The sequence below is a fragment of the Antechinus flavipes genome, chromosome 5, assembly GCF_016432865.1.
Source record: "Antechinus flavipes isolate AdamAnt ecotype Samford, QLD, Australia chromosome 5, AdamAnt_v2, whole genome shotgun sequence".
In the NCBI taxonomy this organism is placed as follows: domain Eukaryota; kingdom Metazoa; phylum Chordata; class Mammalia; order Dasyuromorphia; family Dasyuridae; genus Antechinus; species Antechinus flavipes.
This window is the reverse complement of record NC_067402.1, coordinates 59394814-59466902: the sequence shown is the minus strand read 5'-3', so window position 1 is coordinate 59466902 and position 72089 is coordinate 59394814. Positions and strand designations below refer to the sequence as shown.

Below are 72089 nucleotides of genomic sequence, written 5' to 3'. Positions count from 1 at the left end.
TCTTCACTCCCTAATGCAGATGGTATTTTAAACAACCCAGATGTATTGTCCTGAGAGTCCTAAGACCTTGACAACTTGATAAGAAATGCTGCTTGCTGCTGCCTGAGAATGACCCCCTTAGAGTGCTAACTTTTTTTTTTTTACTCCTATTTAGAATAGAAATTCTTTTATTATGACAAATGTATCAAGAAACATTTTGAGTTCTCTCTCTCTTCTTTCTATAAATATATGGTCCTGAGGCCACTCATGACTGACCCTTCCAGTGTTGATGTTGGGGTTCAGTCACTAGCTAGCAATAAACACTCTTAAAACTTCATTATTTTGGCTGCCCTGTTTTTCTCTCGCCTGGGCACTTCAATACTAGGACCTGTGTGTTTAAATATTTTTAATATTTATATTATGTATTAAAATAAATGATTTATTTATAAATTATAAATATATTATCAATAAAATATTCATTAAATATTTTAATGAATTGGATAAAGTGTGGCTGGCATGTTTATCAAATAGGACAATGGCATAAAAATGGAGGAGAAACCACATTTTTGCAATGCAAAAATATGATCTAACAAGGTATTGGCAATTTAGAACAAAGGGCTACATCTAAGATGAAATTAATAAGGATATTTTTACATTTAAGTTAAAAAAATCCAAACTCACAAGTACAAAATGAGAAGAGACATGGCTAGATGTTAACTCATTTGAAAAAGATCCTAAGGTCTTAGTAGGTATTACAAATTCAAAATGAGTGGGCTGTATGATGTGGAAGCCCAAAATGCCACTGCAATCATTAAGAGAGGCTTTGATGAGGTCCTGAGTAACTGGGTGCAATTGGCAGAGGTTGAATTTCTCCTATTAATCTGTCCATAGCTCATGACATCTTTGCTGAATATCTCTTGGAGTTGTAGCCTGCCTCAGTATTCTGCCATGTGATGTCTTTTCCCTCATCCTTCCCACCATGCCATGTGATGTCTCTCCGTTGATTCCTCCCATGGCTCATGATGTCTTTCTCCTTATAGCTTTGTTATAGTTATAAGCTAACTATAGTTATACTTAACTAAGTAAACTCCTCTATTGATTTAGCCTGCCAGCTAAGGGCATTCTACAACCACATGGGGTGTTCCCTTTCTCCTGGTTAATTGTGGGTTCCACTAGGGAACTTGTCTTTTCCATCATTAATTGTCAAAACCCTTTTCCTTGCTAACTCTCCCAACTCTATTTCATATTTACCATTCCTGATGTCTATTGTATTTCTTCATTTTTTTTCTTTAACCTTTTCTAAATAAACCTTTTGCCAAAAAGAATGGCTATTGTGAATTCTTCACCTGACTGAATTACAACTTTTTCTCCTTACACCAATCTTATCTTTTGGTGTCTCAACATTCAATGTCTGAACGTCAAACTAATTAACAATTGCCCTCCTAGATGACATCAGCTTCGTATTGTGGACTTGGGAGCTGATTATTGTGTTATACCAGGTCCTGGTGAAACTGCATCTGGAGCACTGTGGTTCAGTTCTCCTGGGTGTTGCATCTTCAGAACAATCATATTGAGGAAGCAACCCAAGGTGTGAAAGAGCCTGAAGATCATGCAGATTTTCAGGTAAAGGAATTAAGAATGTTTAACCTGGAGAAGAGAACTATTGAGGCTGAGGGAATGGACGTGATCCATTATTTCCAAATTTTTGGAGGACTTCATAGGGAAGAGGGACTGGATTTGTATTGCTTGGCTGAAGAGGGTTGAATGAGGAGCAGTTAGTGGGAGTTGCAAAGGCAAATTCAAGTTTTACAAAAGGGAAAATTTCTTAACAATTAGAGCTGACTCAATATAGAATGGTCTGTCTTGGGGAGTCAATAGTTCCTCACTGGAGTTATTCAAGAAAAACTGGCTAAGCACTTGTCAGGGATTATTGAGGGAATACTTTGTTGTGGGTTGGACAAGATAACCTTTGTTCTCCCTTATCTCTTGGGGAGATCTTACAGTTCTAGAAATCTTATAGAATGAGACTCACTTTTTTGATATTCCTTTGGTACTTCAGTAATTAAACCCTCCTTAAAGAACCTAGGTCCTTGGGTCGAGATCTGCTTCATAGCCAATGACATTAGTGCTCTAAGTAGGGAACCTTTATTCCATTCTATTCTGAACACACTGACTGTAGTGGGAATGGCCCCACCATCTCTTTCCATTAAAAAGTGTTCCAGCTTATCTCATTGCTGGAGATAAAGGTTGCTGCTGAATGCTCTTCTTGAGTGTTCTTGGCAGCAGTCCAGAAGGGCTTAATTTCAGCTAGGAGCATGGAAGATACCGGAAATTAACATATTAATTATAACCAAAAAAGAGAGGCTGAAAGGAAAGCTGGGTAGGTGATGACTTCTACTAATACTTCACCTACATTTACAAGGGAGATTCACCCACATTTGCAATTGGGTCTCCTCTCTATTAACTGAACAATGTGGAGGCATGGATAGCTTTGCATACATTTGTCCTGTTCCCCCCAATTGTCAGGGCTGGCCAGACCGAATTGGGTTTTTAACTGAGTTCATTAGGAAATGGCAGTTCCCAGGAGCTCCGGGCAGAATTGCCCTGGGGGCCACCTGGCCCTATTCTTGGATTTAGTTCTTGGGGCTCTTCTTTTGTCCTTGCATGCTGTTGTTTGGGTGGGGCTACACCTGTTCATTGGGAATCCCTGACACTGGGGCAGTTACAGTTTGACAATTTGAAGTCCTCTCTGTCATGAGATGAGATAGATAGATGTCTCAGAATTAGTCCTCTCTTTTGTACATGTGGATCAGTAGAAAAACTGTTCTACCAGGGGCTTTTTAATTTTTTTTTGAGTCATAAACTTCTTAGAAAAACATCTTTAAATATACCAAGTAAAAGATGTACTATTGCAAACAAGACAGATCTGCCTTAGATCAAGATCTACTTCATAGCCAAGAAAACAACAACCCCCAAACCCTCACACACAAACACAAAACACCCAAATAAAACTCATGAACGCTAGGTTTAAGAACCCCTACTCTTCCCGATGATTTTATATCTATTATTTCCATAATGGCCCCAGCTATCCATGACCTCTATCCCACACACTGCCTGGAAAGACTTAAAGTCTGTTACACAAAGAAACTTTGACAAAGAGATAAACTATCTCTAATTGTTCTATACTTGTTTCATGTTTTGAGCAATAGTAAGGATTGATTGATTTGGAGGAAGGACTGATTTCAGATCTGGAAGATCAGAATTCAAATTTTATTTCAGTCACTTACTAGCTATATAATCTTGGGCAAGTCATTCTGTTCCTTAGCCTTAGTTTCCTCAGCTGCAAAATGGGGATAATAATTGCAATAGACTCCAAGAGTTGTTGTGAGGGTATAGTAAAGTTGTTTTTGCTAATTCTAAAGAGCTATAAAAAAGTATTGTTGTTATGTAATAGTTTCTTAGCCGTGCCATAAATTTTCCTAGGGTAGAAATCATGTCTTAAGCCTGCTTTCCTACTTAAATCCTATAACTCTCAGCATAGTATTTAGATAGATAGATAGATAGATAGATAGATAGATAGATAGATAGATAGATAGATAGATAGATAAATAGATAGGGAGAAAGTGAGAGAGAGAGAGAGAGAGAAAGAGAGAAAGAGAGAGAGAGAGAGGAAGTGCTGAATAAGACTTAGTTGGTTCATTAAATGGAAATAGAACATGTGAAAATAATTACTGGCATATCAGGAATTCATTCCACAAAGAAGCTGATCTTCTGAATAGCAGATGTAGATTGAAAAGGAAAAAAAAATACTCCAATTGATGAATTTAAATATTGACCATCCATTACCAGGAGTTGGTTATTTAACAAAGTCAACAGAGGTAACAGGTAATAGTCTCTAACCCTTTCTACAGAAGTCTTAAAAAATTATTCATTTTTGGTTCAAGTCTCTAATAGTGATTTTTTTTGCTTGACTGGGAGTGGGGTAGGAGGAAGAGCAGTCAGTTGACCTTCTAGAAAATGGGATGTTATCAGATGTGACATGACTCCTTGCAGCCTACTTTTCTTCATATAATTTGTTACAAAACAAACAAACCAACCTTATTTTTTCAAAATAGGTATTTGTGAATTCTCTTGTCTTTTATTTTGATGTTTTTCTCACTTAATTTTGGCTCCTTAATTTTTGCCACTCAAATTTTTGTTTTTATTTGATTGTATTATTGAAACATTTATGATTTTCATTGCTTGAATGGAGATTTTTTTGACCTCATCTTGGTTGAACCTTCCAGTATTTCTCCAAAGAAATTGTGCTCTTGTCCTCTGAACTCTATGGCATATTCTTTATATTTCACTGATGTCAGACTATCAGCTTCTTGGGTAGAGGAATCACATCTTTATATCTCTAGCCATAGAGTCTTGTATATGACTAACTATAATAACTAAAGTTTACCCATTTTTCGATTTACATTTGCATGAGTTACCACATGGAGGCACAAGGTAGGTCTAAACAGGCTGCAATACATTACAAATAGGGAATTACTTAGGAGAAACTGTGTAAAGAATGCCACTAGGGAAATATGTATATTTGCAGAAAAGATAGAATAGTCATGATAACTAATGGGCAGTCTGTGTGAGCTATTGGTACCCATATAGCATCCTTGAGGAACAATCCCAACTCATCGAATGGACCCATTCAGATGAATTTATAATGAGATTTTAATTTTTATAATGAATTTATGAGAAAAAGATAGACATGGATGAGTTATAATTTTCACTGTTGGAGGAAATATCCATATCAGTGAAATCACAGACACACTAGAGTATTTCGAGTAAATGAATGAATGAATTATTGAATACATATTATTCTCAAGGTTACTGTGGGATAAATTGTTTTTATTGTATGATATTCTTAACTTCATCCAGAAAGGCTAGATTTACCTAGTGTAATGGCTGGGTGTAATTTACCTTGTGTAATATCGGTAATAACCCATCTGATACCTACCCTCCTCACTCCCCATCCCTGGTCCCCAGCATATGATATCTATTTACCTTTTAGTAGAAAGGGCAGCAAGCTTTTCTCTCTCTGAATTTTGGATATGCGTCATGTGAGGAGCAAAGAGCTTTCATTGGAGCTAAAACAAACTCCAGGATTGTTGGAGGGGAACAAAGAAAATAAGCTTAAAGTCTAACCGTAAGCTTATCAGCACTGCTGTGGGGCCCCTGTTTCATTTGTCTTTCATGTAGGGGTCTAGTCATGCTCAGTTAATTTCTAACTCATTTCATACTCTTGACTTATCCACCTGTATCCTGGAAATAATTTTGCCCACGGTTTATACCCTCCTCTCTTGATTAGTAATTCTCTAAGCTGAACTACCAGTATTTTTGCCAAGAAAACCCCAACTGGGGTCACAAAGAGTCAGACATGACTGAACAATAACAACAACAAGAATCAGTTTATGACTGTATTCAGCCATATTCACTTCACTACCACGTTTCCATCTCCTCAATAGCAGCCTTGCTCTCCAACAGTAGTTGGTCCTTCAACATTCAACCTTCTGGCTCTTCTTTATGTCTTGACTTCCCTTATTTGGATGTAAATTACTTCAGGATATAAACTGTCTTGTTTATTATATTTGTATACCCAACATTTAATGCAGTCCCTTGCACATAATCAGGACTTAAGAAATCCTTTATTTATATTAATGTCATTTACTTATGTTAGGGGCAACAGACTGGTACAATAGATAGAACACTGACTTTGGGAACAGAAAGACTCTTCTTCCTGGGTTCAAATCTGGCTTCAGACAATTACTTATGGTGTGACCCTCGACATTTGCCTCAGTTTCCTCACTATAAAGTGACCTGAAGAAGGAAATGACATACCACTGTAATATCTTTGTCAAGAAAACACCAAATGGGGTCATGAAATGACCATTTAGCTATCTAATTATTTATCTCTTCTGATATTTAAGATACTTAATATCAAGAGCTAATTACTTGTGACTTCAATTTGTATGTCTCCTTCCCCCTCTAACACTAATATTTTAGCCCATGATTATTTTTTTTCATTTCTGTTTTCTAATGAGTCACTATTGTAAAGACTGACAACATGAAATGAAGAGGCAAAGAATCAACCTCTATTAAAATACATCTTTTCTGGTTTCTTCTTTGTACAGACTGTTAATAAACAATGTAAGGTTCTTTTCTGTTTTTCTTGTAAAGTAGCAGGACAAATCTGGGAATCTAATTCAGGTATATAATGTTGTCTTAATCCTAAGCTCTTATGTGTAAAGATCCCCAAATAAACCTCATGTTTTCTGGGTTCAGACAGAAAGTTAATTCCTAATTCCTTACAAGAGACCATTAAAATGTCCAAAAAATAAACATTTTAATAAAAAACTAACATTTAAAAAACTATAATTATGCTATCCGTCATTTTTGGCGTGGAGCAGATTCGGAGTCTGATGTAGAACCAGATTTATTCACTTTAAGATGATAATTTCAAAGATGGAGAAGGAAAATCTCTGTCAGTGACTGGTTGTAGTAGTACTGGTGGTAGTAATAGTAATAGTGGTAGTGGTGATGTAGTTGCTGTAGACACTGCACCAATTGTAAAGATCCGGTCATGTGAAGAATTCACAACCGTCATTCTACTTAGCAAAAGGCAGGTTTATTTAGGAAAGGAGGTTACAGAAAAAAATGAAGAAATACAATAGACATCAAGAATGGTAAATATGAAATAGAGATGGGAGAACATAGAAAGTGGTTTTAATAATTAATAATGGAAAGGACAAGTTCCCTATTGGAACTTGTCATTTACTGAGAGAAAGGAAACACCCTGTGGGGTTAGGACATGCCCTTAGTTGTCAGGTTACATCCTGAAAGGGACTTTAGTACCCTAAAAGAGTTAGCTGTAAGGAGAAGTGGGGTTGGGAAGCATAACGGAGTTAGGAGGGATACCACATGGCATGGGGAATAAGGAAGGGGAAAGACACCATGGGGCAGAGTTCTAATAGTGCACTGATCCCAAGGAGGGCAGTAAAAATAACACAGGTATAGATAGATTTATAGAGGAAATTTAGCGTTATGGACTTGACATAACTTGGATTTCTGACTGAATTACCTACAAAGAGGGTAGGACCATGCAACTAAACTTATCTCTACCCAAGCCTTCTTCCTGCCTGTCCCAGGGAACAATTTTGATCAATATTTCAGTTTTTCTCTGCCCACCATACCCACCATTTAGGACCTCATCAGTGCTATTAGTGGTAGTAGTGTTACTAGTAATAGTAGTAGTAGTAACAGTAGGTAGTGATTTAATTCTTCTAAATGTGAGATAATTAAGTATTGTGCCCAACTCTTAAACTAACTTACCAAGAGAAATAAATAGCCTATTCAAATGGCAAGACCAAATTCAGAATCAGTGGTGGACCTGCCAAGCAATTATCTTATTTTTTTCTTTCTCCAGGTTTGTGAGGAAGAGTAGGGATCCTTCAGTGGTCCATATTTCAAAAACGAGAAAACAGAACAATAGAGTTTTGATCTATTAGTGATCAAGGTCACAAAGGACACTACCTGGGTCACAGTGAGAGTCCTCACTGTTGAGAGACTCTTTATCTCAGTATCAGGAGTTTCTTTTGGCATTGTCTCGTTTTGATTCATTGTTTTGTTTCTGGTCAGTGCCTACTGTCATAGCTACTAGTGAGCAGCTTTTACTAGCTCCCTTTTCTATATAGTATTTTCCAATTCGATTAGGTTAGAGAAACCAGACGCATCTGTAGTGGCAAGGATCAAGTGGTCTCTGTTGTGAAGTTGTATAAAAAATTTAAAAGTTGGTGGGTTCACAGCTTACCTTCAATAATTCTAATAACCAATGAAGACCTAACAAAAAGATATCACAGTGCATCTAATTCAGTAGCTTTATGTAAGATAATGAAATGGAAGCCCAGAGAAATACTGACTTGTTCAAGATCATTGGACCAGAGTTCTAGAGCATTTGATCCCAGAACTTCTGACTCCAAAACCATATCTACATCTGGGATGTAGGTTCAGGTTGCAATAGGTGAAAAATTCTTAGACTCTATCACGCTGGGGCAGGTCTACACCCCTGATCACATTCATATTTTCCCATCTTTTTGAGTAAAGATAACTTCATATCAGAGAAAATGCAAAATTAGAATTGTCCTTACTTTGAGGCAAGCCTTAACTAGATCAGGGAAGTTTTGTTTAGGTAATATATATCTTGTAATATTTATCCTGTGGACATTATTTGGGTCCAATAACAAATCCAAGGTCGAAGTGTTTTTTTTTTTTAATTTTGCTTTAGATATTCTCTACAAAGAGGGGAGCTTAGGGATAAGAAGGATGTATTTAGCAGAAGATGGAAGATAGAGATTGGGACTTGCCACTTGGGTCTCTTGAAATGCTTTCCATAAAGTAATTTCTCCCTCTTCTGGTTCTTGTTTTTCAATATATATATAATTATAATCTTCCACTACCTTTCTCTGTCTTCATTTACAAGTGAGTTTATATTTTAAACTGATATTGCCAAGTCAAAAGCGGACAAAGGTAAATTTTAAGTTTATTTGGTTTCTTTTTAGGAAACAGAAATTTTCTCTCAGGGAAAATAACCTAATATACTCTAAACTGTGGTAAAGGAAGAGCTCAGTTACTGAGGAAAATTCTGACTCTCTCACAGCATCTGAAAGGGCTGAATCTAAATGAATCTAAATCACTTTTTACCACAAAGCACTAAGAAGGAGGGAAGGAGGAGAATTCATTAAGTGCCTGTGTGCCAGACACTATGCAAAGTGCTTTACAAATACTGTTTCATTTCAACTTCACAGTAGCTCTGGGAGTTAGGTGGTATTATTATTCCCATTTGACAGTTAAGGAAACTGAGGTAGGAGGAAGTTAAGTGATTTGCCAAGGATTACATAACTAATAAGTGTCTCAGGTCAGATTTGAATTCAAGTCTATTGACTTCAGGCTCAGCACCAAATACCACTTAGCTATTAGTACTATTATTTTCTTTCTAAACACTGATCACTTACATGCTAAGAGTCTGACATTCAAAAAGAAACAGTAAAGAAGGGGAGGCAACAAGGGTCTTTGTGAAGACAAGTAACAGGATAATCAGAACTAATCTCTTAAGGATTACCTTTTGAAACCTAACAAATACTGAGTGTTTCAATGTGAAGATGAATTAATGAACTTGAATCTAATTCTCTTTGCCCTGAAAAGTAATGGAGATTAATGGTGATATCAGATAGTGAGACAAGAACTTTCCATTTTAAAAAATCTTTGCTCTAGAAAATCTAAGTGATTCATTTTAATGTTTCTACATCTGAATTCTGAGTAAAAGGATCAGCAGAGGTGACATTACTTCGAACTATGTTAAGATGAATAAACTTCACATTTCTACAATATTCACTGTATTTCCCATAGTATATCTTAGAGTATACTTTGGAAGGAGAATTTCAGATGCTACATTCTGGTAATTTAGTTATTGTTATTATTATTTTAAATCTGGCTTCCTTTTTGTAAGAATTTAATAAAAATTATCAAAGGACTTAAGCAAAGGGACACTTGCCTTTAAGGGCGCTAAAGAAGTCTTTTGGCTCCCTCTGGTGTTGAATTACAGAATTACAAAATCATTTGCCTCTACATGTTTGTACCTATTTGCACCTTTGTCATAAAACCTTAGGAAGAAACCCTAAAGATCACCTAAACCATTTCCTCTCCTCCTTCTTAATAGATAATGAGGTTGAGGACACTGGGTCAGGAAACAAGATAATTAATCATTTAGTCAATGATCATCTACTAAGCTCTTAAAATAGGTCAGCAACTGGATATACAAAAGTAATAATAATAATAATAATAAAAACCCAAACAAACAAACAAAAAATCCCAGTAAGAGAGCTTACTTTCTGTCTTTGAAGACAATGTGTGCAACATATAGAAACCAAACACACAGCAATTTGACTGGGAGAAGCACTAGCTATTGGAGGAGGGAGAGAATCAGCAAAGGTTTCATACAGAAATGATGCTTAAAAAGAGTGTTGAGAGTAGTTAAGGGTTTCTAAAAGGTGGAAAAGGTGAAAAAAGGCATCTTAGGCAAGGATGCAACAAAGGACATAGGCAGTGGAAGGAGTATGTGAGAAACAGTCGGAAAATCACTTTGGCTGGACTGGGGAGTATGTGAAGTATTGTTTAAAATGCAAATTCTTAGAGGAATTATTGTTATATTATGATTTATTTCATATGCATGCATGCCTAATAATAGTAAAATATGATCATATGATGTTTGAAAATATATATTTGTATACACACACACATCTATATAAACATATTTACAGAACAATATGTCATTTGAAAACATTAAGCAAAATAAACCAATTTATGGAATTATTCTCTATAAAATAAAACTACTCATTGCTTCCAGATTTAGAAAGTGATAAAACCATTTAAGCTGTTTGTTTAGTTATAGTATTTGCTATATACAGTCACAGAAAATACAGAATTGGAAGAGAATTCAAAAAATAGTCCAAACTATATCCACGTAGGATTCTTTCTACCACATCTTGAGTCTCTATGTTGTCCTCTAGTGATAGGAAACCAATTATCTACTGAGGCTACTCATATCACTATAGGACAATTCCGATTTTCAGGAAGTATTTCCTTATACTGACCTTGAATTTTCCTGTCTGCAACTACTTAAGAAAGAATTCTTTAGGTCTTTCTTTTTAAGACCAAGCAGAACAAGATTACCTGCGTCTTGTACATGACAGCTATCATGACCCCCTAAATTGTCTCTTTAGTTTGGGTTAAAAATTCTGGATGCCTTTTAAAAAAATAATAGTTTTTTTTATTTTCCTAAATGCATGCAAAGATAGTTTTCAACATTCACCTTGTGTTTCAATCTTTTTCACTTCCCCCCCTTCCTCTAGATAGCAAGCAATCTGAGGTTAAATATGTGCAATTCTTCAAAACATATTTTCATATTCATCATGCTGCAAAAGAAAAATCAGAATAAAAGGGAAAAATATGAGAAAAAAACACCAAGGAAACAACTACAACAAAAAGGTGAAAATATTAAGCTTTGATCCACATTCAGCCCCCACAGTCCTCCTTCTGGATGCAGATAGCTCTTTCCATCACAAATCTATTAGAATTGCCTTGAATCATTGTTGAAAAGACCCACGTTGATCATCACATAATCTTGTTGTTACTATATATAATGTTCTCTTGGTTCTACTTATTTAACTCAGCATCAGTTCATATAAGTCTTTCGCTTTTCTGAAATCAGCCTGCTCTTCATTTCTTGTAGATCAATAATATCCCATTACATTCATATACCATAAATTATTCAGCCATTCCCCAATTGAAGAACTCAGTTTCCAGTTTCTTGTCACTACAAAAAGGGCTGCTACAAACATTTTGCATGTGTGGGTCCTTTGCCCCTTTTTATGACCTCTTTGGGACATAGACCCAGCAGAGACATTGCTGGAGCAAAGAGTATGCAGTTTTATAGTCCTTTGGGCACAATGCCCAATTACTCTCCAGGATGCTTGGATCACAACTCCCCCAACAATATATTAGTGTCTGGGGACCTTTTAAAGATCCAATGATAAACCATTTAGCATTGTCTTCAGGAGCATCATCAACTTGATTACCTTCTCTGGAAGTACTCACAAAATGTGTCCCCTAGATTGGAACATAATATTCCTGGTCTGGCTTTATTTGGGCAGAATAACCTAAGTTATATTCAAAAACATAGGATTTGAAGTCAGAGAACCTGGCTTCAAATCCCAGCTTTCTTCCTTACTATCTGTGTGATCATAGCAAATAATGAACTCTTCCATAAAAAGGATGTAACTATAACCCATAACCTCTCTAATTCTAGATCTTGTCCAAGATTAGATAAGGAGTTAGGAATGATTTTTCCTTGGAGTTCAGCAATCTCAGGAATTATCAAACTAAGCATCACAGGATTTTAGAATTGGAAGGGAGCAAGTCTTTATTAAGTACCTACAATGTGCTGAATACTTTACACAAACTATTTCATTTGATGTCACTTCAGTCCTGTGAGAAGTGCTATTATGATTTTTCATTTATAGAATGTGACTTGCTCAAAGTCATACACAGCTAGTAAGTGTATCAGGCCAGATTTGATGTCCAATAGACATCTTAAATGCATTATGTCCACAATAGGGCTCATTATCTTGACCTTTAAACTTCTTCCTCTCTTGCCTTCCCTATTATTATAGAAGGGAACACCATCCTTCTCAGTCCTTCAGGCTCATAACCTAGATGTCATTCTGGATTTTGTATATTTCTTAGCCAGACTCAAACTGTTGCCAAGATCTGCTGATTTTGTATAATCTTTTTATCATCTTTCATATATGCTCCCTCCCCTTCTGATACTGTCCCCTCACTGGTACAGGTCTTCCTCACCTCACTTTTGAATTATTACAAGAACCTGCTGGGAAGTCTGCTTACCTGAAATCTCTCCCCACTGCAATCCATGTAATCTAAAATGTAGTTCTGATTATGTCACACACACACCTCCTTCAATTTTAATGGCTTCCTTTTGTATCCAGGAGCAAATACAAAATGTTCTCTCAGCGTTCAAAATTACATCTCCTTCCTATCTTTCCAGGCTTCTTACACCTTACTATCCCATACATATTTTTGAACTAGCTTCTTGACTATTCCACCAAAACACTTCATCTCTCAGCTCTAGGTATTTTCCCTGGCTTTGCCCCATTACTGGAATATTCTTCCTCCTCTGCTCTGATTACTGACTTCCCTGCCTTCTTTAAGTCCCAGCTAAAATCTCACCTTCTACAAGACTTCCCTAATCCCTCTTAATTCCAGTGTTTTCCTGCTTATAATTATTTCTGCTTTATCCTCTATATAGTTTACTTTGTATATTTTTATTGCAGAATGTCTTTTCATTAGATTGTAAACTCCTCTAGGGCAGAGAATGTTTCCCTCTTTTTGTATCCCTAGCATTTAGCAGTATGCTAGGTACACAGTAGACATTTAATGTTTATTGATTGGTGGTTGGCTTTAGGCCCAGTAGTCCCTTCACTGTTCTACCTATCTCTAGAAAAGAACCAGAAACTCTATATAGCTAAATATGAATCCCCTCTAAGTCCCAAAGAGGCTATCCATCTCTGCTGGAAAACTTTAAATGAGGGGAAATCACTATCTTCCAAGGTAGCCCATTATCTTCTTTCAAATAGCCCTAATTGATAGTTTTTCCTGATATCAGCCCTAAATTTGCCTCATTGAAAACTTCAAATGAGGGGAAATCACTACCTTCCAAAGTAGCCCATTCTTTTTTCAAATATCCCTAATTCGTCATAATTTTTCCTGATATCCATCCTAAACTTACTTTACTTTCATGCTTTCACTTGTGACTACAAGAAGTTGTAGCATCCACAGCAGACATGTTGATAAAACCATTTCAGTAGATGAGCTAGATCAAGTTGAGGGTAATCAATACATTTCACTCTTGTTGTCGAGCTTGGGGAATGTCTACCCCAATTCGAAGACTTACCTTGGAGAAAAGGGCAGAGAAAACATTTTGTTCCAATGACCATGAAGGTGGCTAAAGCAGGGACTGAGGTACTTACAGCTGGTCAGACACTGAAGATCCCAAGGTCATCACTGCCTCCTGGACCATCACTAGAGATCTTGATTTTTGTCCTGCCATGGGACTTTAACTCTGGAAGAGAAAGTGAAGCTGGTGACTTTCACTTAAATCCATCTCATGCACAAGACATCACTCCTTGATATCATTGGTCCTCTCCAGAAATTAAGGACAAACAACAACCTCTTTGGACTCTCCATCTGTTGCTCCTAGTGTTCTGCTCTTCGAAGCCCGCAGAATAAGAGAAGAGAAACCAACCAGGAGAGAAGCCCATGGCTTCAAACAGCCTAGCTATTAAATGCCCAAGTGGACTGGGCTTAAGGGAAGCTGAGACACAGGTAGGAATCAAAGAAGTTCATTTTATTCAAGGAAAGAAGCTGTTTTATTTATAATGTGGCCTCTCTAAGAATAGAGTCCTTGCAGGCAGCTAATTTGTATACTGAATGATCTTATTCTTTCCATCATTTATTATTAGTAGTAGTAATAGTGATTGTTGTTGTTATTACTAAATTTCTCCCCTTAATTCCTTAGTAAAAGACAGTATAATTTCCTGAAAATGACCTGCTTCTAACCACTACAATCTATTACACTAAGAGAGAGCAGTTGATAGTGCCATAATGGATAGAGTGTGGGTTCAGAGTCAGGAAGACTGTTCAAATGTGGCCTCCCATACTCACTGGCTGTTTTGATTCTGGGCAAGTCACTTAACCCCGATTGTCTCTCCTCCCCCTCCAAAGAAAGACTTGTATTCCCAGAACATTAATAAATGTGGATTGGATCGGAGGTTGGCAAGGTGTGATGATTGGCAATAGCACAAAAGATCATGGATTTGAAAGTAGAAGATAGTATGGGATTGAAACTGTTCATGAAAGGGTCTGAGACAGGGAAGGGAGGAGAATGAGACCAGTGTTTCCTGTCCTCCCACTTTCTATTTCCCCATCTCCACTAGGAGAAGAGTGTGAAAGAATGGACTGAGAATTAAAAATTCAGGTAGGCAGATGATAATAGGCAAACCTTATTTCTACTAATGTTAACCAATATAATTATGCACTTTCCCCCTAAATTCAGTCAAAATCACTGTAGTGAAAATCCCAATTTTTGAAGTATTTTAAAAGTATTGTAAGTTTCAAGCATGGTAACTTATAAATATAGCCACCAGAGTATGCTGTGTGCATTGGCCAGTCTCCTCCATCAGGCACCCTACAGTTGTCAATCATCTTCTGGCTCCATTCCCCACCCCCACCCCTCCTCACCTGTGTAAGGGTTCTGACAGTCAGTTCAGTCTATGTGTATATGTCCACCAATCACCTCACCCAGCTTATACCTACTCCCATAAGCCACTACTTTTCTTCCCTTCAAGATGTCAATCAAATACTCATGTAACAGCATCATTATTCTAGTAAGTAGTTTAATTAGGATAATAGGTAATAATAGCAGAAGCATCACTTGTATGTAACATGGACTGCTATCCAATTTGATCTCTAAGCCTTTCACCCATTATAAAAGAAACATTTTCTCTTCCCTCCTCTTTTTAAGTTTTTCTTTTTTCCTTTCTTCTCTTTCTTCCTCTCTCCTTCCACCCCACCTTATCTTTAAGATGAGATTAAGAACCTAGAATGTCAGTCTTTCTTTTTTCTTAGACAAGGGTTGTAAACTTTTCAATGATTCACCTGATTTCAGTTTCTTGGGCAAATAAAACATCAGAACACTTGCTAACTCCACAATCTCAGAAGCATCAACTCCAAGAGAAAAATCTGGAGGAAAGTCTCCAATGAGACTTTATCAATTGTGTGCTTCTCTTGTGTTTGTTTTAGCTAGGGAGAAGGCACCATCCTACTGCTAATATAAAATGTTTACTTAATAAGATATAAAATAAATGTTATAATACAAATGGATAATACAAAGAAAGCAAGCTGGATATTGAAAAGCAAACAAGCCTGTATTTCACAACAGTTCTGCACTGGAACAAAATATTTGTATGCCCTAGACAAGATTTGAAAGCTGCACCATAACGCCTTCCACTCTTTTCTCCCCTCTCCCCAACCTTCCTTTGGAGGATGTGAGCCTTTACAATAGCACATTGACATTACAATAGACTTGACAAGATAAATCACTTTGTGACATGGAGAGTAAAACCTTCTGGTTAATGAGCTCCTAGTCCTTCTCCAGGCCTTCTCCAGGGTTCTGTTCTGTTCAGCCCATGTATGTGCCTAGAGAGGTCATTTCCAGGCCTGCCTACAAGAAGACTCTGCCTTTCAATTCAGGGCATACATAGGTTTTGCAACTGTTTACCATTCACTCAGAGGATAGTGAAGAAAACCTTTTGATTAATCGGCTTGCTGGGTTGGAACTGGAGGTACACACAAAAGTCCTAAATGGACCAAATCTTTTCTTCTCTCTTCTTACTAGCCATAAAGTATAAGAATGTCTCTAAAAGGTCTCTTTCTGGGTATATCTCCTCATAGTGTAGTCCCTAAATGTATGGCTATGTACATCAGTTGTGTATGGGATGAGGCTGTCTCTTGAGTTCCCTTGTTTGATAGGGCTTTGTAAGATCTTAAAAATCCAGAAATCCAATAACCAAGCTCAAGAAGGGGCCAAGAAGTGACTTGCCTAGCAATGGATAAACTACAAAGGTAGATAGACTTTAATCTTGAAAAACTGATCAACTTGTCCAGATGTCCAGCTGTGTAATATCTGGCAGTGAACTTGATGTTAGGAGGAATGCTTTTAGTGGTCATTTTAAATGTCCACTCCTTTTTGAGTCTGAAATGGAGAGGGGAGGATATACCCTCATGGGTATTCTTGCCCTTTGGTTCTTACTATATCTTTTCAGTAAATATCCCTTTCTAAAAGCTAATTGATACTAACTGGTTATATGATATTGGGTTGCATTCATCACTGGTCATTGAAATTGGAATAACATAAAATGAAAAATAGAGGTTTAAGCCAATAACATTAAAACAGTCATACCACTGCAGCTCAGAACTCTAGAACTCAAATTTAAATCAATCAATTATTTGGAGATATTAGCATCAAATATTTAAAAATATTATGGGTCACAAATTAAGGACCCCTGGATTATAGGATCATGAATCTGTTTCTCTAAGCAACTTGAGCTAGGAGTACTGAAAACTGATTATTAAATTATACTTTGGAAATCTGCAAATGCCACAAATCAGGCCTTGATTTATTGTTTTTTGATTGCCTAAGGTTAAGAAAATGATAGAAAAAATATTAAGAATGCAGGCCAAAAGGACAAGATGGCCTCTTGAGGTCCCTTTCATAGCTTCCTATCCATGATCCTAGCTTTTCCAGGTAGCTAGAATGTGCTCTTCTGCTCCCAAACTCCACAAAGACTGTGCTATAATGTTTCCAGATAAAAACCAAGAGCAATTTGATGGCTATCAGTCTCTCTGAAGTAAGTTCCCTATATATCCCGTCCCATTCCCTATTATTGAATACTTATTTACCAACACATTTCTGACTTAGAGGTCATCTAGATGAACCTCTTCATTTCAGAGAGGAAGAGATGGAGAAATGGTCCTAAGAAGTCCAGAGACTTGAGGTCTCACAGTTGCCAACTGTCATGGCCAGGTTTCAAAGTCAGGTCCTCTGATTTCTGAATCCAGGATTCTTCCCACTGTGCTATGATGACAGACCAGAATAAATAGTTAATTTCTATTTATCCATGAATAGACTGAAAGCAGAAGTTATTTTCCCATTGATAATAAAATGTTTATTATTGAGAATAAAGCAACATAATGTTATAGAAAGAGCACAGTACTTAACACAGTATCTGACACATAGTAGGTGCTTAATACATGTTTACTGATTGACTATTGATTGTAGTCAAAGGATGAGAATATGAATCGGTAGCTTTGAAAATACTACCTGGGACACCTTGATCATCATCTGACTTTTCTGGGCCTCTCTCATTATAAAGCAAGATGTTTGGATGAGATAATTTTGGGGGCCTCTTCTCACCTTAAACCCTACAGTGTTTATATATTCTTCCAAAGATGATTCCTAGCACTCCCTTCCCAATGACAAACTGCTAGGTCCCATCCTGAGCAGCTGAATAAAGTATACCGAAAAATTCCCAAGGAATCCTACCTTTGGAACCTATGCTTTTTAACAAAAATAAAAATCAGTTGGCTTCGGTTGGAGGAGGTTTAGGTAGCGAAAGGGAGGTACAGATATAAAATTGAATTTAATAAGCACTTATTAAATATTTGTGTGCTAGTATTGTGTGGGAGTGGGGAGAGGCAGATGGAGTACAAGTGAAAAAAAAAAACACCAAAGAATAGTCCCTGACCTCGAAAAGTGTTTATAATTTATAAAGAGATTGAGAGAAATCAGACTGTTGTTGGTTTTTTATTTGGAAACACTAGGTCACCATTTCTGCGGAGCACAGTAGCAGATGGGCACATTCTGGCTACTTTGAAATGCCAGAATTAAAGAAATAGAGCTATGAAAGGGACCTTGGAATCCATCTTTTTCTGTCTTTATTATGTTGTTATTGTATTTGTATTTCTTTTGTTTTCCTGGTTCGGCTCACTTCACTCTGCATCTGTTCAAAAGTCACAGGAATGGAACACATGACTTCTTCATATATCTGAGCGAGTTGTAGATGAAATTTTCCTTTTTTCAGGTGATTAGAGCAAATTTCAGAAATGGTTTCAGTGTGCCCAGGTTGCACTAGTAGGAAAGGGAGAAATGGACATCCTCTCCTTAGGACACCAGGCTTTAGTTAAAATTTAAAATGAAAAGCAGCTTCTGGCCTCCATTGGGATTATCTCTGGGTCCACCTTGTATGCTGAGTGCCCATTCTGTAGAGCCCTGCAGTATTTCTTTAACATGTCAATTAGACCACCATCACCCATGCAAGCTGGAGGAGCATAGTTGAGCCCCTACCATGCAGGGAGGCAAGATAACAAATATATGAACAGCGAAAAGACATAAGGGGTCAGAAAGGGTTAAATGCTGTCAAGCAACTCACATCTTTGAAAAATGTCTACCCCCTCTCCCCCCTACTAATCTCTGACAGACAATTAGAGCTTTTGATTTATTAGCAATCCCAGACACAGACCAGGTGTCTAAAGAAAAAATGAAGACTAAAGTTGCTTCTGTAGGAAAGGCTACTATTTCCTAAGTGGGAAATGTGACTGATGGTTTTAAGTCCATGAGAATTGATCAACCAATAAGCATTTATTAAACACCTACTGTAGGCTAGACCATGAAGGCACAAAATGAAATACCCAAGAATTCTTGGGTAATTTTTATCAAAGCACAAAAAACAGATTGCTATTGAAAACCAGATCAATCACAAAAGCTGAGTGTAGCACCATGCCATAATGCTTCAGGTAATGATAAAGCTAAAGAAACAGTTATTGCTTGGTGTTTGTGCTTGTATGAGAATTGTATGAGAACTGGAGAGAATAATTAACATTTCCATTTTCACATATTATGCTCTATTTTTCCCCTTGAAGATTACAGATTTGGAATTAAAACAGACCTTAGACTATTTAGTAAAGTCCTTCATTTCACCCAATATCGGGTTCAAGAAGACTAAATGACTTTCCCAAGATGACATAAGTGATAAGTGCTAGTGATGGTACAGAACCTAGTATCAGAGGCATAGTTTTTCCTCTGTAACAGTCTCTCTCTTTTTAGGAGGCTCACAGCAACTTAATCATTATTCCCACTTTACAAATGTGGAAATTGAGGTTCTGAGAGATTAAGAGAATTACCCAGATGGAAGTGTATCTCTTCGATAAAGAGAGCTAATTCAGTTTCAATTGATCAAAGATGGGCAGAAGCAGCTACACCCAAAGAAAGAACACTGGGAGATGAATATAAACTGCTTGCATTTTTTGTTTTTCTTCCCGGATTATTTATACCTTCTGAATTCAATTCTCCCTGTGCAACAAGAAAACTGTTTGGTTCTGCACACATATATTGTATCCAGGATATACTGTAACCTATTCAACATGTAAAGGATTGCTTGCCATCTGGGGGAGGGAGTGGAGGGAGGGAGGGGAAAAATCGGAACAGAAGTGAATGCAAGGGATAATGTTGTAAAAAAATTACCCTGGCATGAGTTATATCAATAAAAAGTTATTTAAAAAAAAAAAAAAAGAAATCTTGCTCAATAGAAAAATAAATAAATAAATATTCCTGAAGTAATCAAAAAAAAAAAAAAAAAGAGAATTACCCAGAATCACCCAACTTGTTAAATACATGAAGCTGATTTCAATCCAATGTTTTCCTGACTCTCATACTGTGACAGTGGCAGTGTCATTGCCAGTCAAAATCATTTCTAGCTTTTGGTTTCTCTGGATTTCTGGTATCCATAAGTAAGTTCTATAGAAACACAGAAGCTAGGGAATTACAGGTTGGAAAGGTCCTCTCCTCTTGACTGTTGTCTCCCCATTCCAACATTCTTTACACCGTGACCCATGGTCAGAGGGATGGCCTTTGCCAATAAGTTCTAACCTCCACCTCCCCTCAACTCAGTAGCTGCCTGCCTGTTCCAGTGGTCAGAGTGGAGTTGAGAATTAAACCAAATAATTTTGAAAACTAAGAAAGAGAAAGGGAACATATCTCACTGATAAAGTATCACTGAATGAGGGCACCTGAAAAAAAGGACAGTAGGTCTCCATGGAAAGTAGCTAGGTTTTACCTTTAGAAAAAGAACAGAAGGACCCTGCTGATTCAACTAGCCACTGATACTTTGAACTTCACAGTGCCTTTTTTTTTTTAAAAAGTGCTACTTAAGTCTTTGGCTACCCCAGTGTGACAGCCTTGAAAGTAGGGGTCATCTGCTTTCCATAGAAGTAGGGGAACCTTATGAAGTGATTTATTCAAGGTCACTCAGCAAGTTCATGAGTCCATAGAGGTTTGGAGCTGAAGGTCTCAGAAAAGACTCCTGCCAGTCTGTCCAACAAGGAAAAATATGGTTCTGCACAAGGGGAAAAAACCTACTCCCTTTCTCTGCAATTCTCTTCACAGAATGGAATAAGATCCAAATAATTCCATTTGGTAATTCAACAGCTGAGTATTTGCCCACCATCTTGCATCCTCTTTCAATTGGCTATTTCCCAGACCCTCAGTGACATCGGATAGAAACATTATTGGTTCAGCTTTGAAGTCATGTGAAGCTCCCTTTGTTGGGGGCACAAAGGTCAAGAGGAAAAGGCATGAGGTTGGCAAGACCCCCTGAGGGATTTCCATTATCCTATCCACCACACCAACTGCTGGACCTAGAAGAACTTCTTTCATGGGTGGAAAGCAGAAGTAGCATTGGACTCAGACAAACTTCCCAAAGCAACCATGCTTTTTGTTGTCAGCATAAAGACTGGTCAGCACAGCCGGGGTTCAGCAACACACTTACTCTGACCCAACTTCAAGCTTTTAATTCTATTCTCTCACACCTTATCTCTCCCAAGCTCAACTCCTTGGAGAGCAGTGCTGATGCCTAAGAGAAGGAAATGGTGTCTATCAAAAATATTTAAGCCATCTGCCTCTGACTTGAGGAGAAGGGAAAAGGGGTTCATTCTGGATTGTATTGCAGTGGACAACTTAGAAAAAGGAACCCACGGTCTCTTGCCAGAGTATAGCATCATTCCTCGTTACACTGCTCAGAAGGATCCACATCTAGTGGACCATTCGGCAACCAAGGAGTTATCTCAGTTTCGTTGGGGGAAAGATTCAGTAAGTTTTTCATGTTTCCTCAGTTGTTCTTCTGTTCTGAATAGAAATGTCCATGTGTGTGCGTGTGCACATGTGCATTGTTGCACAGCCTGGAGACATTAAGACAATTGGCAATTTTAGATTGGACGTACACAAGCAGGATCTGAAGGGATCTTATGCTCCTAAAAACTCACAAATGGAAGTGATGGGAAATGCCTAATTTTATTTGAAAATGGATAAGGCTGAGTATAATGAAGAGTTTTTAAAAAGTGGACTATGATTTCACTAGGCTAGTTCCCTATGGGTATGTGATCAGCAGTTTAATAGTCTTAGATGTTTTGGGCACTAAGAGGCTCAAATGATTTGTCCAGTGTTGTCTAGCTACAGAAATGGAACTGTCTGCTTCATGATCCAATGCCAGGGTTCTTCTCTGAAATATTTGATGGGACCCATGAGCCATATGAATTAGTTGGCTTGTGTGACTTTGAAAAAGTCATTCCCTACTAAGGAAAAAAAAAACAAGATGGCCTAGTGGTACCAGATCTAAAACTATATTATAAAGCAGTGGTCATCAAAACCATTTAGTATTGGCTAAGAAATAGACTAGTTGATCAGTGGAATAGGTTAGGTTCACAGGACAAAATAATCAATAACTATAGTAATCTAGTGTTTGACAAACCCAAAGACCCCAGTTTTGGGGATAAGAACTCATTGTTTGAAAAACTCCTGGGAAAATTGGAAATGAGTATGGCAGAAACTTGGTATGGACCCATACTTATAACATTGTTCACCAAGATAAGGTCAGAATGAGTTCATGATCTAGGCATAAAGAATGATGTTATATAAATTAGAAGGACGTAGGATAGTTTACCTCTCAGACCTGTGGAAGAGGAAAGAATTTGTAATCAAAGAAGAACTAGAGATCATTATTGATCACAAAATAGAAAATTTTGATTATATCAAGTTAAAAAGTTTTTGTACAAACAAAACTAACACAGACAAGATTATAAGAGAAGCAATAAACTGGGAAAACATTTTTACGTAAAAGGTTCAGATAAAGGCCTCATTTCCAAAATACATAGAGAATTGAGACTAATTTATAAGAAATCAAGCCATTCTCTAATTGATAAATGGCCAAAGGATATGAACAGACAATTTTTGGATGAAGAAATTAAAACTATTTCTAATCATATGAAAAGGTACTCCAAATCATTATTGATCAGAGAAAAGCAAATTAAGTTAACCCTGAGAGACCACTACACACCTGTCAGATTGGCTAAGATGACAGGAAAAGATAATGATGAATGTTGGAGGGTAAAACTGGGACACTGCTGCATTGTTAGTGGAATTGTGAACTAATCCAACCATTCTGGAGAGCAATTTGAAACTATGCTCAAAAAAGTTATCAAACTACATACCCTTTGATCCAGCAGTGTTACTACTGGGCTTATATCCCAAAGAGATCCTAAAAAAGGGAAAGGGACCTGTATGTGCAAGAATGTTTGTGGCAGCCCTTTTTGTAGTGGCCAGAAACTGGAAAGTGAGTGGATGCCCATCAATTGGAGAATGGCTGAATAAATTGGGGTATATAATTGTTATAGAATATTATTTGTTCTATAAGAAATGACCAGCAGAATGAATACAGAGAGGCTTGGAGAGACTTAAACGAACTGATGCTAAGTGAAATAAGCAGAACCAGGAGATCATTATACACGGCAACAACAAGACTATATGATGATCAATTCTGATGGGAGTGGCCCTCTTCAACAATGAGATGATCCAAATCATTTCAACTTGTTCAGTAATGAAGAGAACCAGCTACATCCAGAGAAAGAACTGTGAGAAATGAATGTGGACCACAACATAGCATTTCTACTTTCTCCACTCTTTCTGTTATTGTTTGCATGCATTTTTGTTTTCCTTCTCAGGTTATTTTTACCTTCTTTCTAAATCTAATTTTTCTTGTGCAGCAAGATAACTGTAGAAATATGTATACATATATTGTATTTAACATATACTTTAACATATTTAACAGGTATTGGACTACCTGCCATCTAGGGGAGGGGGTGGAAGGAAGGAGGGGAAAAGCTTGGAACAGAAGTTTTTGCAATGTTGAAAAATTACCCATGCATATGTTTTGTAAATAAAAAGCTGTAATTTAAAAAAAAGCAAAAAAGAAAAAGAAAGAGAAAATGAGGATCTAAAAATAAATAAATGAATCCAACACTAAAAAAAAAAGTCATTCCCTTCTAGGAAACACAGCCTCCTCACCTACAAAATGAGGGGGATGAAGTCTGACCAGCTCTGAATTCCTGGGGTTCATGTTTCAGAGGAACATACAGAGCTGGAAAGGTGAAGGTGCTTATTCCATCTTCCACATCAAAAGATTAAGCCAATTTTGCCTAAGTTTAATTACACAAGAGGCAGGAATCCTCCAACTCAAATCACAGGGTTCTTTTTCTTTGGAAAATGAAGTGACTATCAACTCTGTCTGATGCTCACTGTCTTTGTGACTGTAGGCAAGTCATATATTCTCTCTTGGGCCTCCATTTCTTGTCAAATGAGAGGGACTCATTGGATGACCTTGAATTTAACTCTATGATTGTATGCTCCTACAAGGAAACCTTAAACATCTAAAAGTGTGTACTAGGTACTTGGAGGGGGATGGAGGGGGGGCAGGGTGAGATATACTACATTTATTTTCAAAGTATTAATAGTTAGTTATACATACACATTAGTGTGGGAGATCTGGGGAGAAGGATGTACAGAAGGAATCTGGGAAAGTTTCCTAGAGCAGGTTTGCTTCATGGAGGCTTTAAATCATGGAAAGAAAGTAATAGCATCAGAAATATCCATAGATTCAGAGCTGGAAGGTGGCTCTGATGACATTTAGTCCAAATCTCCCTAAGAACAGGTCCACAACAGGTGAAATGAAGTACCCAAAGTCCTACAGATGGGAAATTTTGCACATCTAGAATTCAAATCCAGCTCCCTTCCATAGGTGAAGAATGAAGAGAAGGACATTAAGCATAGAGGCGGGAGAGAAGGAAGATTTTTGGGGGGAGGAAGGGATTCATTTGCAGATTTGTATTATTTGTCTAAATTATTTTATACAAGCTTTTTTAATGGTAGCTAAGAACTGGAAATTAAGGAGATTAATCCATTGAGGAATGATTGAACAAGTTATGGCATATAACTGTTATAGAATCCTAGTGTACGTTAAGTTGGCTCTCCTCAGCAACGTGGTGAATTCAAGGCAATTTCAATAGACTTGGAATAGAAAATGCCATCCACAAACAGAACTTTGGAGATTGAATATTGATTCAAGCATAGTATTTTCATCTTTTTTGTTTATTTGTTTGTTTCTCCTGGTTTTCTCTCGTTTGGATTGATTTTTCTTGCCCAACATGACAAATAATGGAAATATATTTAAAAGGATTGCACATATTTAACCTATATCAGTTTGTTTGCTGTCTTGGGGAGGAGAGAGGTGAGGGAGGGAGAAAAATCTGGAACACAAAGTCTTACAAAAATTACACATATTTGGAAAAATAAAATACTATGGAGAAAAATAAAAGAGTTAGAATGTTAGAATGGTTTCAGAAAAATCTTGAAAGGCATATGAATTGATGCACAGTAAAGTGAGCAGAACCAGAAGAACATTGTACATAGTAAACAACAATATTGTTTGATGAAAAACTAATAGCTTCACTATCTCAGCAATATAATGATCCAAGGTAATCCCAAAGAATTCATAATAGAATATGCTGTTTCCAGAGAAACAACTGATATTGTCTAAATATAGATGGCACCTTTTTTTTTCTTCCCTCCCTCCCTTTCTTTCTTTCTTTCTTTCTTTTTCTTCCTTTTTTCTTTCTTCCTTCTTTCCTTCCTTCCTCCCTCCCTCCTTCCCTCTCCCTTCTTTCCTTCCTTCCTTCTAAAATGACTAATATGAAAATGTTTAACATGATTGCACATATATAATCTATGGTGAATTGCTTACCATCTCAGGGAGAGGGAAAGGGGAGGAAGGAAAGATGGTATTTGGAACTCAAAACAAACAAAAAAACATTAAAATTGTTTTAACATGTAATTGGGAAAAATAAATTGTATTACACAGAGGTAAGAAATAAGGCTGGAATAATTGTGGAAGGCCTTACATGCCAGGCAAAAGAAATAAAACAAATGCAATATTCTTGTTCCTATATTATGTTCATGTCTTTGGTTGATTGGGGGAAGTTTCATGAATATTTGAAAAAAAATAAAATGTTAAGGAAATTGATTTATATCAAAGCATCAGAAGAAAGTGACAATGTGTAAGGATTCACTACGCTATGTGCATGGAGTGGAGATCAAAATGGGTGGGAGGCAGGACTTATACTGGCATGAACCACTCCCATTATACTGATATTAGCCATTATGTCAGTGCATTCTGTTCTTTTGGAGAAGTCCCCATTGTCTTAAATTACAGCCATACCAGAGGCCTAACAGCAGTGCTCTATACTTTTATGGGTTTGCTGTTTCTCAAGTTTCTATATATATCCATTTTATCTTTGCAGTTGTCTAAATTGTTACTGCTCCAGAAGGAGGAAGAGGAAGCAAGGAAAGATATTATAGGACCAATGGCTCTACATCTCAGGAGGAGGAACAGACCAGGTGCAGGTAAAAGGAAAATTATCATCTCTTTAGGTCACTCTTTCTAAAGCAAGGATTTATTTAGTTCTGAATCTAGCCTTGTGAATATTTGCTTATAATTTTGTGTCTGAGATCAAGGTATGGATTTTTAAAGCCACAGCAGATAACTAATTGAAAAGTAGGATGCTCAGGACATAGAAACTATGAGATATAACAAAATAAGGATATAACAAAAAGTTATATACCTAACTTTTTGAGGTGAACTTTGTGGAGGGCAGCCTACCATATTTTCCTAAAAATATCTCTGCCTCCCATTGTATTTCTTGCTTTCTCAATGAATATGGAAGGGAGTGGTGAAGGGAAAAATTTAGAACTGAAAATAATACTGAAAATTAAAAACAGAGCAAATTGAGAAAAAAATCCTCACATCTGCTCAGTGACAGATTCTAACCTTTTTGACATTTCTTTATAGTAAAATACTACCTTACTCTAAGAGATCTCTTCTTTAATGAAAACATATTCCCTGGGAAATAATAATACATTATTCTATTAGCTGCCATTATCTCCTAAGTACCGGTGAGTTAGCCTCAAAGGAGAAAAAAAGGAATTGTCTGTAGGACAAATAAACTTTGCTGAAAGGGAGAAAAGAAGGAAAAGATGAATCTGGATCAGACACTGACAAGAAAAGACAGGCAGAACCTGTTCAAGAATTTCATTGAGTTATCTGGGCATTTAATACATCATCAAACCATAAGAACCTGTCTTCAAATCTAGATTCAACCCATTCATTACCTATGTGGCTTTTGACCTTTATGGAACTCAAGTTTTTTCATCTGCAAATTGAGACTATTGAGCCAGATGACCTAATCTTACAACCTTCTTTTAAGCTCTAAATTTAGGCTCCTAATAATTCACCTATTTTATATTTTTACTTAAGACATATGTGAAAGAGAAGAGGGAAGGGAGGGAAGGGGGAGGAAAAGAGGGAGTACAGAGAAAGAGAGAGAAAAGGCGGGAAAGAGAAAAAGGGAGGGAGGGAAAATACAGGAAGGAGAAAAAGAAGGAGTGAGAGAGAGGGGAGGGAGGAAAAGAGGGGAGGGAGAGAAGCAGGAAGAGAAGGGGGAGAGAAAATGAGAAACACACAGAGAGACAGAAAACAGAGAGAAAGACACAGAGATATAAATATAGAGAGACAACAGGACAAGAGAACTAGAGAGAAAAACAGGAACAGAGACACAGATACTAGACAGAGAGACAGAGACACACACAGAGACAGGACAGAGAGAGATAAGACAAAGAGACGAGAGCAGGAAGAGAGAGAGGATGGGAAAGAGAAAAGGAAGGAGATGAGAGCAATATAAGATAGGAGAACGGAAGAAGGAAAAAAAAAAAAGAAAAGAAAAGAAAGAAGAGAAGCTTTGTGTCTCTAGCATTTTCGTCTTTTCCCGGGTCTTTAAGTGTGTGGGGAGCGTCCCGAGCTGCTGCGCGGCCTCTGCCTGCGGGCACTGGCCCTTGGAGTCGGGGCTGTCCCAGCGGTCCGTGTCCCGGCGCTGCCCCCGGCTCCGCGGGGCTGGGCTTCTTTCTCTCCGGACACGGAGCCCAAGTGCTCCCAGGTGTGGATTTGGAGTGGATTTGGAGGCAGGAGAAGCTCCTCCACCTCTGGAGCCATGCCTTGCCTTCCCCGCCTTCCTCGCCATCTCTCCCGGGTCCCCTCCCGAGGTCTCTCTGTCCAAGAAGGCTCCCAAGGCTGGTAGCGGATTATGCTTATGTTGTAATTAGAAATGGTGTCGGATCCTATGAAATGCCTTGTGCTTTTCCTTGCTACCACTGCATGAGATAGGTAGATGGTGAAGGGGATAGAGTGCTGGGCTTGGGGGGCAGATCTTGTCTTAGATACTTGCTAAAGCATGACACCCAATCCCTCTCATTCTCAGTTTCCTCATTTGTAAAATGGGATTAATACTAACCTGCTTTAAAAAGGTGACTTTGAGGATCAAATAAAATAACATATGCAAGCCTTAAAGTGCTGTATAAATGCTAGTTATTATCAATAGAACCAATTCTTTTGATGATGACACACAACTGATTGATCTCATACTTCTAGAATCTACAGTTAAATGACTATTTATAGGTGATCTAAAAAAGTATATGAGCCTTAGCACTTTCTGCTCTCCTTTTGGTCACTCTATGATGGTCACTAAGTGTAAAGGGGAGCAGAAGACTTAGGGTCCCTTTCAGGCATTCTGATAATTATCTCCCAATGAGGATAGGTTGATCAATGCGCTCCTGACTCCATCCGTTTCTAAGATTTCCCTCGGAGCCTTTCCTGCATAGCCAGTTTTTCTCCATGGCTTATTGGTATTAGAAGTCCTGAGTATTTCCACACAGGAACGCATATTGGAGCAAGGAATTATAGATGGATCTCGAAGCTAACAAAACTGACTGGGGTGGCACATGTGATTGTCAAATCAATTCTGCCAACTGTGCTTGTGAAGCAGAAATGTAGGATTATTTTAATTGCTAATTGTTCTTAAGACCCCTAACAGGGAATTTTAAAAATTGTGGTGCAAATTTCCTTGTCTACAGGCGTAGCAAAGGAATTAAAGTTTATTCAGAAACTGACATGCTGCTGATTGAAGCACAAAGAAGAGTAATCAGGGTCGTTTTATTTATTTTTTCATCTGGCTTTTAACATTCACATAGAAAATTACTTCAAGGGCCAAATGCTAGGAAAAAATAAGTTCGTAAACAGTTTTTCTAATCAGTCATATGTACCGATTACTTAGGAATATTCTCTCCACCCTCCCTTCTATTATCCTTCCCCATCAGTATCTAATCAGTGCCCAAATATAACGTTAATTATTCTTTTGTTTATGACACTAAATGATGTAGTGAAATGGGGGGGGGAGCAATTAACATTAGCACTTATGTTATTCTGAATGACATAGAACCATCTCTCTGTGGTTCTTAGGTCATGGGAATCATAGATTTAGAATTGGAAGAGAGGGGTCTTGACTCAAAGGCTATTGTACAGTCCTCTCATTTTAAAGATGAGGAAACTAAGCCCCTACTTGGTCAAGGGTGACACAAGTAATGAGTTAAGTATCAAAGATGAGATTTGAACCCATTGGTTGGTATTAAGGTTGCAAAGTGTTTTTTAAGTACATTAGGTCATTTAAGTCACAAAAAATCCTATGAAGTGGATGCTATTATTACCATAATTTTACAAATGAGGAATCTGAGATCTAGAAGACAAGATCAAGTGGCTTAGCCTTGGATCTCAGCTCTAGGAGTACCTATTAGGTATTGGAGGCAGTATTTGAACCCACACTCTCCTAATTCTAGGTCCAATATTCTTTCTATTACTTCACTGAATGGAGAAATTAAAGCTGACTCTCAAATATCCATAGTCAAGAATGCCTTCTCAATCGGATCTCTCTGAGGGTCTTGTATGTAACTTAATTCTAAGGAGACATATGATTACTCTTTTTCTGCTCTAAGACTTGAGTAGGAAAGTGATCTCAAGGAATTTAGGCAGGATTAAAATGGATCCCTCTGGACCAATTACTGATGGATTAATCAAATGACACTTCTCATGTTGAGAATTTACCTTTCACCAAAAAGACTCTTCTTAGTTACCCATGGGAAAGTTGCTGATATGGCAATAAAAAACTTTATGCCATCCTGTGGGTCATTATTAATTTTAAAAAACTTGCTCTTCAATCCAAACACAGTATGCACCATATTGAGTGTGTTATTGATGTTGACTTTCATTGCTTTTCTAAATTTCTGGGAAAGAGTAATCTAAAACTGAGCTCACAATCTCTCCTCTCCCCACCCCCAATCTGTGCCATTTTTTTTATTAATGATATTTTCATTAACGTTGTGTATACTCTCACTAGTATTCCAAAATCAAGTCAATTTTTCTTGACTGTCTTTTGATTTTTTATTATGAGTGACAAAAAAATCAACAAATAGAAATATTTCTATATACAGAGAAAAAAGGTGTTGTGTATGCACCAAATGGGACTATTACATATTTGTTTAAACTAATATATATTTATATGTATGGAAACATTTTAAATAGTAGCTCCAAAGCTAACTTGCTTATTTATGTCCCCTTTCAACTTTCCTTTCACCTTTTTGTTTATTTAAAAATAATTTTAATTGAGATTCTTTATTTTTATATCACCTGCTTTTCCTTCCCATAGCTGTGAAAAGTAAATGGTTTGTTTTACTTCTTGGTATGATTTTAATATTCAGATCATGTATCCATTTTGAATTTATAGTATGGGATATTTGTCTAAGCCTGATTTCTACCAGACTATATTTAAGTCTCCCCAGAAATTATCAAATAGAGAATTCTTCCTAATGTTATTTAAATTTTCATATTAATTGAAAAACATTAAAGTTTTTTAATTCACTTATTTCTGATTCTTCCTTTTCCTAGTCTGTTTCATTAATTTACCTTTCTATTTTTAAGTGGCTTTGATGATTACTGCTTTATAATATCATTTGAGGTTTCAACATTGTATTTTCTTGATACTAGTCTCTTTTGTTATATTTTAAACATGTTTCATTGATATTTTTCTTCTTTCCCTTCTGTCTTTACCTTGTCTCTCTCCATCCCAGTCCATTCTCTGCTCAGCTATCAAATTGATCTTCCTGAAGCACAGGTCTGTTACCCCACCCCACTCCTTCAATAAATTCCAGTGTCTTTCTATTAGCTCCAAAATCAAATAAAATCATTTTGGGTTTGGAAGCCATTAATAACCTGGCTCTTCCTTTCTTGAGTCTTGCTCTCCCCTTCACTCTACAAGATAGAGATATTGGTCTTTATGCTGTTTTCCATCTCTTAACCATGCATTTTCATTGGCTGTCTCACATTTCTGGAATTCTCTCCTTCCTCATGTCTGTCTTCTGGTTTCCCTGGTTCCTTCAAATCCCAGCTAAAATCCCAACTTCTACAAGAAGTCTTTCTTGATCATCCTTAATGCAAATAGTGACTTCCTTCTATTGATTATCTCTAACTTATCCTCTATATATCTTATCTGTACATAGTTATTTGCTTATATATAGTTTCTTCCATTAAACTGTGAGCTCCTTAAAATCTTTCAGATTTTTCTTTGTATACATAGTATTTAGCAAAGTGTCTTGCAAATAGTAGGTGCTTAATATGCTTATTGTTGTTTTTCTTGGAATTTCTATAACTTACCCCCTCTCCTTTTCTTCACATAACTTTACTGCTCCCCCTCCTGCCCCAGCAAAAGCTGATCCTTGTAATAAATAATGGTAGTCAAGCAAAACAAATCTGCCATTGTCTTTGCCTGAATCTGCATGTCTAATTTTATACCTCTATTTTATCCTTTCTTTGCCTAGAATTAGAAATGAACATTTATCTTTGATCTTCTGGAGTCCTGGTTGGCTATTATGTTGATCACAGTTCTTCAGATTTTTTTAATATGATATTTTATTTCCCCCCACACACACTAATTACATGTTCTTCAGATTTTCAAAGTTTTTTTTTTCCTTCATCTTGTTGTAATCAGACTTTTCTCTTTTTCTTTTTGTCATTATGACAAATAAAAGGCCTTCCTGGTTCTAACCTGCCTGTTGCAGTAACCTCCTCATAGGTTCGGCTCCAGCTTATCCCTCTCCTATTCATCTTAAGCATGAATCTAGGTTCTTAGCATTTTTATATATAATATCAGATCATATATTTAGAGCTGAATGGTATCTTGTGTACTGTCTGATCTCATTCATTTTATACACAAGGAAATTGGCCTGAACTAATAAAGGTATTAGCTCAAAGTCAGAGAGTAGTCGTGACATAACCAATATTAGAATTGAGGTCCCTTATTCCAAAGTCAGTCCCTTATTATATGACTTATCTGCTTTATTATTCGCAGGTTCATTATTATTTATCTTTTTTCTCCTGTGCCTAGTATAATCTCTTAACCATAATCAGTAATGAAGGTTTGATAAGAATGGATGAATGAATGAATGGCTTTAAAACAGACTCAATCTAATCCTTCTTTGTGGATTGTTCCTAGGTCATTCTGTGGAAGAAGTACAAGGACATGACTTTCTATTATCTTCTCTCAAACCAGTCCCAGGATACAATGGTGTTCTTGGGTACAGGAGAAACTGCCCAAAATTACGCAACATGCCTTCATGTTTTGGCATATTAACTCCTCTGACAACTGGAGAGGATGGGGAGGAGGTGTACATTCTAAATTAATCCTGTGTCTGTTCTTTAATTTATTAACTGATTTTTTTAGGCCACCCTAATAACAATGTCCAGCTATGTAATATGATGACACACACTGTACTTAGACCCTTATTAAAACCATAATTAACACCTTCCTTAACATGCTAGTTATCCCAAATGTAGTTCAAAAGAATCATTATTTAGGGAGATGAACACAAAACCTAAAGCAGAGAGTATAAGATGTCTTAACAACTGGTAACTTCTTAGTTTAATTATCCTTGCCCCACTCAGTTTCTATGCTGCTAAAGAAATGGAAAAGCACTGTTAAAATGTAACAAAATTTTAAATTGTATGATCTCTTATTTATTTTTTTATTCTTTAAATTTTGTTGCCTCTCTATATTAAATTGCTAACACCTCAAGGGCAGAGAATGGCTTTTTTTTTAAATTACTGTTTCAACAATGCTTAATAGAGAACCTGGATAGTAGGTGCTTAATCAATGTTTTATTGGATTGGAAAATATTCCCAAAGTAATTTGTAAGGTTCTTGAAGGAAAGAATTCTATCTTAGTTTGCTCTATACCTCCTCCAATATGCAGAACACATTGGCTATGTAATAATGAAAGTTAACAGTAACAACTCACCCATGGAAAAAAGTAGAGGCCAACCCAGTAAACCCCCTCTTTTATGCTCTAGGCTTTCTCCTAATTCTATAATCAACTTATTGGTATATCAAGCTATTCCTGGGAATATGCAGGTATTTGTTGAGAGTTATTCTGCAACACTGGAAAACAATTCTTAGCTCATCTGTCTTTGTCAATTTGAATGAAATTTTCTGTTGACTTACATAGTTTAGTACTTTATATAGCCCCTTGTATAGCAATAAGCAACACACACACACACACACACACACACACACACACACACTTACTTCAGAAATAAGTAATTTGTCTCTCAATGATTAGAAAAGAATTTAAAAACAAGAGCTTGGAACTTATAATTGACACTGTCTATGCTGTTGCCAAGTCTAATGAAAGTGCCATCAAAGGCTTTGGAATGAATAAAAATATGTTCAGGAAATTCAATTTGTGGACTTTAATAGTGCTTTATATTTCCTATAACGGAATTATAATGATTCATTAAAGTGATTTATAATTTTATAACACAACCATAGCTGGACATGCACAAAAACACAGAAAGACATAAACACATGTATATATACCTACACATATATGTAAATGTATATCTATATAAACATAATTTTTTAAAAACCCAGAGAATATAAAAGTTGACAGAGGCTATATACACTATACATATGTATGTATGTATGTATTCACATACATATACAAAATTGTGTAATCTCCAGCATCCAGCACAAAGTGATTGCTCTATCAATTGTGTCAATATTTATAGTGTTTTAAGGTTTCAAAAGTGCTTTTATATGTGTTAGCTTATTTGGGAAAAAAGTCATCTCTGGCCAACACTCCCTTATAATATGTTGTTTTCTCCTATTAGAATATAAGTTTCTTAAGGGCAGTGATTATTTTGCTTTTTGTATTTTATATCCTTAGTGTTTAATAATAATGTGTTTAGCACAGTGGAAATAAAATTTTAAATTACTTAATGATTTTTCATTTATTTACTATTAAGAAAATTATTTAAAAGAGTTAACATTTATGTAGCCTTTTAAAACTTACAAAGAACTTTACTTAAAAATATGTCACTGTAATTTCACACTGAAGATAGGTAGTACAGGAACTATCACTTCCATTTTATAGACGAAGAGACTGAAGCTCAGGAAAGTTTTGGGATTTATTTGCCTCTGATTAAGATTTGAACCTTCAATTCTCCAGACATTGAATGCAGTATTCCTTCCCCTAAACCATGTTTCGCCTCTTCAGATTTTGAGATCAGTTTAAACTTGGTTTAAATGTCAGTGCCACACTGTTGATGCAAAATCTCTGTCCAGTAGGTTCAGGCCCATCTGGAAACACATGGCCTAAGTGAGCTTCACACTGTCAAAAATAAAACCAAAAAACCCTCATTATTAGTAACCTAGAAGTGTCTACAGCCTCATTCAGATAAAAGCAAAACAATTATTTTAAATAAATGTTTAGTGATGTCTTTTGTTGTAATGTCACCTTTATTTCTAAATGTATTTCCTCCCTCAGAAATGTGTTGGTAAATGTTAAATTGCCCTTCCAAAAACCCAACACACTTTTGGTCTATATCACTAACAATTTTCCTATCACTTTCTTAAGTCTAGATATTTAACAGAGCAATAATTCAAATCCTGATTGGTAGCATTTTTTGATTTCTGAGGTATAAGTGCTCACACTGAAACTTTGATAATTGGCTCTTTTGAGGAATTATTTCCTCGAGCAAGTGAGTCACCCCTTGGAACAAAGTCTCTACAGCTACTATTTTCTCAGTTACCTTTATTTTACCTTTACCGTTAATTACCTTTAATAGTTTCCTTTTGATCTTCCAAAGAACTTAATAACATGATATCCTTCATAATGGCAATATGGTGCCATAGACAGTAAGCCATAGACAGAAGATCTGGGTTCAAGTTCTACTTTTGAACACATATTAGCTATGTGGTCCTGGACAAGTCACTTGCAGCCCAGGGAGCTCTCTTAGTTCTTCAATTGCAGAACAGATGATTGACTTCCATTTCTGAAGGGATTTCCTTCATTTAGAGTTTGCTACATGAAACCACAGCTCTAACCACAGACCTAGACCAAAAGTGAAACAAACAGAATCTCATCTTCCAGTTCCCTTACTGCACTCAAACTTTACTTTGACACTATTTGCTATTTTTTTGGATTATTTAAGAAGGGGATAGTTTTTATTCTTGTCTTTGTATTCTTAGTACCTAGCATCTGATACCTGATATCAAATAAATGCTTAATAAATGGTTTTTGAGTGGGAATGAATTTCCAGAAAGCTACAAGCCTCCATGAGAGCTCTTATTAACAGAAGGAATTGAGCACAAAAGTTAAGAATTGTTTCTTCATTTTCAAAAAATTCCATTAGCCTCCAGCAGGAATTTTAATCTGTCTTGTGAATATGGCCTCCTTCTCACAATAATGTTTTAAAATGCCTAAAATAAAATAAATAGGATTACAAAAGAGATTAATTTTGTTATAATAATAGTTATCAGAATATTAAAAAAAGTTCAACCTCAGTTTAAGAATTCCTGGTCCACAGCTTGCTTTCTTGGACTCTTAGTCTGATTTCTGGCTTTCTATTGTCTGTTTTGATTTGCGAGATTTCCTTATAGCTGGACATTGTTTATTTTCTGTCCCTATAAAAGAATTTCTGGTTGTTCATATGGACCTGGGTTAAGCCTGATGAGAGAGAAGATTCTATTATAGCACAGATGAAGATGGCAGTATCTCATGCTTATACTCTCATAAAATCAGCTATAGCTTCTTTCTCCTAATAACTTAGCATATTCCTCCTTAATGTTAGTATGAGGCATAGCAAGCATAGCAAAGCTTTCATCCTAATTATTTATCCTTAACCAGCTCCTGGAGATGAGGAAAGGTGGACTGGATCACTTTTAGTTTTCTGTCTATTCCCAAACCAGATTCTGATTCTGCTCCTAATTTCTTAGGGAAGGCTGAAGCTGGAGAGATAAGGCTTGAAAAGATACCTTGGGAGCCATCATGGTTTTATTTCTAGTGAAGAAAACTATGTAAGAAAGGCTGGAGAACTACATGAATTTTTATTATTCTGAACTTAAGGAACACCAAACAGAATGATCATTTCAGAATTACTTTTTAAGTTGTAAGTGATTAAAAAAAAAAAAAAAAAGGTGTTTTAAGTAGTCACAAGACAGCTCCTGTGGTCTGATGTTAAGAAATTGGAAATGTAAACAAAAAGGCTGGAAGAAAATACTCATTTTGATTTCTGTGTAACTTTAAAGTAAATGCACCTGTTTGCAAACAACCTCTACTCGAGCTGATCCCAGGGAGTAGTCAGGTCGCCTCAGGATATTGCTTTTACTTTCATCTGAGCCAGATGTGCCATGAGCCTCGGTGAATGAAGGCCATCCGGTACCTGAGCAGAATTTTTTTTCAGAACTGCAGAACAGATCAACAATAATCAAAACTGTTATTAAATAGTCCACTATTACCATGTGGTAAAAGCACACTCTGCTAACTCATTTTCCCAGACCAAAAAAAAAATTAAATTAAATCCTATTTCCTCTCTTTGTCCATACCAGTTTCTGGTCTTAGCAGCAAAGCTGGTCTTAGTCCTAGAATCTGAATTCAAATTCTAGACAGTGCAGTGTGGTGATTGGGCTTGAAGCCAGATCCTTTCCCAGACACTTAATAGCTATGTTAACCTAAGCAAGCCACTTAGCCTCTTTTTGCCTCAGTTTCTTCATCTGTAAAATCAGGGGCTGGACTCATTGATTCCCAGATCCCTTCGAATTCTATATCCATACTCCTAAGTATTGCTTTTTATGCTTGTCATGTGATCCTGACCAAGTCACTTAATCTTCTTCAGTCCTCAAGATACTTCTTTAAGACCCTAAGTTATTAATGAGCAGAATGTGGCAAATTTACATCAGTGAAGGGAATTTAAATTGATGATTAAATTTAAATTGATTATCTAAAATCTCATATAAAAATGAACCCTTTCCCCAAATATTTAGCATTAAAACTGTTTAGTAAATCATTTAGTGTGACTTTGACAGGAAGACCCAGCTCAATATCATATAATAGTTAAATCTTACAGTATCTTGACATGTTGGAGATAATTCAGCCCTTAAAAATATTACCACAGGATAATGACATGACATCCAATGACACTAGAGGGAAAACTAGAGGTAATGATGGATGGAGGTGGAGGACAGAAAGATTTGTTCCCTTAATTTTCACTAAATCAAAATAGAAAGTTGACTGTGAGAAAGTCATATGTTTAAAAATATCTTTTTTGAAGATGAGGACAGTCTTCATGGAGAAGGTGGTCCTTGAGCTGAATCTTGTGAAAGAAGCTGTCAAAAATCATACTAAATGATTTACTAAACAGTTTTAATGCTAAATGTTTGGGAGAAAGATTCATTCTTGTTATGTGATGTGAGATCATCAATTTAAATTTAATCATCAAGCTGAAGAGAGTGCATTCTAGGCAGAGAGAAGATGGGAAAAGCATAAACAAATATACCAATTTGAATAGGACATAGAATGAAGGGAGAAATATTATGTATTACTTTTGTAAAGGTAGATTGGAGCTACATTATGAAGACTTTTAAATGCCAGATAAGTCTACATTTTATCCTAGAAGCAGGAGTTTTTTAAGGAGGAGGCTGGCACAGTCAAATCTATACTTTGGAAATACAATCTAGCAACTGTGTGTGATATGAATTGTAGGGAAAAGAAACCAAATACAGAAAGACCAGGCTACTTTTGTCTTGGAGTATACTAGAATGATGATCATGTCAATGGAGAAACATATGTAGGTAGAATTTTGCAAGACTGATTGAATATGGAAGAGAAGAGGCTGGAGGGAAGAAGGAAAAGGCTTGCAGATGACTCCAAGATTATAAACATGGAACTGGTGGAACTGTTAATAAAAATAGATAAGTTTCAAAAATAAAAATGCCCTTCTTATTAAAAGAAGAGTGAAATGGGATATTTTTTAATGATCAAATAATTCCATACATAGTCTCTTCCTCTTTCAAATGCAGAGAAGTTCAGCGTGTGATCCCATAGAACACCAGGAACTATCTGTCCCACTGTGTGATGAAACAAGCCAGGGAGGGGAAACATGGACTAATTTGGTCTGCCTCAGTATCCTCACCTATAAAGTGGGATAACAATAAGACTTATGTTTCAGGGTCATTAAGAGGATCAAAATAAGGTAATATGTGTTAAACCTGGCACACAGTAGATGTTTATTTTATGCTTGCGTCCATCCTCCCTTCTTCCCTTCCTAGACTCCGTCTTTCTTCCTCCCTCTCTCCCTTCCTTTTTGCCTTTGTTCCCTTTCTATATGCCTACAATTTCTCAAAACAAAAATTATTCCAGGGTATAATATTCATCTCATCGTATCTGGCCCAAAAAAAGATCCTGGAAATGTCTTTTTATCATGTTTATTTTCTGCCCAGATATTCTGTGTTGACCCATATTTGATGATACTATGACGAAAATTCGTCTTATTAAACTGTGGTTTCATGAATGATAAATCATACTCATCATTAAAGCTTGAGAAGTAGAGAGAAATATATGCAAATAATTCCTAATTCTAAGACTAATAAAAAGATAAATTTTCTAAAGTTAAAAGTTTAATGAGAATAAACTCTTTGTAGACATAACAAAATGTAGACATAGGCCCTAATGGCACAGGTCCAACTTGTACAAACATATAAACAACCTGTTTAGGAGACTTCAAAATTTAAGAGCATTTAAAAGAGTCAATTCCAGGGGCAGCTAGTTGGTGCAGTGAATAGAACACCAGCCCTGAAGTCAGGAGGACCTGAGTTCAAATGTGGTCTCAGATACTTAACCCTTCCTAGCTATGTGACCCCTGGACAAATCACTTAACCCCAATTGCCTCAGCAAAAAAAAAAAAAAAAAAATCAATTCCTACTTAGGCACACTTTGAATAGCATGCTTTAAGAAACACAAAGTAAGAAACAGGAATATTCTGGACTTATCCCAATTTACTCCTAATTGTTTTTAATTTCAAATCCTGGCAATTCTCTACTCCCCAAAATCAATACCTAGTGACACCTAGTGGTAAATGGCAAAACTCACATCTTAACAATTTCCCATTAATTTAATGGAATTCACCATAGGGTTTTAAGCAACAATCTTTAGATGCCTACCTCATATATCAGACCAGGATGATATGAAACCAATTTTAAGGAGAATTTTTTAAATTGTGAAATCTGCTTTATGACTCCAAGATAATTCAAAGAGAATTCAACATTATATTTACTGAAAACAAAACAGATTTTCATGAGCACTTTGAAAGGTAGCTTATGGAAGGAGGGAGACAGATTTACACAACTCTATGAAGCAAGACTCTGGAACTCCCCTGACCATTCATTACATTTCCCTTAGTTTATAAATAAATGAACAAACTTGAATATGGATTAGTGGGAGCTTCCAAAGAAGTCACTCAACGTTCAAGTTCCTGATCTTATGAATGAGTCTGGGAGGTCAAGGACTTCTTGTTCCAGATGGAATCAGAAAAAAAAGGTAGAGTGATCAGTTCTTACAGTTAGGGTTGGATAGACTGCTCATGGTCATTCATTCATCCAACAAACATTAAAGGCTGTTGTCGTGGTTCAAACCAATTTCTATAGTTGACTGTGGGTCAAGTGGGACATCTTGCGTCTGAATCTAGTTCAGCTTACAACTTTGGCTACAAAGTGGATAGGGAGACAAATAAAAACAAAAGGTCCACAGATGAAACTTCTTAAATCTAAACCAAGCTTTGAATTCCATTTATGTTTCTCAGTCTTTAATAATAAGGTGCCACTTTTCCCCTTGCTTTTTTTTTTTTTTAAACATGCATACCTCTACAATCAACTTTCTTACAGGTTTGCTTTAATGGAAATTTAGTGAACAAATTTTCCTCTCTGTCCTCTATCTTATTTTGATATACCTCTGTAGAGATTGGAATTGATTTGTTTGCGTGTGTAGGTTTTATTTCTTTATAGGAAATACTTTTCCCAGACTTTGCAAATTGGATACTTCAAAGAAAACCAATTCCCAATAAAACCAAAACTACAACAAAAGAAAAGCTCCTTCTATTTAGAAAAAAGGAGAAAAACAATTACACATTAACAATGTCCAGATCATATGCGTAAACATACATATATACACATACAACTTAAGAAATTAATTTTTTATACTGAAAATTTAGGTTTTCGAGAATTGATTTTTCAATTTTTTTAATACAAAGTGGCATCAGCTTTTTTCAGCTATAGTATTCAGTCTATAATACAGTAAAAAAAGTTTCCACATATGTTGAGCTAACATCTATGAAGGGACTATTTGGCTTTGGGGTATATGTGTAGTTTTCCTGGTCTATAAGTTAACATCAGTCATGACTGCCTTCTGAGTAGTAGCTTCCTTCTTGACAGGATAAGCTTGATTGCTAAGAGTGATTCTGGAAACACCAGCATGTGCAGCAGTTCTGAACTATCAATCCCTAATAGCATGCTTTATGATTTCCCTTGCTAAGATAGAGTAAATAGTTTGAATAAGTGTGAACAAATGCTCTTCTAATATCTGTTTCTGTTTCTGTGGAAAAGGAGCCTCCAGCATGAATATTGTAAGGAAGAATCTCAACTCACTGAGCTGTAATAAGGAGACAATAAAAATAATTGCAAACATTTACATAGCATTTACTACAATTCTGGGAGGTTGGTGTTATTATCATCCCACATTACAAATAAAGAAATTAAGGCAAAAAGATATTAAATGGCTTCCCCAAAGTTCCCTAACTAGATTGCAAAACATTACAAAATGTAAAACAGATTACAAACTTAAGGAAAATTAAGTAGTTTTTGCACAAACAAAACCAATGCAACCAAAATTATAAGGAAAGTAAAAAACTGGAACTTTTTTTTTTGCAAGAAGTATCTCTGATAAAGGCCTCATTTCTCAAATATATGAGTCAAGCTTATAAACAATACAAGTCATCCCCAAACTAGTAAATGGCCAAAGGATATAAACAGGCAATTTTCTTTTTCAAAAAATTTAAAAATTTCTTTAGGTTATACATGTATATTCATTATTTTTTTACATATTTCCATGAGTCATGTTGAGAGAGAAAAAAAAAAAAAACAGAAAAGGAAAAAAATATGAGAAAGAAAAAAGAGGGGAAAAAAAAGTGAAAATAGTGTGTTGATCTATATTTAATTTCCATAAGTCTCTCTCTGGATGTGAATGGACTTGCTTTGGATCACTGAATTACTGAGAACTACATCTGTCATAGCTGATCACACAATCTTGCTTTTGAAGTGTGCAATGCTTTCCTAGTTCTGCTTGCTTCACTCAGCATCAGTTCATGTGAATCTTTCCAGGCTTTTCTAAAATCAGCCTTAACTAGCAATTTTCAACTAAAAGAAAAAGTCATCTATAGTTATATGAAAAATTACTATAAATCACTATTAGAGAAATGAAAATTAAAATAACTCTGAGGTAGCACCTCACACCTTTCAAATTGACAAAATGACAAAAAAGAAAAATGTTGGATGTTGGAGGGGTTGTGGGAAAACTGAGACACTAATACACTGTTGGAAGAATTGTGAACTGATCCAACTGTTCTGGAGAACCATTTGGAATTATACCCAAAAGGCTAAAAAATTGGGCATACCCGTGGATCCACCAATAATCCTGTTAGGTCTACATACTTTTTTTTTTAATAACTTTTTATTGATAGAACGCATGCCAGGGTAATTTTTTACAGCATTATCCCTTGCATTCACTTCTGTTCCGATTTTTCCCCTCCCTCCCTCCACCCCTTCCCCCAGATGGCAAGCAGTCCTTTACATGTTGAATGGGTTGCAGTATATCCTAGATACAATATATGTGTGCAGAACCGAACAGTTTTCTTGTTGCACAGGGAGAATTGAATTCAGAAGGTATAAATAACCCGGGAAGAAAAACAAAAATGCAAGCAGTTTACATTCATTTCCCAGTGTTCTTTCTCTGGGTGTAGCTGCTTCTGTCCATCTTTGATCAATTAAGGCTCTCTTTTTCGAAGAGATCCACTTCCATCAGAATTTAGGTCTACATACTAAAGACATTCAAAAAAGGGGAAATGGATTTATTTGTACAAAAATATTTATAATAGTTCCTATGCGGCAGCTAGGAATTGGAAATGGGATTTCCTCTATTAGAGAATGACTAAACAAACTATGGTATATGATTATAACAGAATATTATTGGGCTATAGGAAGTGACAAGCAGGATGATTTCTGAAAAATCTAGAAAAACTTACATGATTTGATGCATAGTGAAGCGAACAGAACTCAGAAAAAGTTGTACACAGTAAACAGCAATATTGTTTAATGAAGAACTATGAATGACTTAGCTATTCTCAGTAATACAATGATGCAAGACGACCCCAAAGGATTAATGATGAAGCATATTACCTACTCCCAGAGAAAGAACTGACATTGTTTGAATACAGACTGAAGCAGGCTATTTTTCACTCTGTTCCTTTTTTTCCTTTTGTTTTAGTTGTCCTGTACAAAATGACTAATGTGGAAATGTTTTATATAATTGCACAAGTATAACCTATATCTAATTGTCTTAGGGAGGAGGGAAAGAGGGATAAAATTTGGAACTCAAAACTTATAAAAATGTTAAAAAAAAAAAAAAAGCTTCAAAGCTTAATGGAGCTTGGTTTGTATTGGCAATTCTTCTGTGGCTCAGATGATTTTTATGAATTGCTCTACCAAATAATAATGATAATTGTCATCCTTCAGCCAACCTTGCAAAGAGCCTCTTTGAATTTAACTAAGCTTGTCCTTAAACAATCAGAATATCATAGGATAACATATTTAGAAATAAAAAGACCCTCAGATTCCAACCTCTTAGTCTTAAAGATAAAGATATTGAGACATGAAGAGGCTAAGGAATTATTAGAGAGTCATATAACTAGTAAATATTTGAGTCAAGATTTGAACTTGGTTCTTCCTGTCTCAAGTTCGATGCTTTACCTACCTCAGTCTATCATTGGGCCTCGGGTCCTTCCAGCTTGGCAGAGCTTTTACTCTGATGTCATACTCTTTAATATGCAGGCCACATTTTTATATTGCAATAAAGTATCAGGCAGTATTTATTCCTTATTTTTTTTATGATGAGAGAGACTTTCTGATATGGTATCTGCACTTCCCAGTGCTTCTCTTTATCAAAATGAGTTATTATTTCCATTTCTCATAATATACTTAAGTTTAGGTTAAGTCTTCAAACTACAATCTGTCTGTCTTTCAAGTCAGAATAAAAAAAAAATGAAAAGAAATAGTCAATCCTTTTTTTTTTCTCTTTGCTTAAGACAATGGTGAGTCTCAGCAAAACTATAATAGTGGGAGATCTCAATCTTGCACTCTCAGAATTAGACAAATCAAACCACAAAACAAATAAGAAAGAAATTAAAGAGGTAAATAGAATATTAGAAAAATTAGCTATGATAGATCTTTGGAGAAAATTGAATGGTGACAGAAAGGAGTATGCTATCTTCTCAGCAGTCCATGGAACTTATACAAAAATTGACCATATTTTAGGACATAAAGACCTCAAAATTAAATGCAGGAAGGCAGAAATCGTAAATGCTTTCTTTTCAGATCATGATGCAATAAAAACTACATTCAACAAAAAGTTAGGGGTAAATAACCAAAAAGTAATTGGAAACTAAATAATCTCATCTTAAAGAATGATTAGGTGAAATTATAGACACAATTACTAATTTCACTCAAGATAATGACAATGATGAGACATCATACCAAAATTTGTGGGATGCAGCCAAAGCAGTAATAAGAGGAAATTTTATATCTTTAGAGGCTTACTTGAATAAAATAGAGAAAGAGAAGATCAATGAACTGTGCTTGCAACTTATAAAAAGCTAGAAAAAGACCAAATCAAAAATCCCCAATCAAATACTAAGCTTGAAATTCTAAAATTAAAAGGAGAAATTAATAATATTGAAAGTAAAAAAACTATTGAATTAATAAAACTAAGAGTTGATTTTATGAAAAAAACAATAAAATAGATAAATCTTTGGTAAATCTGATTAGAAAAAAGGAAAGAGGAAAATCAAATTGTTAGTCTTAAAAATGAAAAGGGGGAACTTTCCACCAATGAAGAAAAAATTAGAGCAACAATAAGGAGTTACTTTGCCCAACTTTATGCCAATAAATTTGATAATCTAAGTGAAATGGATGACTACCTGTAAAAATATAAGTTTCCCAGATTAACAGAGGAGGAAATAAATTGCTTAAATAGTTCCATTTCAGAAAAAGAAATAGAACAAGCTTTTAATCAACTCCCTAAGAAAAAATCCCCAGGATCAGATGGATTTACATGTGAATTCTACCAAACATTTAAAGAACAATTAGTCCCAATGCTATATAAGCTATTTGAAAAAATAGGGAATAAAGGAGTCCTACCAAATTCCTTTTATGACACAGACATGAAACGGATACCTAAACCAGACAGGTTGAAAACAGAGAAAGAAAATTATAGACCAATCTCCCTAAGGGATATTGATGCTAAAATCTTAAATAAAATATTAGCAAAAAGACTACAGAAAATCATTCCCAGGATAATACACTATGACCAAGTAGGATTTATATCAGGAATGCAGGGCTGGTTCAATATTAGGAAAAACTATTAGCATAATTGACTATATCAATAACCAAATTAACAAAAACTATATGATCATCTCAATAGATGCAGAAAAAGCATTTGATAAAATCCAACATCCATTCCTATTAAAAACACTTGAGACTATAGGAATAAATGGACTTTTCCTTAAAATAGTCAGGAGCATATATTTAAAACATTCAGTAAACATCATATGCAATGGGGAAAAACTGGAACCTTTCCCAGTAAGAGCAGGAGTGAAGCAAGGTTGCCCACTATCACCATTATTATTCAATATTGTATTAGAAACGCTAGCCTCAGCAATTAGAGTTGAGAAAGAGATTAAAGGAATTAGAGCAGGTAATGAGGAAACCAAACTATCACTCTTTGCAGATGATATGATGGTATACTTAGAGAACCCCAGAGATTCTATTAAAAAGCTATTAGAAATAATTCATAACTTTAGCAAAGTTGCAGGACAAAATAAATGCACATAAATCCTCAGCATTTTTATACATCACCAATCCAACAGCAAGAGGTACAAAGAGAAATTCCATTCAAAATAACTGTCGACAGCATAAAATATTTGGGAATCTATCTACCAAAGGAAAGTCATGAATTATATGAACAAAATTACAAAAAACTTTCCACACAAAGCCATATTTAAATAATTGGAAAAATATTAAGTGTTCCTTGATAGGCTGAGTGAATATAATAAAGATGACAATACTCCCTAAAATAATCTATTTATTTAGTGCTATACCAATCAGACTCCCAAGAAAATATTTTAATGATCTAGAAAAAATAACAACAAAGTTCATATGGAAGAATAAAACGTCAAGAATCTCAAGGGAATTAATGAAAAAAAATCAAATGAAGGTGGCCTAGCTGTATCTGATCTAAAACTATATTATAAAGCAGCAGTCACCAAAACTATTTGGTATTGGCTAAGAAATAGATTAGTTGATCACTGGAATAGGTTAGGTTCATGAAACAAAATAGTCAACTATAGCAATCTAGTGTTTGACAAACCCAAAGATCCTAACTTTTGGGATAAGAATTCATTATTTGACAAAAACTGCTGGGAAAACTGGAAATTAGTATAGCAGAAATTAAGCATGGACCCACACTTAACACTGTATACCAAGATAACATCAAAATGGGTCCATGATTTAGGTATAAAGAAGAAGATTATAAATAAATCAGAGGAACATAGGATAGTTTAGCCCTCAGACTTGTGGAGGAGGAAGAAATTTGTGACCAAAGATGAACTAAAGATCATTATTGATCACAAAATAGAAAATTTTGATTATATCAAATTTAAAAGCCTTTGTACAAACAAAACTAATGCAAACAAGATTAGAAGGGAAGCAACAAATTGGGAAAACATTTTCACAGTTAAAGGTTCTGATAAAATCCTCATTTCCAAAATATATAGAGAATTGACTCTAATTTATAAGAAATCAAACCATTCTCCAATTGATAAATGTTCAAAGGATACGAACAGACTATTTTCAGATGATGAAATTGAAACTATTTCCACTCATATGAAAGCATGTTCCAAATCACTATTGATCAGAGAAATGCAAATTAAGACAACTCTGAGATACCACTACACACCTGTCAGATTGGCTAAGATGACAGGAAAAAATAATGATGAATGTTGGAGGGAATGTGGGAAAACTGGGGCACTGATGCATTTTTGGTAGAGTTGTGAATGAATCCAACCATTCTGGAGAGCAATCTGGAATTATGCCCAAAAAGTTATCAAACTGTGCATACTCTTTGATCCAGCAGTGCTACTACTAGGCTTATACCCCAAAGAGATACTAAAGAAGGGAAAGGGACCTGTGCCAAAATATTTGTGGCAGCTCTGTTTGTAGTAGTTAGAAACTGGAAAATGAATGGATGCCCATCAATTGGAAAATGGTTGGGTAAATTGTGGTATATGAATGTTATGGAATATTATTGTTCTGTAAGAAATGACCAGCAGGATGAATACAGAGAGGACTGGCGAGACTTACATGAACTGATGCTAAGTGAAATGAGTAGAACCTGGAGATCATTATATATTTCAATAACGATACTGTATGAGAATGTATTCTGATGGAAGTGGATTTCTTCAACACAAGAGAAGATCTAACTCAGTTTGGACAGAAACAGCTACACCCAAAGAAAGAACACTGGGAAATGAATGTAAACTGCATTTTTGTTTTTCTTCCCAGGTTATTTTTACCTTCTGAATCCAATTCTCCCTGTGCAACAAGAGAACTGTTCGGTTCGGTTCTGCATATATATATATATATATATATATATATATATATATATATATATATTATCTAGGATATATTGTGACATATTTAACATGTATAGGACTGTTTGCCATCTGGGGGAGGGGTTGGAGGGAGGGAGGGGAAAAACTGGAACAGAAGCAAGTGCAAGGGATAATGTTGTAAAAAATTACCTGGCATGGGTTCTGTCAATAAAAAGTTATTAAAAAAAGAGAGAACTGTTTGGTCCTGCACACATATACTGTATCTAGGATATACTGTGACACATTTAACATGTATAGGACTGCTTGCCATCTGGGGGAGGGGGTGGAGGGAGGGAGGGAAAAAGTCGGAACAGAAGTGAGGGCAAGGGATAATGTTGTAAAGAAATTTATTTCAAAATTGAAAAAAAAAAAAAGACATGGTGAGTCTCAATATTAAGTGAAGTTTTAAAAGTCTTCACTGTAAACTTCCTCCCCATTGTTTTCTGTCAGGAAGTCCCATGGACTTAAAGAGAATTCCCTTCTGGGGGTAGGATATAGTACAGACAAGCACATCCTTTCTGTCTAGCAAAAGAGTCCCTTCAAGTCCCCACTATCTCTGGAAAGAACCTGTTGTTGTCTAGGTATAACTTTTTATCTTGGAAGACTTTCAGAGCTTTTCACTTTTTTTCAGTTTGAGAATTTGGTATATCTCCTACTGATTTCCTTTGCTTTTTTGGAATATTTTAATGTTTTTCTTTTGTTTCTTGTACACAAGTAATAGCTTTTAAATTATTTATTTTGACTTTTCTCTTGGTATGTGAAAGGATTCTGCTAGATTGCTTACAAGATTTTTTGTTTGTTGGAATATTTGATATCTAGAGTTTCACAGGGATAGTTCTGGGTAAGCTTTCTTTCTCTTAATGATCTGAGGAGTCTTGTTCTGAATATTTGCCCTTTATTTCTAACATTTCTAGAATACTTTCTTGTATGATTTATTAAAGTTTGGTATTCAGAATTTTCATTTCATTATATTTTTTTCCCCAAAGTGATTCTCCAGTCATCTGGGTGCATTTTATCCTCAAAGTCAGTTATGTTGATTTATAGAAAGGTCAGTTTTCTACCAGTCTTCTAATCTTTTTATTTTGATATAATAAATCTTTCTTCCATTTTCTCTTTTTTTCTCCATAGAATCTACTGTTTGGGAGAAATTCTTCATACTTTGTCCTTATTTATTATGGTCTGTCTTAGTGATTTCTTTTCTTGACAGCTCTAGTTCTTCATCTTTATTTCTTCCACTAATTCTTTTACTCCTTACTTCTTTCACTAATTCTTTTACAATTTTGTGGAAATCATTGTATTTTTTTCCATAATCAATTATATATATATATACACACACAAATAACTCAGTTTTTATGGAAAAAAAAAACAAAGATTTCCACAAAATTGTAAAAGAATTAGTAATTGTTAACTGCATATTCCTTCTCTTATGAGATTTTTGAATCACTTCTTTCATTACATATATTATTTATTCATGATATTGGAGCCTCCTTTAGGTTGCCTATCCACTTTTATTTTTTATCACTATCTCTACTGGGTTTGGTTTTTTGAGGGGGCAGGTTTTTTTGTAATGAGTTTTTTCCTGCCCCTATTTTTATTGACTGCTATTCTTTTACTGTTGCATTTCTTGATATTTGGAAAGATGCTGGAGATATGGGATAGGAAGGGAATAATCCAGACTTAATCATCATGAGTCATCAGCTATCTTGCCAGAAGTCCTCAGATGCTAGACTTTATAGCTAGCTTTCACGTAGTATTCTGAGGTACCATAGATATGTTATCTCAAACTCCCTGCTGCCTGAAGCAGTTTCTCCCCCAATTTTTGTTATGACTAATTAATAAAGAATTTCCCAAATAGCCAGCCTGGAATTTGCTTTTCTGCAGCTTTGCATTTCTTCTGATCTTGCCAGCTGGAACCAAGAAGAACAAGTTTTATCTTTCTTTTATATAATAATAAGATACTTAAAGATATCAATGACTTCTATCACATCTTATTTTTTCCCCAGACTAAACATCCCCAGTTTTTTCAATTCTCTCTCGAATAGCTTTGTCTCAAATCCCATCATCATTCTAGTCATACTCCTTTTGAAACATTTACCTTGTTAATGTTCTTTCTTCACTATATGTGGTTAACATTCCTGGGTCTCACTTTTCTCACTTTATAGCTTCCATTTGTAGAATATATTTTTCCAAGTAATTCCACATATACAACCTCATTTGATCTGCACAATAATCCTGTCATTGCTGAACCATGCAGTATAACTATTAAATCCATGAGTTGACCAACTACCAGCTATTCATCATAGGTTTGGCAAGAATTCTCACTAAATAAATATAGAAATCAAGTCTCAGAGAAGTTGAGATTTGTTTCACAGTTTATAATTCCCTAAGTGCTCAGTACTGTACTAAATGCGGTGGGAACACAAATGTACACATTAGACCACAGCCCTTAAGAGTCATCGACAAAGCTGGAAAAGAACTTCAATGTCATCTAAATCTTTCATTTCTCAAGGGAGGAAAAGGGGGCCCAAAAAATGACTTGCTGAAGAACGTACTAGTAGCAGAATTGAGACTCAAATTTAGGTGTCCTGAATCTGAATCTGGTGTTCACTCCATTAACATGATTCCTCAGCAATCTTATTGGGACAGAATTAACCAACAGGGAATAGCAAGAACAATTAAGTATTGAATACTTGAAAATAGGAAAAAGAAGTACTCAAAAGTTTCAGGAAAAAGACTCTGGGTTTATAGGATGAATATGCTTTAGATAAATGGAAGGAAGAAGAGGAGTATTCAGAGAGGAAAGGGGAACCAAGATGTTCAAAGATGGAGAGTGAAAATAGAGCGGGCAAGGCAAATATGTGGAGTTGCTCTATCTGATTGGAGGGAATAGTCTGAAGAGAAAACACTGACTCTACCTTACAGATAAAGAAATCAAGTACAAGAAAAGGAAAAACAAAAACAAAATCTCAGGCACGCAAACAGAAGAGGTCAAAGCAAATACATTTAGAAAATTGGACCCTAAAGTAACCAGTATGTCATGGAAAGTTAGTTTTCTGGAAATAAAAGCATATATATTGACAAAGCATCCCTGATTGCTCCTCTCTGCTCCTCAGTGTGCTGTGCCCTGGGTGGCTGCTGACCTTATTTAGCCTTACTTCTCACTCTGTTGACACAGTAAAATCGACAATCCATTCAAGGAAAGACTCCTTAACTTTTCTCATTCATGTCCAAGGATATTGTTAAAAAGAAAAAAAAAATCTAACACAGTGTCGGCAAGTCAAGCCTTTTAAAAATTGGACACATTTTTTATTTTCCTGTCTCTTTGACAAGCAAGATTCGGCTATGATTCTGCACTTAGGAGTATGTACATTTTGTCAGCATTTTAAAAATCTAGGGCTGTTCTGGCGCTCAGAGCATGTTTCTCCGTCTTTATGAGACCTTAGGTCTCTGAGATAACCAATGTCAGTGGCACTGTGGAAATGTGATTTGCAAATTGTGTAAAAATTAACCTATTTAGCCTCAATTACCTCACATCATTTTAGGGCTGACTGCCATCTCAGATCATTTCTCACAAGTCACTGATGGAGTAAATGAATCCAGGCAGGAGCCTGCCTATCAATGAGAATGAAGGAAAAATCAATCCTAATCTCCATTCATCCTTTGATAGCAGGGGTCTGGTCTTCCCTAAGTCCTAATGCAGTCCACATTAGCCACAGTGCTGGAAAACCCAATCTGTTCAAGGCCAAGAGGACATAATGAACTACTGTCTAATGGAAGATTCACAGAGCTGGCTTGATTTATATTTTATTCTAAACCAATTTAGAGGAGATGCACAAGAAAGGAAAACATCTTTGAAGTTCTAAAAAACAGGACTTCAAAGATGTTTTCCTTTCTTGTTCATCTAATCTACTTTTTTAAAGACTGTTTCCTGCATGTCTAAACAAAAAGCCTTTGTTGTGAGAGTTCAGATCCTGATTCACTTAAAAGAGTCTTTGAAATCAAGGGACAATTTAATTTACTTTTAACTCTATAGAAAAGGGCATGGTATTCACCACTGTCAAGTACTTTGGGGAATCTATCCTCATAAAAAACTACATTTCTTAAATTAAGTTATAAACCCATTTTCTGCAATAGGGCTACCAATTTCATCTCATGATAATGGAACATTATGGGATTTCCCTCCTCCTCAAATCTTTTTTCCCTTAAAAACATTCTCCTGGTTTTATCTTTAGATATCCAATAATATCACTTATTTGTATTTTATAGTTATGGGGCACACAGAAGGAAAAACACAAAACTAGACTTCAAAATAAAAATAAGTCCACATTTTACAATAATATGTTATAAAAATAATATTATTGACATTCAGCAGATGTTCTTAACATTTTTATGTTTTCATGGTTTTAGGTATCCAATAATATTGCTTATTTGTATTTTATAGTTATTGAGGGCACAGAAAGAAAAACACAAAGCTAGACTAAAAATAAAAGTAAGTCCACATTTTATGATAATATGTATAAAAATAATATTATTGACCTTCAGCAGGTATTCTTAACTTCTTTATGTTTTTCATGAATTTTTTTTTCATGGATGTCTTTGACAGGCTAGGGAAGTCTGCAGATTTTTTAATAATTGAAGGAATTGTTAAATTTCAGTTAAGAGATTAATAAAAATAAAAATATTAATTTTCTCCCCATTCAAGTCCATGAATTTCTGTACCCTCGCTACCCCCATGCTAAGGCTTATGGACACCAGGTTATGGACCCCTGTTTTGGATAGAAGTTCTACTCAAATTCTGTCATTTGCAGCAACTCCCAAACTTGTGTAAATTAAAAAAAAAAAAGACTTCAGGTGGCACAGTAAATAGAGCACCAACCCTGAAGTCAGGAGGACCCGAGTTCAAATCTAGCCTCAGACACTTAACACTTCCTAGCTGTATGACCCTGAGCAAGTCACTTAACCCCAACTGCCTCAGGGGGGAAAAAAAAAAAACTCAAATCTTTGGGCACTGATTTTAGGCAGCACTGATTCCAGGTCAGCACACAATACCATGCAGGGTTTGGAGCATACAGAGCTTCCCAGCTATAGAGGGAAAGTCTTACCTAAACAGTGGGCTATCACAGCAAACACAGTGATATATTCCTGACTCTGTATTATTCAATAGCACTCCACTGAAGGGCTGCAAAATAAAGAAAGGCTGTTACTTTCTAGGTTCCATGTCAGGGACAAGTTCTACAGTATCATATTTAAAAAGCAGGGACGAGTCTTAAAATTAAGGCCGTAACTCAGAAACAGGCCACGTCTCTAGGAATCCTTGTGCCAACCTGACAGGCAGCCCAAATATCCCAAGTGAGAATGACTGCAGCGGGCTTCTCCAGAAGAAACCTACAGACTTATTTACAGCTCAGTCTTTATTGTGCCAAATATTCAAATTGTGGCATTAATAATGCCTTGTATTTATCTAACACCTTTCATCCAAGAACTTCAAAGTATTTTAAAAAGCAGGAGACCAAAGTCTCATCCTCTGCAACTGTATAAGGTTTCAGCCTCCATTCCAAAGGAGCTAATTCAATAGGAATCTACTGGCTAAAGCACTTTGAAATCCCCAATTAAAGTGGGAATATGAATATATAAAAGCCTAGCTGAGCAAGGAGGGGAGGAGGTGTTTGTCTTTAATATGCTCCATGAGGTATTTGACATACTGGACAATTAATACGTGTTAAATATGGGGCCGGGCTCTCCTAGTGACCATGATGGGACGTCCCAATTGGAAAGCAAGTACTTTTGGAACTTTGAATCTCCAGTGCCTGCCCCATAGTACATGCTAAATAAAAGTTTGTTGATTGATTTGGTAGCTGCATTAACTAAATGTGACAGGGCTTTATAACTTTAAAAGGAATTCAATATGGAGCCAGAGAACCATTGAGGCGCTCGAGAAGTTGAATCAATAATGAAATGAATATCTTACAGCGAATGCACGTAGGAGTCTGTCTTTGTCCATTTGTTTGGCCATTTCTCTCCTCCTTTGAACCTTTCTCCTACTCTTTCTTAGTTGCTCCAGAAATACTCAGTTATTAGCCCAGGGTTAGGTGAGAACTATGAATACTATCTAACGGCTAGCCAAAAGTCCTAAAATGAAATCACTAGCAGCCATGGGAAATCAAACTTGGGACTTCCGAGCTTCTCACATGTTTCTTACTCGGAAAACTCAAAAGGTCAGACATTCAGACTTCCTATGGCAGTTGTACCACTGTGTTCTGTAGTGTTCTGCATAAAGGACAATTTCAAATTAACCTTGTGAGCAGGCCATCTGGGCACATTTGGACCTTTTCCCTCTATAAACCCTAAAATTAGCTGTAGAAATCAGAGCTGGGTCTTTTGCCAAGAGGATCTGGCACCTTCCTTTATGGGCAGTACCACCCTAAGCTTCCATCAGGAGCATCTGTAATGAAGGGAAGTTTCTTGAATTTGTGGCACTTATGCTTGGGCTCACAAAATGCACCAAAGGGGCAATTCTATTTGCATTTTTAAAATACCCAACCTGCACACTTCCTGTCTGCCTATTCAAATATGTCTCAGTCTTCAAAGCAAATTACTCTAGAATCCCCTTCTTAATTTTCTCTGGCTCATAGTCGTCTCTTTCTACTATACCATATAAGCTCACCCTACAACACTGCCTTGTCACTTCATCATACACTACTTTATATTGCCATTTAAGATTCAATTGTATATGACTGATCTCCTCAAATTGAGTGTAAGGTCCTTAAAGGCAAGAACTGCCTGGCTGGTACTTCTTTGTTTTTCATGAGTATTGGATGAAGATAATGTCCCTAAAACACTTTCTTTAAACCTTCAAGTAATATAAAAATATCAGTTATCATCATAATTATCATTTCATGCTGTCCAAAAGCACTTAGTAAGTCTTCAAGTGCCATATAAGTTATTAGGATTGTAGGCTTTCTGGATATTTAACAAATCTCATCAGAGGCTCACAAGTTAGACAGATTTTTTAAACATATAGAATATGGAAAAGAATAAATTCCAAATGGATTTGCAACAGGAGTTTAGATCATAGACTGGGCTCATTTTGTAAAGTAGCCAAACATACAGGGTGTGTTATATATACCATCTGCCTGAGAAACCCACAAATTTATTCTGCTAAACATCTGGCAGTTTATCTCCAGGATCTGAAATATTTCACACACACCAAACGTTGTCTGGCAAATGGGCACAAGAACCCTGGGAGTAGCAGTGCCTCTTGGACCACTTGATTCCAGTCCAGACTTCATGGCCATCATCCAGGGAAGTGATTTCTTAGAGAAAGGGCTAGTCATTCCTACCAACTGCCAACCAACTGTGTGCTACACAGAGGGCAAGCATGGCAGCCTAGCAAAAGTATCAAGGAGAGGAAAGAGACAGACAGAGAGACACAAAGATTCAGAAACACAAGAGACACAAAGAGAGACACAGAAGCATAGAGGGAAAGAGAGGGAGAGAGAGAGAGAGAAAGAGAGAGAGACAGAGAGGGAGAGAGACAGAGAGACAGAGACAGAGAGAAAGAGAGAGACAGAGAGAGAGAGAGACAGAGAGAGAGAGACAGAGAGACAGACAGAGAGAGAGAGAGAGAGAGAGAGAGAGAGAGAGAGAGAGGAGAAACAGAGATAAAGACAGAAAAACAAAGAGACAAAGAAACAGACAGACAGACAGACTGAGAAAGAGAGAGGAGGCAGCATGGGCCAGACAAGTCAAAGTGCCATCACTTCTACTGCTCTTTCCCGACCCCTGATGGAGCCAGTCCAGTACTCTGAGCCCCAGAGTCTTGGGCTTATTGGTGCTTCCAGCCCAGTACCTTCAACCATCATTGTGGGACGCTAACCCTTGTAGAAAGAGATATAGCCTGGCAACTTTCCTACAGGAACTCCAGCCATAGCTAATGATGATTCCGAAAGAAAGATCTTGCCACTCAAATCCTTAGCACTGTCAAATGATTCAGTGTTAGAAACTGATAAGATTTATCAGTGGAGATGACAATACAGAAGATACATGACGATCTGCTTTCCTTCTGCATTGTAAGGACCATGGGGCCTTCCCCTCTGACATGTAGCTGAAACCTTCCATATGCTTTGTCCTCCCCTATTGTGAGATCCTGGAGAGCAGGGATCATCCCCAATGTTTTGCCCATAGTAAAGGTTTACTAAATGCTTTATTCATTTGTTCACCCATTCATTCTGTACTTAAGAATTGGACCTAGCTTTATAAACTCTGGAAGCCTCCCTAAGGATCCAGAGGACAATTATAACTTGTGATTCACTTATGCTTCAGGAGGCATCATCCCTAAACTTCTGGAAGGGATGGGAAAAATATCGTGGTTTTATTAATTCTTTGTTTTAATTTTCATAAAATTTTCTCTTTAAATACCTTTTAAACATTCAAAAGACTATAGCAGTTGAATAAGGCCAGAGGAGACCCTTTCAGCAATAGAATGGGTGAGAATAATGTTATAATAATAATAATTTCACTTATGTCTCACAAAAACATGATGAACTAAATGGGTAGCATTAACCCATTTTATTGACAAGAAACAAGAGACTCAGATTAAGATACTTAACCCAGGTCTCATTACTTAAATGGAGTAGAATTCAATTCAGAATACATTATTTGCTCCATACCTACTATCTTCAGAGAATTATGTCAGGCACAGACCTAAAATCAATCTCTACTTTCAGGTACAGTTGATACAGTGGGTAAAACGCAGAATTTAGAGCCAGGAGAACTTGAGTTCAAATCTTGTTTCAGTAGTTGTGTGATCTAGGACAAAGCTCTTGAACCAAATGAACCAAAACTTCATTCAGCCTCAGTTTCCCCATCTGTAAAATGGGGAGAATGACAAGCAGCTTCCTCACAAAGCTGTTGTAAGGATCAAATGAGAGAATATATGTGAAAGTGTTTTGTAAATTTAAAGTGACATATAAAATGAAGGTATTATTTATCCATTGCTTCTATAAGTTTACATAACTATATCACTGTAATATATATGTATATATAAACATATATATATATATATATATATATAGTAGCTCTGATTATTTAACATTGTTTTCAAGTACAGGATGCTCTTTCTATTGTAAAGAAGAGCATATCTAAATCGTGGCATGAATTTGCATGGGCAAGTAAAACTGCAGCTATATTATAGCCTTCCTATAATACTGCCTTGATTTGATACATTTATACTCTCCAGGTGAAACTGCTTAATAATTCAATGCCTTCAGATGTTTAGTACCTAAATCTAAGTGGACAGTCTCTATCCCAAAGAGTCTTATAAGGAACATAGTAGTTTACAAAGTTTGGGATAGATTATAGTTAGAAGCAGAGAAGAGTAACTCGGGCTTATATACCACTTGAAGGTTTACATCACACTTCCCACAGGTATGATTCTGATCCCTGTTTCATAGATGTGGAGCTAGAAGCACAGAGAAGATGACTCAAATGTGATCACATATAAGGGCAGAATCGAGATTCAGATGAAAGTCCTGAAAGTCCATAAAAAAGTATCTGAACTGAACTGGATGAAATGATGCTGCCAACAGGAATACAGATAATTTTTTCTTAGGAGATGACCAAATTCTTTGATTGTCTGAAAGATAGCTATATTAGACAAGGATTTCTCAACTCTTGAGTCTGAGGACAGGCAGTCTGGAACAAGAATCGGCATCCTCCAGATTGGATCTGGAATCAGAAGACCAAGCTTTGAAGCCCAGTTTATCTGTGTGGCCACAGGTGAGTTTACGTTCTTAGTTTCCTCCTTTATAAACTGATAAGGTGGGCTAGATACTCTCTAAGATCTGTCCAGATATAAATTCGGTGATCTCATGGCACAGTGGGAAAGAAATGGGATTTGAGGTCAGAGGACCTGATTACAAATCCCAGATTTGGGACTTTGACTTTCAAGCCAGATTGTCTCTCTGAGCCTCAGTTTTCCCGTTTGTGGGATTGAGCTCCATGGTTTGTTAAAGTTCTTTAAGATCCTCTAATCCTATTATCTACTCTTCCCTCTCCCTCTCTTCTGAACATCCTTTCCCCCATCCCTCCCTGCCCATATGGAGTAGTTTACCAGTTCCGTTCCCTTTTCTCTAGTGACGTAGTACTGTTCTGGAGTCAATTTCTTTTTCCAGTCAGTGGCTGGCTCACCATGCTTCTTGAAAGATCCTATATTGGTTTTTAAAAAAAGAACATTTTAAAAAGCACGATTAATTTTAATTTTTACTTCCCCTCTTTCCCTCTGCATTGGTCTCAGATAGCATACTATTCATCATCTTGCAGAAAAGCAAAGAGACATTTAGTTCCTTTCTTCCCAAATTCTCACCCTCCATAGTTTCCAAGGACACTGTACAAAATGATTTGAAGGGTTCATCGGTTTAATAAGAAATTTAATAATAAGCAGAAGCCCAGTTTATCCATCCATACTAGAAGCAGTTGGGGGTGGCAGGGTGGGGCAGTAGGGGAGAGAATCATTGCTGTAGTTATATACTAAAAACAGTTGAATAAATTCTGATTGAGCATCTAAGGATAGCACTTGACCTTTTCTCTTCTCTTATTGATTCTGAAGAAATATTTCCTATCATGAGTATAGCTAGAAGCTATTACAGGAGATTCTATAGAAAGATAACTCAGAGCAACTATATGTCCCGATCTCCCTTCAAAAATTAATCATGGCTTTGTTTGCTGAGGAAGGACTGAGGGCAATAGAAAAAGAGTCATTGTGGGAGGAGAGGGGGAAATGGAGACAGAGACATGGAAAGAGAAAGGGGTGGACAGGGAGGAGGTCATGAGAGGAGAGTGGGAAAGAGGGTGAAATAAGAGTGGGAAAGGAGGGGAGAGAAGAAGAGAGGAAAGAGGTAGAGAGAAAGAAAGAAAGAGAGCGAGAGAAAGTGAGAAACAGAGAGAGAAAAGAGAAAGAGAAGAAGAGAGAGAGAGAGAAAGAAGGGGGAGACAGAGAGACACATAGAGACAGAGAGACAGAGAAAGGAGAGAGAGAAAATATTCTCCTTTGCTTTCTAATAGGACCAATTACATCATAGGAGATGTTTTGACTGAATGATGAATTGGATTTAAGTCAGACAGATTTGTGCAGTAATCAGTCTCACTCTTTCTTCTCTCTTCAGTGGCAAGACAAAGGTTAAGATGATAGTTACAGACTGGGATGCAGTGGCTAACCTTGGTATCTTTGATGTCTGACCAAGCTCTAAGTGCCATTGGACTTCCTGGTCACCTTCATGGTGGATGGACCAAATAGTTCTCGTTCATCCATTCTGCCAGGGAAAGTCTTCACATGCTTGGGGCGGATATCTCTTTAACTCAGTGACAGGTTTAAATCTATTGGCTATCCTCAACCTGGTTTAGCTCATCTGCCAAGATCATTTTACAGAGTGGGGTGGAGGCAAAGGAGGAGGAAGAGGTGGCTGATCACCATACTCCAATTTCTTGGAGACACAGCATGAGAGCTGAGTGTCAGGTAAACAGCAAAGGTGAATGAGCAGCCCTGAAAAGGGCCCAGAAAGCCCTCACAGCACAAGTGCTAGTTTTCTTTGAATACTCTATACACCCCAGATCAGTGGTTCTCAAAGTATGGTCTAGAGAATCCTGGAGATCTCTGAAACCCTTTTAGAAGGTCTACAAATTCAAAAATAGTTTTTATTTCCAATATGGTAAATGTTTATAAATATAATCCAGATAAACAAAAACGCTTTGGAGAGATCCTCAATCATTTTTAATAGGATAAAGATACTGAAAACAAAAATTTGATAACCTCTGCCCCAGATGGAATAATAGTACCAAAGGCAGAAAAAGAGGGGTTAGCCTTGGCAAGGAGAAAGTCTATTTTTTTTCTCAGAGACTGGTTCAAAGGTGGAGAGAATGAGAGCCAATACCAAGAAAATTTGAAGTGTAGACTTAGGGAGAAGGGGGAGTTTAAGATTCTGTGGTTAGTCTTACAATCCAAATCTCTCATACTGAAAAGAATTGGAGAAGACTCATTTCTATTGTACAGCTATTCTCTCCAACTGAAGTTTAGTCACTGTCCCTCTATAAGCTGTGCTGTCATTGGTCATCAGTGGGCAGAGGAAGCAAGTAAGGAGCAAGGTTAATAAATCCAATTAGTGTGGATATTAGTATCTGGTAGTATTTTTTTTTTTTTGGCTCCCTGATAACTTCTCCCTGACACCACATATTTGGGGTATTCTGCCCTTGTTCTACTGCAAACTAGTATTGACACAGGATCATAGGTCGAGAGGTGGAAGGATACTTTGGCAGTCTTCTCACCAAACTCCTTTATTCTACAGAAAAAGAAACTAAGACTCAGAGAAATTAAATAATTAGTCAAGATCATATGGATTGAAGATGGCAGGGTCAATATTTGAGCACAAGTCCCTGCAATCTAAAGGGAATATACCATCCATGATACCATTAACTTTCTCTCCCAGGATGAGAGTACCAAGTAGTTAAGCAACTTGCTGAGGATCATAGAAATAGTACATTTAAAGCAGGGCTTGAACCCATCTCCCTGAAAATGCTTCTCAATCAAAGCACAACAATTTAGAAGGCAACTCTGCTAACAAATATTATTCCCAAGTCAAATTCATTTATTAGCTTTGAATGAGCTATTGTCCTAGATCAATTCTGTTCTTTTTCATTAGCCCAGATAATAACAAAACATTAAATTCTAGGGCCTCAGCATCTTGCTTAACCATCCACACCTCTTTAACAGGTGAGAAATGGTCAAAGGCACCAGAGAAAATTATAGTCCCTTCCACACCTCTGCCTGTATAGATGTAATTCACTCAAAGTAAAGCTAGATATAGGTATAATTACTGAAAATGGAATTATATTTTAAAATCACATGGAGGAGGAATAACTTAAGGAAACCTTAAGGTGAAATTTCCTAAAAAGCAGAGAAGTGTTTATAGTGTACATAGTATAAATTATTGCTTTGTGATTCCTCTACTTGAGGGTGTGTGTGTGTGTAATAGTGGATAGGGAACTGGTCTGCCTCTAAAACTAAATCAGAGGCTGAATGCTCCTGGGCAAGTCACTTAAATTTCTAAGACTTTAAGATATATAGTAGGTACCAAAATGCTTTAGTCTAGGGAGTTAGTTCCCTGCACCAATGAAATTCCAATTTCGTTTTTTTTTTTTTTTTTTAATCCTCTACTATATGAACAGAAGGCTTTGAATATTGGCTTCTTTTCAAGTTTGTGGTAATGAAATTGGCACTTTTTTTTGGATTTGGGAGCTGATTTAACAGCTGAAAGCATCACACCACTCATTCACATTTACAAAACAGACCAAAGTTCAACAAAACCTTTCTTCTCATGACCATTTGTGAGCTTCCAAAGCATTTACAGATAGCTTCACAAATGAAAAGTTAAGCGGAATATAAGAACACAATCATACTCCATGAACTACTAATAAAATTTTTTAAATCCTGCCCCCCCCCAGCAATCAATTTTCTCATTTAATATGCTAAAATTAGCCTAAATCACCAATGCTCAATTTAGTATCATTCAAAGAGTACCAGTTTCTTAGAATTAGAAGTGATCTTAGAGGTCATTTAATCCAATACCCTGCCTGAAAAATAAACCTGTTATTATCTATTATGTTTAGAGATAAGAATCCCTTATCTCTATACAGATGACTCCTAGATCTAAGTAGCCCACCCCGGGCTCTCTCCTGACCCCCAATTCCATACCACAAATGATTTATTAGGCACTTTGAACAGGATATCCCCTTGGCATTTCAAACACAATATGCCCCCAAAAGAAATTAGTCTATTTTCTCACAAACCCACCCTTCTTCTGCACTTCCCTATCATTGTTGAAGCCATCATTAGACTTTCAGTAATCAAGGTTTGAAACTTGGGTCTCATCCTTGACTCTTCATTCTCACTCATCCCATGGAGTTGCCAAATCTTGTTTTTTCTCACTCTGAGACATTTCTCAAATTCACATGGCCATTAATCACCATTAATCACCATTAATTAATTGCCTGTATTATTTTGGTAGTTTCTTTTTCCTATTCTGGTCTCTCCCCACTCCAATTCATGTTCCCCATAATGGCCAAAGAAATTTTCCTAAAGGACAGGTCTGAACATGTCATCCCTCTATTCAATAAACCCCAGTAGCTCTCCATTACTTCTGGTGTCAAATATAAGCTCTTCTGTCTGACATTTAAAATTCTTTCCAGCTTGAACCATTCTCATTGTTGTAGCCATTTTACACATTACTCCTCTCTGCACACAAAGAGTCCAGCTGTTCTGCACATGTGATGTTCCATCTCCTTTTCCCTGGATGTCTTCCAGGCTTAAAATGTACTCCCCTTCCTCACTTCAGTCTCTTGGAATTCCTCATTCCCTTCAAGATCAAGCTGAGTTGCCATCTTGTAACCTCCATGTAGCCTATTCTGAAAATATCCCTATAGGGATATTTTGTATATATTTATGTGAACATCTTGTTTCCCCCATTAATAAATAACTTCTTTGAGGGCAGAGATGGTTTCATTATTGTCTTTAAGATGCAGAGTTTGAGTACTTGATGAATGCTTTTTGACAGAGTGATTAAAAAAGTGAACATACATAAGTGTGAAGCTCTGATGCTTATTCTAGATTCAAAATCCTTGGCGGAGCAGGACAGTAAGTTAACATATATATTATGTGCTTATCAACCAATCAATCAATCAATCACTATTTATTAGGCCCCCATTATGTGTTGGTCAAAAATGCTAAATGACTTTGGATAAAAAAAAATTAGCTTGCAATCTAATAAAGGAGACAACATGCAAATAGCTAAATAGGAGAAATAGGGGAGAATTTCTGAAGAAAGGAAAGATTTCTTGCATTAAGTGGGCTTTTAGTTGAGATTTAAGTCAACTTTTTAAATATATTGTTCACAATTCGTGAAGTGCTCTGTCCTAGTCCTGACCAAGAGGATACAATCTAGCTAATAAGATTAAATACAAATCAGTGGAAAAATAAGCAATACAACCCGGATTACCAGTCACAAGCTAAAGGAGAGGCAGAAAGATCCAAAGCTAGGTCTCGGGCCCAGCGGACAGAGAGGAGCTCCACTCTGAATCCCGACAGAGGAGATTGGGGAAAGGGGATCTCATTTTGCACTTTTGTCAGAAAAAAAGAGCAGGGCTTAGAATACGCAGGGCCCGCAACTACGACTCGCAGCCAAACAGAAAAGCAAAACTGAAACCTGGAGGGAAAGGGTAAGACGGCTCGGGGCGGGGACAGCAGGGGACCTGACAGTTGGGGGAGGGAACAACCGGAGAGGGACAGTTGGGGGAAGAGACAGCATGAGAGGGACAGTTGGGGAGGAGATAGTTGGAAGGGACAATGGGGGAGGTGGAGCTGGAGAAAGAGAATTAGGGAGAGGGCTGGGGGAGGGGACAGATGCGGCGGTGAGAGGAGTGAGGAGCCCCTCAGCTCCCCAAGGCGGGCTCTTTGACTGCCGGGTCCGAAGATCCCGGGTTCCCCCTCCTCCCCTCAGGGGCGCTCGGTCCTACCGACGTCTTGGTGGCCGGCTCTCCTCGGGCCGAGGCAGACTCCGGCGCCACGCTGCACCGGCCCTGAAGGCAGCTCCCTCCAGCGCAGCCTGGACAGTCCTTGGAGGAGGAGCCGAGCCATCTTCACTGCCCGCGGCGGGAGCACTGGCCTGGGCACTGCGGAGCCCTCCCCAGGCCCGCCCCTTTCGGCGCAGGCGGAAGGAGGCGTGCTCCCGCGGCAGGGAGGCGCGCGGAATAGGGGGCTAGGCCTGGTGCGGCTCTGCCAGCCCCGGGAAAGAAACCGGCCGCGAGGTCTGTGCCCGGGCTGCGCCTTCCGCGCCTGCAGTGCCCTTGACCTCAATTTGGGCTCCTTTTCTAGGCCAGGGCTGGGGGTGCAATGGCGGTAGAAGAACGTGAGCTCCACCGTGGTCATACCGGGCCACTCCCTTCGGTTCGAGCTCGCGGGAACCAGCACCAGGCTTGGAAAAGGGACTTTTTTGGCTTAAATTTCCAAAACATCTGCAGAATGGAGCAGCTGATCGCCCTCCCTCTACAAAAGGCTTCAATTAAATCTTAAAAAAAAAAGATCAATTAAATTAAAAATTCGTTTATTCATCATATATACTGTGCAAGACAGTGTTTTAGAGGATGAGGATATAATAAAAGTGCAAAATTTGGGCTCCTTCTTCAAACACTTAACAAGAGTCAATTGGGGAATACAAACAAATAAGTAAATAGATTTAGAGTGCCCACAACTTGTGATTTCCCTTAACACTCCACAGACGAACCAAACCCGCCAGCTTATCGTCCCTTCCACATCGCATTCTACGCTTTTTAAATGAGGGCCCTTCACTTCTGTAAGGCCCTCATGTGCGCCCCAAAGAATCCCTAGTTTTCTTCAAAATTCAGTTGAAATCCTTTGTTTTACATGAAATGTTACTAATGTCTTTCTGCTGCCAATCCCGGCCCTAACACCCCCTTCATTTTATTTGCTCAATTCACAAGTTTGTTTTTTTCTCTCAACGTCCTCTCTGGTAGGAAAAACAAAAACAAACAAAAAACCCTTGCAACAAAATGCATAGTAAAGCAAAACAAATTCCTATATTGGTCAGGTCCAAAAAAAAAATGTTATTCTCATCATGATGCTTCATTTCTCAGGAGATATATAGTAGGCATCATGGTGGATCATTGCATTAATCAGAATTCTTTAGTCTTTCATAACTTCTTGTCTTCACTGTGTTGTTAATGTATAATTTATCAAGAACGTGAGATAGAATGTCAATTAATTTTGTATTTCTCTAATTATTAGTGATTTGGAGTATTTTTCCATATGGTTGTTGATAGATTGAGTTTCTTATCCTGAGAAATGCTTGTTCAATTTTTTTGACAGTTTTTCAGTTGGAGAATATTCTCTGAATTGCCATGTATTAATTTCATGTTAGAATATGAATGTTAGAGGGTATTCCCTCTCATATTCCCTCCAGAATAAACTGGATCCACATCCATTCAAATGTTAGTTTGGGAGTCATCACAGGTATGTTTATCTTTTTTCCTAGTCATTCTGGGGACACAATTGAAAACAAAAACATTTAATAAAACCTCTAGGTAACAAGGGGTGCAATGGAACATTTCCTCCAAAATCTTGGGAATACCTTCCTACACACCACCATAGGGGAGAGTTAACATGCATAGGGATGTTCACGAGAGACCTACATTTGAGGAATACATATTGCATAGCAATTCTTTATGAATATATCCTTTAAAATCACCAGATTCTAATGATATCTCTACATTGGTCTCACTGAACCACTAGGCTGTGAGTTTCCATTGGGTTGGTCTCTGGACCACTGCTCTAATTTCTACTGATCTGTTGTCCAGCTGATACTGTATATTTAGGCAATAGTGTTTCCTGAACTATTGAATGTTGCTCTCAGCTATAATTTTCTTTTTTTTTTTAATAGCTTTTTATTTACAAGTTATATGTATGGGTAATTTTACAGCATTGACAATTGCCAAACCTTTTGTTCCAATTTTTCCCCTCCTTCCCCCCACCCCCTTCCCTAAATGGCAGGGTGACCAGTAGATGTTAAATATATTAAAGTATAAATTAGATACACAATAAGTATACATGAAAAAACCATTATTTTGCTGTACAAAAAGAATCAGACTCTGAAATATTGTACAATTAGCCTGTGAAGGAAATCCAAAATGCAGGCAGGCAAAAATATAGGGATTGGGAATTCAATGTAATGGTTCTTAGTCATCTCCCAAAGTTCTTTCGCTGGACGTAGCTGGTTCAGTTCATTACCGCTCCATGGGAACTGATTTGGTTCATCTCATTGCTGAACATGGCCAGGTCCATCAGAATTGATCATCATATAGTATTGTTGAAGTATATAATGATCTCCTGGCCCTGCTCATTTCACTCAGCATCAGTTTGTGTAAGTCTCTCCAAGACTTTGTGAAATCCTCCTGTTGGTCATTTCTTACTGAACAATAATATTCCATAACATTCATATACCACAATTTATTCAGCCATTCTCCAATTGCTGGGCATCTACTCAGTTTCCAGTTTCTGGCCACTACAAACAGGGTTGCCACAAATATTCGTGCACATACAGATCCCTTTCCCTTCTTTATGATCTCTTTGGGATATAAGCCCGGTAGTAACACTGCTGGATCAAAGGGTATGCACAGTTTGATAACTTTTTGAGCATAGTTCCAAATTGCTCTCCAGAATGGTTGGATGTATTCACAATTCCACCAACAATGTATCAGTGTCCCAGTTTTCCCACATCCCCTCCAACATTCCACATTATCTTTCCGTGTCATTCTAGCCAATCTGACAGGTGTGTAGTGGTATCTCAGAGTTGTCTTAATTTGTATTTCTCTGATTAGTAATGACTTGGAGCAACTTTTCATATGGCTAGAAATAGTTTCAATTTCTTCATCTGAGAATTGTCTGTTCATATCCTTTGACCATTTATCAATTGGAGAATGTCAGTTATAATTTTCAAGGCCATTCAGCATTGTTTGGGTATAGTGGCTGGAACCTCTCTTGGAAAAGGGCAGGCAAATGGTTATTGGGGCAGCTAGAAAGTTCAGTAGGATAGAATGTCAGGCTTGAAGTCAGGAAGATGAGTTCAAATGTGGCCTCAGATACTTATTAGCTATATGGCAAGTCTGTTAACTTCGTTTTCCTCAGTTTCCTTATCTGCCAAATGATCTAGAGAAGGAAATGGCAAACTATTCCAATATCTTTGCCAAGAAAATCCCAAATGGAATCACGAACAATTGGGAATAACTGAACAATCACCACAAAGGTGTTTTCTTTTTTGTTTTTAAAAAAATTTTTTTAAATATATTTTATTTTATGTTATAATAACTTTATATTGACAGAATCCATGCCAGGGTAATTTTTTTACAACATTATCCTTTGCACTCACTTCTATTCCGACTTTTCCCCTCCCTCCCTCCATCCCCTCCTCTAGATGGCAAGCAGTCCTATATATGTTAGATATGTTGCAGTATATCCTAGATACAATATATGTTTTCAGAACCGAACAGTTCTCTTGTTGCACAGGGAGAATTGGATTCAGAAGGTAAAAATAACCTGGGGAAGAAAAACAAAAATGCAAATAGTTCACATTCATTTCCCAGTGTTCTTTCTTTGGATGTAGTTGCTTCTGTCCATCATTTATCAATTGAAACTGAGTTAGGTCTCACAAAGGTGTTTTCTTGAAACTATAAAGCTCTGACTTTAGATTGTAAGCTTCTTAGAAACAGAGATTGTCTTTTTCCTCTTCCCCTTCCCCCCCCCCCATTGCTTAGCACAATAGCTGGCACATAGTAGGCACTTAATAGATGTTTATTAATTGACTGATTGGACAAATCCCAAACTGGAATAATCAACAATAATCACAGTTGAGTTCTTTCATAAAGTAAAAGCCTTCCCCTTATGTGGAACATGGGATAATTGAACCTATTTTTATTTCAGCAAGTAAATGTCCATTTGGATAATATTTACAATCATAAAATCTTAGAGCTAGAAGGAAATGCAGAAATCATCTTTCATCTCTCATTTCGCAGATGAGGAAAATGAGGGCCCATCCAATCGCCTGAAGTTATATAGCTAGTTAATAGCAGAGTTTACAATACATTGTTAATAATGAAAAAAATTGAAAAGAATAAGGAATAAGGAAAATGTCCCCAAAGGTAAACTTAAGTGAGCTGCACAAATATAAGTTATTAAATGAGCCCCAAACCAATTATTCTCTGAGTACAAGAATATATTTATAGGAAATATTGAGAAACCTTCCCTTGCAGTGAGAACTACTGAATGAGCAATATGAATGAGAATTTCTCACATGGGTCTTTCAGATTGTAGGTTTTTTGAAATCCAATACATGAAAATGCTGTTTAAAGCTGCATAGCAGGCACATAATGTGTGGCAAGTCATGGAAAAAGCTACATAATTATTTAAGAGACTTTATAGGTAGCACTAGCAAAGGACTACTTGGTTTTTTAACAGAATTATCTAAAACACCTCTCTAGATTAGTCTTAATTTCCTTAGATATGTAGCCATCCATATTTTTATTAAAGGAACTACCACTTTTCTGTTCTCTCAGAATCAGTAATCTTAGCCTTGTCTTGAGTTCTTCATTCTCCTTGCCTCACATCCAATCAGTTGCCAAATCTTACTTTTTTTACACCCACATTTATGGTCCATGTTCTCTTCTCTCCATTTATTTAGCTACTCTTTAAATCCAGACCTTCATTCTCTCTTGCTTTGATTATTGAAATATCTCCAAATTTGTTCTTCTCACTTTAAGTGTTTCCCCACTCCAATTTATGTTCCACTTTAGCGGGCAAAGAGATTTTCTTTAGTTACCAACCTATCCATGTCTCTATCCCTATTCAATTAACTCCAGTGGCTTTTTATTGCTCTTGATAAAATATAAAATCTAGTTAGCTCTTAAAGCCCTTTTCAACCCGGCCTCAATCTATTTTACCAATCTCACTGTTTATCACTTCCCTTCCTAATTCTCATCATTTCACAGAAAGAATTCTCTGTAATTGTCTCCTAATCACCAAATCCTAAGGTTTTTTTCCTCTTCATTCTCCTGGATCTCTCTGCAGCCTCTGGCACTGTTGATCATCTTCTTCTCATTGATATACTTATAGAATCCAAGGTCTTTGAGAGTAGGGATTGTTTCTTTCTTTATGTCTTTCCTCCAACCACACCCTCTGCCCTGCCCTGGAACATAATTAGAGACAAAGGGAAAGGAATAAGCACTTATATAGCATCAACTACTTGCAATTTGAGCATCAGTACAATCTGGGAGGTGAATACTATTGTGATTCTCATTTTAAAGTTGAGGAAATTGAAACAAATCAAGGTTTAAATGATGTGCCAAAGATCACATAGTTAGTCAGTACATGAGATTGATTTTGAATAAGACCCTGACACCTAACTACCTCTAAATAAGAGTTTAATAAATACATTTTAACCTGTTTTAGTTGAGATATCTCGTTAACTTTATATGCACACATCCCCCATAAAATTGCTTTGATCAATGATGTTTCCATTGATATAAGCACCCCAACTAATTTATATATTGAAACCTGGTATTTTAGGTACTCTTAGCCCGGAAAGCCAAGTGTTCTTCTCATTTTCCATCTAAAATATTTCTCAAACTTCCTTCCCTCCCTCAAAGATTCCCTGCCCTTCAAGGAATAAATCTTCCTTTTATAATATTTGTTTCTAACTGCTCTCAGTATTCTGTTTTGTCTAAAATTCTGCTTTTGTGAAACTTCTTAGCCATATTAGGCAATTATTATGTGTTAGTGATATAGCTTGAATACTTCATTCTATAGAAGAGGGACTAGATAATGCTTTTATTAAAACAAAATTTCCTAGATCTTTCTTTCCATGGCAACCTTTTGGGACATTGACACAACTGTGCTCTTCTGTTTACAGGTAGCTCTATGGTAGCACTGGAGCTTAAGTCAAGACGATCTAAGTTCAAATCTGGTCTCAGATACTATTAGCTGTGTGGTCCTGGGCTAGTCATGTAACCCCTGTCTGCCTCAGTTTCCTCATTTGTAAAAAAAGGGGGTCAAACCATTCTCAATAAGATCAGGGGTGAAATAAGGTTGCTCATTATAACCATTACTATTCGATATTGTATTAGAAATGCTAACTTTGGCAATAAGAGAAGAAAAAGAGATTAAAGAAATTAGAGTAGTTGTAAGGAAACCAAATTACCACTCTTTGCAGATGATGTGATGGTATACTTAGAAAACCCTAGAGAATCAACTAAAAAACTATTAGAAGTAATCCACAACTTTAGCAAAGTGGTAGGATACAAAATAAATCCACATAAATCATCAGCATTTTTATATATCACAAGAAAATCCAACAGCAAGATATACAAAGAGAAATTCCATTTTTTTTCTATCTAACTAGCAAATTTTCTTTTTTTAATTATAGCTTTTTATTTACAAGATATATGCATGGATAATTTTTCAGCATTGATCCTTGCAAAACCTTTTGTTCCAATTTTTCCCATCCTTCACCCCACCTCCTCCCCCACATGGCAGGTAGACCAATGCATGTTAAATATGTTAAAGTATATGTTAAAAACAGGATATGTATACATATCCATACAGTTATTGTGCTGCACAAGAAGAATCAGACTTTGAAATAATGTACAATTAACCTGTGAAGGAAATCAAAAATGCAAGCAAACAAAAACAGAGGGATTGGAAAAGCTATGTAGTGTGGTTCACACTCATTTCTCAGAGTTCTTTTGCTGGGTGTAGCTGGTTCTATTCATTATTGAACAAATGGAACTTATTTGATTCATCTCATTGTTGAAGAGATCCAGATGTCCATCAGAATTGATCATCATATAATATTGTTGCTGAAGTATATAATGATCTCCAGGTCCCACTCGTTTCACTCAGCATCAATTCATGTAAGTCTTTCCAGGCCTGAGAAATTCCATTTAAAATAATTGTCGATAGTATAAAATATTTGGGAATCTCTCTGCCAAGGGAAAGTCAGGAACTATATGAGCAAAACCACAAAGCACTTTCCACACAAATAAAGTCAGATCTAAGCAATTGGAAAAATATCAAGTGCTCTTGGAGGTGGAGTGAATATACTAAAGATAACAATACTACTTAAACTATTTAGTGCTACACCAAACTCCCAAGAAACTATTTTAATGACCTAGAAAAAATAACAATAAAATTCATCTGGAAGAACAAAAAGTCAAAAATTTCAAGAGAATTAATGAAAAGAAAAGCAAATGAAGGGGGCCTAGCTGTACCAGATCTAAAACTATATTATAAAACGGTGATCATCAAAACCATTTGGTACTGGCTAAGAAATAGAGCAGGTGATCAGTGGAATAGGTTAGGTTCCCAGAACAAAATAGTCAATGCCTATAACAATTTAGTGTTTGACAAACCCAAAGACCCAGCTTTTGGGATAAGAATTCACTGTTTGGCAAAGACTGCTGGAAAAATTGAAAATTAGTATGGCAGAAAACTAGGCATTAACCCACATTTAACACCATATACCAAGATAAGGTGGAAATGGGTTCATGATCTAGTCATAAAGAATGATATTATAAACAAAATAGAAGGACATAGGATAGTTTATCTATCAGATCTGTGGAGGAAGAAGGAATTTGTGACCAAAGAAGAAATAGAGATCATTGTTGATCACAGAATAATTTTGATTATATTAAGTTTTTGTACAAGCAAAACTAATGCAGACAAGATTAGAAGGGAAGCAATAAACTGGGAAAACATTTTTATATTCAAAGGTTCTGATAAAGGTCTCATTTCTAAAATATATAGAGAATTGACTCAAATTTATAAGAAATCAAGCTATTCTCCAACTGATAAATGATCAAAAGAAACAGACAATTTTCAGATGCTTTTGAAACTATTTTTAGTCATATGAAAAGGTGCTCCAAATCACTATTAATCAGGGAAATGAAAATTAAGACAACTCTGAGCTACCACTACATAACTATCAAATTGGCTAAGATAACAGAAAAAATGATAATGACCAATATTAGAGGGGATGTGGGAAAACTGGGACACTGATACATAGTTGGTGGAGTTGTGAACGGATCCAACCATTCTGGAGAGCAATTTGGAACTATGCTCAAAGAGTTATCAAACTTTTGTTCCAGCAGTGTTTCTACTATGCTTATATCCCAAAGAGATCTTAAAGGAGGGAAAGGGACCAACGTGAGCAAAATTATTTGTGGCAGCCCTTTTCGTAATAGCACTAATGTGGAAGTTGAAGGGATACCCATCAGTTGGAGAATGGCTGAATAAATTATAGTATATGAATGTTATAGAATATTATTGTTCTGGAAGAAATGATCACCAGGATGATTTCAGAGAGGCCTGGAGAGACTTACATGAACTGATGCTGAGTGAAACGAGCAGAACCAGGAGATCATTATACATGGCAACAAGAAGACTATATATTGATCAGTTCTGATGGACCTGTCTCTCTTCAACTATGAGATGATTCAAACCAGTTCCAATTGTTCAGTGATGAAGAAAGTCATCTTACACTCAGAGAGAGAACCGTGGGAACTGAGGGTGGACCATAACATAGCATTCTCATTCTCACTCTCTCTGTTGTTGTTTGCTTGAATTTTGTTTTCTTTCTCAGTGTTTTTCTTCCTTTTTGATCTGATTTTTTTTGTGCAGCAAGATAACTGTACAAATATGTATACATATATTGGATTTAACATATATTTTAACATATTTTACATGTATTGGACTACTTGCCAGCTAGAGGAGGGAATGGGGGGAAAGAGGGGAAAATTTGGAACATAAGGTTTTGCAAGGGTCAATGTTGAAAAATTAACCATGCATATGTTTTGTAAATAAAAAGCTTTAATAAAAAAAAAAAAGTAGGGGGGAGATTAACAATAGTACCTACCTCTTTGATTTATTGTGTAAATGAAATGAGGTAATTTTTTTTAAAAAAGCACTATATAAATGCCAGTTCTTATTAATGGATCTTTCATAGGCTGCTTATGTTTACAAAAGGCATTAAAATTTAGGTTAGCCAGAATGTTCAGGGAATAAGTTCTAGTCAATTAAATATTTTGGTTAGTGTCTTAGCATAATTTCCTTAATTAGCCCTTTCTTATTTCAAGCTCTTATAGATGAGCCAATCAGAATTCTGTTTTTCTGTGTGTGTGTGTGTGTGTGTGTGTGTGTGTGTGTGTGTATGTGTGTGTATTTAGATAGATGTGTGGAACCATACATGAAATATATAAGATACTGAGCTGAAGTTCAGGCCATTCCTGGATTTTTAAGTAAATCCCTGAGAGGAATTTGTTTTCTTATAATTTGTTCCCCTCCCCTAAAAAAATATAATCCTAAAACAACTGCTTAATTAATTTTCCTCATTTAGTTATTATTAATTATATATTATATGACATATGTTATTATATACATTATATTATATTATATGATAATATTATATAATATATCAAAGAATTACTCTTTTTTCTTAGGCTTTAAATTAATAATATATATAACATAATATACAACATATATAATATATACCATATATATGTAACATATGATATAATTCTATTATGGTGTAATATATGACATAATATAACATACTATATATAATAATATTATTATTATTCTAATTATTATTGC

At 36.4% G+C, this 72089-nt stretch overlaps 1 protein-coding gene and 1 long non-coding RNA gene across 2 annotated transcripts; one reads left to right on the top strand and one right to left on the bottom strand.

Annotated features, from left to right (window-relative positions):
- Positions 1-33780: 33780 nt before the first annotated feature.
- On the bottom strand, positions 33781-62804 carry MSRB2 (methionine sulfoxide reductase B2). Its single transcript, XM_052000457.1, has 5 exons — positions 62393-62804; positions 56943-57037; positions 51934-52010; positions 36120-36267; positions 33781-34191 (listed from the first exon to the last, which is right to left on the bottom strand). The coding sequence occupies exons 1-5, from the start codon at positions 62802-62804 to the stop codon at positions 34087-34089; spliced, it is 837 nt and encodes a 278-aa protein (XP_051856417.1). The 3' UTR covers positions 33781-34086.
- LOC127564135 (uncharacterized) lies at positions 57799-62991 on the top strand. The gene is made up of 2 exons (XR_007954198.1): positions 57799-62095; positions 62751-62991. It is a non-coding gene; the product is annotated as an uncharacterized LOC127564135 (long non-coding RNA).
- Positions 62992-72089: the final 9098 nt, after the last annotated feature.

What these genes read in the sequence shown, in the direction of transcription:
- MSRB2 (XM_052000457.1), bottom strand. Translation starts at nt 62,804, where the DNA reads ATGACCACGGTGGAGCTCACGTTCTTCTACCGCCATTGCACCCCCAGC. An exon ending in AGCCGGCCACCAAGACGTCG is followed by an intron (nt 57,038 to 62,392) that starts GTAGGACCGAGC and finishes AAACCAATATAG; the next exon opens with GATCTTTCAAGAAGCATGGT. An exon ending in TGTGATAGCCCACTGTTTAG is followed by an intron (nt 36,268 to 51,933) that starts GTAAGACTTTCC and finishes TCTGTTCTGCAG; the next exon opens with TTCTGAAAAAAAATTCTGCT.